Raw genomic sequence first — 72,089 nt, forward strand, 5'->3', positions numbered from 1 at the left:
AGAAGCCTGGCTGAGAGCAGCAAGTCCTCATGGAAGGAGGGAGGGGACCGCCCCGCTGTCCCTTCCTCTGAGCTCCGCAGCCCACTCACTGTCTGGGCCCTCTGCAGTCAGTAGCCTGGTGAAATGCGGTGTTTCTTTTTCCTTGGTCTGACCTCCCCACCTAGCCTGTGGGCTCCCCATGAGTTCCCCTCATTTCCTGGCAGCAGGGTACTGTGAGTCATGCACAGGCTCAGAGCCATGTGTCCAGGTCTGAATCAGGTCTGATTCTTCCACCCCACGGGCCCTGGCAGCTTACCCTCTCCATGCCTCGGCTTCCTCACCTGTCACTGAGGATGACAGTAGCAGTGGTATTATTACCACTAGGTTGTTATGGCAGAATTACATCCCCCCTCTCCTAATTTCTATATGGAATCCCTAACCCCCAGGACCTCAGAATGTAATTGTGTTTGGAGACTGGGTCTTTACAGAGGAGATTTTGTTACAATGACGTCATTAGGGTGGCCCTAATTCAATGTGACTGGTGTCCTTAGATGAGGAGATTAGGCCAGGTGGGGTGGCTCACACCTGTAATCCCAGGACTTTGGGATACTGAGGTGGGTGGATCACAAGATCAGGAGTTTGAGACTAGCCTGGCCAATATGGTGAAACACAGTCTCTACCAGAAATACAAAAATTAGCCACATGTGGTGGCACCCACCTGTAATCCCAGCTACTTGGGAGGCTGAGGCAGAAGAAACGCTTGAACCCAGGAAGCAGAGGTTACAATGAGCCGACATGAAGCCACTGCACTCCAGCCTGGGTGACAGAGGGAGACTCCATCACAAAAAAAAAAAAAAAAAGAAAAAAAGAAAAGAGATTAGGACAAAGATAAGACCTTGTGAAGACACAAGGGGAGGAAGACCATCTGCAAGCCAAAGAGAGGGGCCTCAGGAGATAACCAACCTACTGACGCCTTGATCTTAAACATCCAGCTTCCAGAACTATGAAAAAATAACTTTCTGTTTTTAAGCCACCAGTCTGTGACATTTGTTATGCAGCCCTAGCTGACTGATACAGTCATGGTGGGGATGAAATGACTTCTCATCTTGTAACCACCCAAGAGGTTCACTTTGCTGCCTAGAGAGAGCCAATTTATTAAGACAGGAGAATTGCCATACAGAAGGAGTAATTGACACAGAGCCAGGCAGACTAGAGTTTTATTATTATTCAAATTAGTGTCCCCAAGCATTAGGGGAACAAAGTTTTTAAGAATAACTTGGTGGGTGAGGGGAAGCCAGCGAGCTAGGAGTGCTGATTGGTCAGAGATGATATCATAGGGAGTCAAAGCTGTCTTCTAGTGCTGAGTCAGTTCCTGGGTGGTGGCCACAAGATCAGATGAATGAGTTTATTGATCTGTGTGGTGGCAGCTGATCCATCAAATGCAAGGTCTGCAAAATATCTCAAGCACTGATCTTAGGGGCAGTTTATGGAGGGTCAGAATCTTGTAGCCTCCAGCTGCATGACTCCTAAACCATAATTTCTAATCTTGTGGCTAATGTTAGTCCTACAAAGTCAGTCTAGTCCCCAGGCAAGAAGGAGGTCTGCTTTGGGAAACAGCTATTACTGTCTTTGTTTAAACTATAAAGAAAGTTTCTCCCAAAGTTAGTTCAACCTATGCCCAGGCATAAACAAGGACAGCTTGGAGGTCAGAAGCAAGGTGGAGTCAGTTAAGTTAGATCTCCTTCACTGTCTCAGTCATGATTTTGCAAAGGTGGTCTCAATCTGAAGCACAGAGCACAGTGCCTGGCACCTCCTGAGGCTCAGTAACTGTTAACCCTTCCATGGTGTGGTGCTTCAAGCACAGATGGAGCACTGGGCACGGTGGCTCACACCTGTAATCCCAGTACTTTGGGAGGCTGAGACAGAAGGATCGCTTCAGCCCATTCAAGATAAAGGACTTATGTTTGAACAAAGGCTTGTCTGCAAAAAAAAAAAAATTAATTAGCTGGGTGTGGTGACATGCACCTATAGTCCCAGCTACTTGGGAGGCTGAGGTGAAAGGATCCCTTGAACCCAGGAGGTGGAGGCTGTAGTGAGCTGTGATCATGTCACTGCAGTACTCCAGCCTGGGTGACCAAATCAGACTGTCTCGAATGAAAAAAAAGTGGGGGGAGCTGGGCTCGGTGGCTCACACCTGTAATCCCAGCACTTTGGGAGGCTGAGGTAGGTGAATCATCTAAGATCAGGAGTTTGAGACCAGCCTGGCCAACATAGCGAAATCCTGGCTCTACTAAAAATGCCAAAAAAGTAAAAATTAGCCAGATGTGGTGGCAGTTACCTATAGTCCCAGCTACTCAGGGGGCTGAGGCAGGAGAATCACTTGAACCCAGGAGGCAGAGGTTGTAGTGAGCCGAGATCACGTCACTGCACTCCAGCATGGGTGACAGAGTGACTGTCTCAAAAAGAAGACATGGAACATGGAGGCCAGAGACGTTTGTTCTCATCTTGGCTGCAGCTCTAACTCAGGCAGCTCACTTCCCTCATTTCCCTCCTCTGGGCTCTTCCCCAAACATGAAATGAGGGGATCAGAGTGAATGGCAGTGATTTTCCCACTTTTTGATGGCTAGTAACGATGAGAAACAACTGTTTACTTCCCAGTCCAGCGAACACATAGGTACCATGGAACGGAAACAGAACTGGCGCATACCAACACTCACCTCTACCATGTGCGATGCATGCTGGTGTTTTTCATTCTATTCTGTTTAGATGGTGACCTCTGAATTGATTTCATGATGACTAACCTAGTGGGTCACAACTGCAGTTTGAGGAGTATGGGGCAAGGCTCCTCAGGGGCACTAAGGAGCCCTACCCTGGGGAGGAGAGACCCCCATTGGTCAGGACTTCAGCTGTGCAACACCCACACTTCCCGTCTCAACCAGAACAGTCCTGCTGCTCTGTGCTTTATCCATTGGGCTTCCCCATAAGGTTCAGTTCGAAAAAGGGTGTTCCCTAGTTAGGACTCCACCTACCCCCCAGAAAAAAAAAACAGAGAAATATGAAAACCAATTGAACTGGGAGACCCTGGGTGATTATGAGCTCTGGTGTTCTGCAGTTCTGTGATTATATGAAGTTGAGCAAAATAATTGTTAAAGCAGAACAGAAATTTCTAGGAAAAGATGGAGTTGGAAGTATTTTACCTGAAGGTAACTTACTAATTTATTTCAAGGAAGTGTGTAATTATTATGCATTAAAGAAAATGATCACCTTTATCAATCGTCTTTTCTGTCCAAGATCTTTTCTTGATCAATCGTCTTTTCTGTCCAAGATCTTTTCTATTACCTAATGTAAAACCTTGTGAGGAAAGACATCGATACCCATTTCATAGATAAATAAACTGAGGCTCAGAGAAGCTCAGAACTTGTCCACAATCACATAGCTATGGGGAACATCTTGCTCTCCTGAGAGAAGCTAAGGGGAGAAAATCTTGAGCCAGGGAAAGCACCATGGCAGATCCCTAACGTAAAATGAAGAAACCTGACTGGGCACCTCTCAGGGCTACTATGAGGACTGATTGAGACAATGCAAGTGCCTGGCTCATAGTAGTTGCTCAATAAACAGTAGTTATTGTTATGGTTGTAATCTTTCCCTTTGGAAAGCTAAATTCAACCCACAGAACACCACCGCCACGCCCACAATGCACACACAAACAACCTCCATATGCTGATGCTAAAATCCTGCTCCATAGCGTTTATTGCCAGTTCAGTTTTTAGGAGAAAGGAGCACAGTAAATACGGTTTCTAATCAAACAAAACAACACATTACGAGGAAGGCGCATGAAGACACACTGCTCATATGGCCTTGAACACAAGTGCTGGAAGGACGGTGAGGCGCGGCGGCTCACGCCTGTAACCCCAGCACTTTGGGAGGCCAAGGTGGGTGGACCACATGAGGTCAGGTGTTCGAGACCAGCCTGGCCAACATGGTGAAACCCAGTGTCTACTAAAAATACAAAAATTAGCCAGGTATGATGGCAGGCACCTGCAATCCCAGGTACTCGGGAGGCTGAGGCAGAAGAATCACTTGAACACAGGAGGTGGAGTTTGCAGTGAGCCGAGATCGCACCATTGCACTCCAGCCTGGGCAACAGAGCGAAACTCTGTCTCAAAAAAAAAAAATGCTAAAAGGACATGTTCACTCCATACTCCTCCCCTCTTGCAGATAACAAGAGCAAAGAGAAAGAGAGGAATTTTCCTTCCATAGTAGGGATCCAGGGCTCAAGCGTCTCTGAAATTGAAGTTGCCATAGAGCTGACCCAATTGCATCCCCTAGCTGATTTTCCAGGCGAGGAGGGTCAAAAAAAGGCAAGGGGTAGACCCCAGGTTACACAGCATGCCTGCAGGAGCAGTGGCCCAGGACTGCAGAAACCCAGTTTTAAGCTTTTACAACTCGGAAGGCAGGAATTTCCCCAGCCTTCATGGGTTTCCTGGCATGTTGACCTTCATGCAGTTTGGTGCCAGATGGTAATCTCACTGTCCCCTGACTCCCTAACAGCCCTCAGCTCCAAAGGCTGTGCCTGGAGATAGGAGAGAGGCAGAGTTTCCTATCCAAACTGCCAGTCTGCCGTTTGCTGCCTTGCTGCAGAATCCATACTTGGACAATAAGCATCCTCAGTCCTGCCTCACAGACAGGCATGCACGACTGTCTGCCGCTAACATGTCCCTGTTTGCCGGACTGTGAGCTTCCTGAAGGCAGGGACTACATCTTTCCAGCCATATGATCTGGAGCAGGCCACTTACACTCTCAAAGCCTCAGTTTCCTCAGTTTATTTATAGAAATATTGGGGAGATGAAATGAGATCAACACGATGCCTGGAATCCAGTAAGTACTTAATCAAGCTTGGTTATGATTATTATTTTATTGATTTTTTTAACTTGTATCCCAAGCACCTGAGATATCATAGTGCCACGCAAAACAAAACCAATAGATGCTCTGCAAATTTGAATGCAATACACGCGCCAGGAGTGGTGCCATTTGTCAATCACCTACTATCTACAGAACTTCTACTACACACTTGTATCAGTCAGCTATTGCCATGATATGCTGTGTGACAAACCACCCCAAAACTCAGAGAATTAAACAGCCATCATTTACCCTCACTCCAGGGTCCGCAAGTCAACAGGGGCAAGACTCTGCCCACTATGTGTTCACTCTGGGGCCCAGTTTAAAGGGGCCACAGGGGAAATGGTTGCTACAGAGATGGCAGAAGTGCAAAGAACATTTATCCTTTTATAATGCTATACAGGCTGGGCATGGTGGCTCACACCTGTAATCCCAGCACCCTGGGAGGCCAAGACAGATGGATCACCTGAGGTCAGGAGTTCGAGACCAGCCTACCCAATATGGTGAAACTCTGTCTCTACTAAAACTACAAAAATTAGCCAGGCACAGTGGCACACACCTGTAAGCCCAGCTACTAAGGAGACTGAGGCAGGAGAATTGCTTGAACCCTGGAGGTGGAGGTTTCGGTGAGCTGAGATCGTACCACTGCACTCCAGACTGAATGATAGAGTGAGACTCCATCTCCAAACACACACACACACACACACACACACACACACACACACACGAACAAGTGGAAACACACAGTCTCTTAGGGCCCAGGCAGAGAACGAGTACACTGTTCCTCTGTCTTCTTGCCATTGGTCGAAGCAAGTGACATGGTCAACCTCAACATCAGTGGGCAGGGAAATCTACTCTGCCCCGTGAGGCTGTGGCAAGCATGTGGGTGCATAACACAAGCACAGGGGAGTGAAGGATTGCAACCAGTAATCCCGTATGTCCAGGCAAACCCATCAAGTTGATCACTATCTTGCACGTGACTGAGGGTGGGTCACTCCACCACTGTTTTCCTCCTATCTGTATCCCAGAATTACCAGAAGGATGCATCCCCACAGGGATCCTGGGGGCAGAAAAAACTCAGACACAAAATCAAATGCATTTTGGAGCATTTTGCAAGTATAAAGTGTAAAGCATAAATAGAGTAATTCCTCTCATTTTGCCCTCTGCTGTTAGGGATGTTCGTTCAAATCCTTCTTAACAGAATGTTTAATTTCAAGAAGCTGAAAAATCAAGCAGACGATGTGTTGTTTATGAGTAAGTCCAGGGTCTGGACGTAAGAAGAAAGCATAGTTCAAGACTTCAGATGATTATCATTAGCCTAAAGCCCCCTCTTTTCCTTCTCCAGGGCATCAGACCCAGTCTGATGGGAGTCGGGGGGAGTCAGGGGGCAGAGGTACTTGGGGACCCTAACTTCTGGGAGACAGAAGACTCTGGGGCTCCAGGTGCCATCCCCCACTGGGGGCAGCCTCCATCTTTGGAGTTTGGCCCTCTGTGACCTCCCTGGGGACATTGGAGAGGGCTGGAAGGAAGGCTGACGAAGCAGAGCTGCCGGGTGGGGGACGTGGAAGGAAGTCTATATTTGCTCCCTTGCAACAGCAAGGACTGTTTACCTCCAAGTCTGTGTTTTTCAAGGAAATGGAGGCCAGCAGAGGAAAAACGCCCTTGGGAAAACATTTCCATGAATTTATATTGTTCATCTGGAGAGGCACAGCCCCCGGCGAGGCCTCTAGGATTCGACATGGTCATGACGAGGCTGGCCTGCTGGATCCAGGACGGAAGAACACCAGCCAGGCCGGGAGGTGACAGGTGCCACCTTGGCTCAGCAGGACCAAGGAGAGATGAACACACACCCCCAGGGCCTCTCACTTGCATTCAGATCTGTCTCTCATCAGCCGAGAGCACAAGGGAATGCAGTGGGGTAGAATCAGACCACCTGGGTTTGAGGCCACAGGTCTGCTCATTGCAGGGAAATGTGACTCTGGACAAGTCACTAGGCTGCTCTGGGCCTCAAGGTCCTTTCCTTAAAGTGAGATTGAAATCTTATACCTCTCAGGGTCATTGTGGGGACCAAATGAGGAAGTGAGTGTGAAATGATGATTGCATCTCCTTTCTGAACAGGGCAGGGCCAGGGCTGGGGAGAGCTCTCCTTAGGCACAGCTCCCATGCTGGAATGGTTCTGTGGAATAAGTTCAAGGAAGCCATTTCACGCCTGTAATCCCAGCACTTTGGGAGGCTGAAGTGGGCGGATCACTTGAGGTCAGGAGTTCAAGACCAGCCTGGCCAACATGGTCTAGAGACCCTATCTCTACTAAAAATGCAAAAAATTAGCCAGGCGTGGTGGCAGGTGCCTGTGGTCTTAGCTACTCGGGAGGCTGAGGCAGGAGAATCGCTTGAACACAGGAGGCAGAGGTTGCAGTGAGCCCAGATCGCACCACTGCACTCCAGCCTGGGCAACAGAGCCAGACTCCGTCTCACACACAAAAGCATTCTAGGAAGCTGCTGAACTACATCAGGGGTGATAATCAGGATTCTTGTACCACCTGGCGTATTTTGTCCAGGCCAGGTGAAAAACTTGGGCAGCCAGGGCAATGCATGGGAGGAGATTTGCAAGGAAGTCTCGCTGGATGAGGGAGGAGGGCCTTGGAAGGTAAGCAGCTGCTTAGAGAAGTAGCATTTAGAGGTAAGGAAGTTGTATGTAGATAAGAGGGGCAGGCGCTCCGGGCAGGGAGAGTGCTGAGGGCAGCGGGCTGGCGGGTGGACTCCTGCCAAGTGCTTGGAAAAGGCGGCTGACTGGATCCGTGTGCTGAGTGAAGGAAGAGCACGGAGCAGCGGTGGGAGTGTGGGAAGAGGGAGAGGAAATGAACAGGAGAGGAAATGAACAGGAGAGGAAATGAACAGGAGAGGAAATGAACAAGGACCCTTGAACGCCAGGCCCGGGTTGTGTTTGTCCCAACTAGAATTTTTTTCAGGAGGAGATGATCATAAAAGCAACTCAAACTGGCTTCAGCACAAAAGGGAATGAATTAGTGAATATAAGTGGAGATTTTGGGTGTGGGGCTGGGTGGGATGAGCTGCCTTCTCCAGGGAGGTTTCCTCATTCAGGGGCTCAGGAGGACTGCCTTTGAAATCATGCTTCCAGGTTCCAGGCCAGAGGAAGACAAGCTTCTGTCTCGCAGAACTCCAGGCCAGCATCTACTTACAGGTCACTTGCTCCAACTGGGATTCTTACCTACCCTTTAACCAATCCCTGTGGCAAATCAAGCCTCTCTCCTGGAACCGGGGATGGGATTAAGTTCTATACAAACTTAATATTGTTCTGTGGTTGAGCACACAGGATGGTGGTTTCCTGTGAACATTCAGGAAACCATTCCCAGAAGAAGAGGACAGCAGGCAAACCCCGGGGCTCCTCCTGCCAGCAGTGGGGACCGCAGCAAGGGGCCCATTAGGGTGGCATCCCCATCCTCCTGCCTCAGCCTCCCAAAGAGCTGGAATTACAAGCCTGAGCCACCACACCCAGCTGGACCCTGCATATACTATATTATATTATTTTATATTATATAGACAGGATTTCACTCTGTCACCCAGGCTGGAGTGCAGTGGCGTGATCTTGGCTCACTGCAACATTTACCTCCCAGGCTCAAGCAATCCTCCCACCTCAGCCTCCTGAATAGCTGGGACTACAAGCGTGCACCACCACACCCAGCTAATTTTTGTATTTTTTGTAGCTGTGGGGTTTGCTATGCTGCTCAGGCTAGTCTCGAGCTCCTGGCCTCAAGCAATCTGTCCACCTTGGCCTCCCAGAGTGCTGAGATTACAGGCGTGAGCCACCGTACTTGGTACAGACCCAGCATTTAGGCAGTGACCCAAAGGCCTCCACCAAGAGTGAGTGAGCTCAGTCTCCGCTCACCCGCAGTAGCCCCACGCCACACTGAGGACATGCTCTCATCTCTCAGGCCCTGCAGACAGAGCATGCAACAGGCCAGGTGGGGCTGGAGTGAGGGCCGAGCCAAGAGCCGGGGTTTGGGCAGGACAGCGGCTCCCAGCTTTCCCTCCAGCAGCGGCCAGTTGGCTTCACCAGCTCTTCCTACCTTCATATCGTCTTTCCCTTTAATCCAGCAAAAAGCTTTTACCTTGTTTCATCTGCCGGGGAGCCTGAGGATTTAGATCTTTTGCATTTCAAATGTTTATTCATGTTTTAATTTAAATCCCTAAAACTAAATCTGGGCATTCCGTGAGCCACATGGCCCCCCAAGATCCTGAACCCCTTTCTCATTCTCCAGTATCTCATCAGACTAATGTGATACAGTGTGATTTGTATGTGTGTGTGTGTGTATGTGTGTGTGTGTGTTTTTAATACAGAAAAAAAAAAAACAGGAGGGTTTTGGAAATGTTAAACTGTTGTTTCAGTCTGTTAAATTTTGGATGGTTTCCATGGTAACTGGTAAGTTTGCTTCTTTGTTCTCTCCAGTTTTCTGGAGAGGCCGAGGCAGTTCCACAGCTTCTCAAGTAGGCTTGGATCAAAGTCCAGGCACGGGAAGGGGCAAGCTGCCGCCCCAGTTAATGAGCTGCCCCCGGAATTCACCACCGACTGGGGTGAAGCTGGAGTCTGAACAGGCCTCATGTAGACCTTACTCACCTTCCCATGTCTTCCTGAGGCTCAGGACGATTCTATCGAGCTCCAAAGAGTCCATGTGTCAGAGGCATTTGAACCAGAGCAACTCCATCTTGAGTAGGGGCTGGATAAAATGAAGCTGAGACCTACCGGGCTGCATTCCCAGGAGGTGAAAGCATTCTCAGTCACAGGATGAGACAGGAGGTCAGCACAAGACACAGGTCACAAAGACCTTGCTGATGAAACAGCTTGTGATAAAGAAGCCGGCCAAAACCCACCAGAGCCAAGATGACCAAAGTGACCTCTGGTCATCCTCACTGCTACACTCCCACCAGTGCCATGACAGTATACGAATGGCATGGCGACGTCAGGAAGTTACCCTATGTGGTCTAAAAAGAGGAGGCATGAATAATCCACCCCTTGTTTAGCATATAATAAAAAAAAAAATTAAAATCGGCAACCAGAAGCCCTCGGGGCTGCTCTGTCTATGGAGTAGCCATTTCATTCCTTTACTTGTTAATAAACTTGCTTTCACTTTGTACCATGGACCCGCCCTGAATTCTTTCTTACTCAAGACCCAAGAACCCTCTCTTCAGTCAGGACCCCTTTCCTGTAAGGCGTGTGCCTGCCAGAAGCCCAGGTCTCGGGCTGCAGGGTTCGGGGGCGGGGTGGGGGTGGGGTGGGAGCCGGGTGGGAGCGGGCAGCCTGCCCCAACCTTCCTGAGATGTCTCTCTGCCACCCAGACACCCTGATGCCTGGGCCTGTGGAGGGCACCCTCGGGCTCTCCCTCAGGCTGGGGTCCCCCTTGCTGTTTCCTGGGCTCAGCTGGCTGTGCAGCCTCACATCCAGGGCCCCAGCTGAATCTGGGAAACTGCTGTGCTCAGAAGAATTGCTTCCCAAAGGGGTTGAGCCTCCGTTTTGCCAGCTAGAGTCCCAGAGTCCCACTTACGATGCTTTCTGCTTTCGGCCTCTTCCCCTCATCCTCTAAAACGGTGTTTGTCAGCTCTTGTCCTGATGCTCCATGTTGTAAATACAATTTAGTGGGCGTGCCACCAAGCTGGCAGGACACTTGGCCAGTGTCCTGGCAGGCAGGCAACAGGGTCCATACTCAGAGAGGGGAATTGGGGCTACAGGGAATGGGTTACCAACACAGGATGTCAAAGCACCCCAGGGCTAGATGGGCACCAGACCCTAGCCTGAAGGATACAAAGGGTGGGGCTGAGCCAGAGTGGCAGGAAAGAGCTGTCGGCAGAGGCGGGGCCGTCACTGGGGACGCAGCCACTGCTCACGCACAGCCCAGCCGCCACTCGGCCATCAACACCTGTTCTCACTCTCTCCCTCCTCAGTCACCCATGGTGCCTCCCTTTGGCCAGCCCTATCTAGAAGCCAGCAGGCAGGGGTGTCCATGGATGCCATGGAGCCGGGCAGGGAAGGGCTGTGAGTAAGACTGGGTGGCAGAGAAGAACCAGCTCCACGAGGCCCAGGGCTCCCCAGTGCCCACTGGAGTAGCCGAGGTGCACTCCTCCACGCCCACGCCCTAGGCTCCTGGCGAGTCCCAGGCCCTCCCGAGACCGCCTATTCACAATCAGGACACTCCTTTGGGGGAGGGGGGCTGGGGCCTTGCTATATCCAACTTGCCTGCTTGGAGCCGGGGCCTGTGCGGGGCTTTGTGAGGATGGGTTGATGGGACCAGCCCTGGCCTGAGACACTCTCAGCCTAGTGAACTGGGCGGGCAAAGAGGACTGGAGACAAGAGGCTTGGGCCTTGAATATGTCTGGCTCCAGGCACGCATGCCCACCCGTCACCACACACTCCTGGGGCCAATGTTCTTGGACCAGGGCAGCAGGTGGAGTCATTTAGAAGCAAGCCAGAGAATTCAGGGAGGAACTGATGGGTGCTGTGCCTGGGAGTAAATGTGGGTTAAATGCAAATAACTTTTAAAAGACCTAAGCAGGCTGGGCGCAGTGGCTCACACCTGTAATCCCAGCATTTTGGGAGACCAAGGTGGCTGGATCACTTGAGGTCAGGAGTTCAAGACCAGCCTGGCCAACATGGTAAAACTCCGGTCTCTACTAAAAATACAAAAAATTAGCTGGGCATGGTGGCGCATGCCTGTAGTCCCAGCTACTCAGGAGGCTGAGGCAGGAGAATTGCCTGAACCCGGGAGGCAGAGGTTGCGGTGAGCCGAGGTCGCGCCATTGCACTCCAGCCTGGGTAACAAGAGCGAAACTCCGTCCCAAAGAAAAAAATAATAATAAATAAATAAATAAAATTAATACATAAAAAGGTCTAAGCAGCCATCCAGGTGTGGTGGCTCACGCCTGTAATCCCAGCATTTTGGGAGGCCTAGGTGGGTGGATCATGAGGTCAGGAGTTTACGCAGACTGACCAACGACATGGTGAAACCTCGTCTCTACTAAAAAATACAAAAATTAGCTGGGCATGGTGGCTCGTGCCTGTAATCCCAGCTACTTGGGAGGCTAAGGTAGGAGAATTGCTTGAACTGGGACCCGGGAGGTGGAGGTTGCAGTGGGCCGAGATCACATCACTGCACTCCAGCCTGGGCTATAGAGCAAGACTCCATCTCGGAATAAAAAAGAAAGAAAGAAAGAAAAGAAAGAAAGAAAGAGACACACACACCCTCGACCCTCCAGAGGCACGGGGAACAGGGCGCAAGGTGAGACAATGTGGCTGCTTTCTGAGCATAATCAGAGACCAAGGATGGGGAGAAGGAGCCATCTGGCCATCTGGAAGGAACAGTGTTCTAGACCGAGGGAACAGCAAGGGCAAAGGCCTCGAGGCAAGAGCACATTTGGTGAGTATGGGAAGCAACAAGGCAGAGTGCGTCACAGGTAGGAGGGTAAGAGAGAGGCCACAAAGAGTGATCCACCGCCTTGGCCTCCAAAGTGCTTGGATTACAGGTGTGAACCACCACGCCCAGCCAAGAGGACGTTTTTAAAGGCCAAGTCCCAGTGGCCAGGTGCAGTAGCCACAACTGTAATCCCAGCGCTTCAGGAAGGTAAGATGGGTGAATCACCTGTGGTCAGGAGTTCGAGACCAGCCTGGCCAACATGGTGAAATCCCATCTCTACTGAAAAAAAAAAATAACGAAAATTAGCCAGGAGTGGTAGCATGTGCTTATAATTCTAGCTACTCAGAAGGCTGAAGCACAAGAATCAATTGAACCCAGGAGGTGGAAGTTGCAGTGAGCCGAGATTGCGCAAGCCTGGGTGAGAGTGAGATTCTGTCTCAATAAATAAATAAACGAATACAGGCCAAGTCCCAGGGAGACAGAAAGGCAGGTGCAGGGGTAGAGGCCAGAAGGGAGGCCTGAGATACTTGACCTTGGCCCAGGACTCAGGGCTGAGTGCCACAGGGCTCAGCACACCTCCTGGCAGCCCAGCGACAAAGGCTTGGTCCATCTGTCCACATGTGCACTCCTCCCTCCACTCCCAGGAATTTTGTCCCCACCACTGTGACAACACTGACCTTCGAAAATGATCACTGTCAACTGAGCAATATCCCCTCCATGCTGTAGGTTCCTGGGGCACTCTCTGCTAAATGAAAGTGGTTGTCATGGATCCATCAGCCCGAGGGTCAGGGGCTATCAGGCATTCAGCCCAGAGGCCCCTCTGTTTCACGCAGGCCTGGTGTGCTCAAGGCCAGGCCCCATGCTAGGACACAGCAGCTGGGAGACAAGAGGCTGATGCCACGAATCCACAGAGCAGGTGCTGAACGACGCTTGACTAGATGGGATGACCTCTGAGGATTTTTCACCCCTCAGTAGGTTGCAGTCCCCAGCTGTGGTGGGGGAGGAGACACATTCCTCCCCAGCTGTCAGCAGTCCGACTGAGACAGTGTCTGTAACCCATGCCTTTTCAGGGAGAGGGAGCCAGTCGCAGTGTTTGAAGAGGGAGATTGCCTCCTTGGAGGACATGACAGAACCTGGGCCTGGAAGCAGGGTGTTATCTGTAAAACCTGGACTTACCAAGTGGGAATCTCTGGGGCAGGGGCTGAAATCCTGTGTCTGTAACAGCAAGTTGGCTGATTCTGAAGGGAGGCACCCCAGGCCAAAGGTGCAGCTGGAGCAGAGGCCCAGCAGGGGTCTGGCAGAGTGTGTCTGGGGGACAATGTGTGGAGCTGTGCAGCGTACAGGGAGAAAAGCACAGGGAAATGGCCCTGGGAAGGAGGGTACATGGGGTTGAATAACAGAACCAAGGAACTAACACACAATGCGGCATGCCCACGTGCACACAGCTGCAGCCCGTGTGGGCGTCAAAGATCACACAGGCCCCTACCTATCAGAACCACTTCTTGGGAAGTATCACGAGCCTATGGATTTTAACTGGGTGAAGGCCTCCCGAATACCCAGGAGAAGAAATTAGTTAAAATGCATCAGGCTGGGTGTGGTGGCTCACGCCTGTAATCTCAACACTTTGGGAGGCTAAGGTGGGCAGATCACTCAAGGTCAGGAGTTTGAGACCAGGCTGGCCAACATAGTGAAACCCCATCTCTACTAAAAGTACAAAAGTTAGCCGGGTGTGGTGGTGGGCACCTGTAATCCCAGCTAGTTGGGAGGGTGAGGCAAGAGAATCACTTGAACCTGGGAGGCGGAGGCTGCAGTGAGCTGAGATTGCGCCACTGAACTCCAGCCTGGGCCAACAGAGTAAGACTCTGTCTTAAAAAAAATAAATAAATAAAGGCCGGGCATGGTGGCTCATGCCTGTAATCCCAGCACTTTGGGAGGTTGAGGCAGGCGTATCACGAGGTCAGGAGATCAAGACCATCCTGGCCAACATGGTGAAACCCCATCTCTACTAAAAATACAAAAATTAGCTGGGTGTGGTGGCATGTGCCTGTAATCTCAGTACTTGGGAGGCTGAGGCAGGAGAACCGCTTGAACTAGGGAGTCAGAGGTTGCAGTGAGCCGAGAACACGCCACAGCACTCCAGCCTGGGCAACAGGGTGAGACTCCATCTCAAATAAATAAATAAATAAAATAAAGTGCATCAGAATGTTCATCAGCTGGCCAAGCAGGTGGACCTATTTGACACTGGCATCTGGGAGACTGGACCATGTGGCAGGTAAGTTCTGGTGGGAGCTGAGAAAGACAGGCCTCCAGAGTGGCATAGGACAGAACTGGAAGAGAAAACCTGGCCAATCAGGCCATTGTGTCCATGGGGGACTGCCCAGGAGGCAACCAGAACACCGAGTGGGGGAATCCAGTTGTTTGTGGCTTGCTGGGTGAGAGGTGCTGGCTGGGGCACTGGGAGGCCTGGGTTCGGTCCTGGGCTTACCACCCTCTCCATGTGGGATTTTGGTTGGTTCTCTGTCACTATTTGAGACCACATTCTTCACCTACTAAGTGGAAGCCTAAGGCTGGGTGCGGTGGCTCATGCCTGTTATCCCAGAACTTCAAGAGGCCGAGGTGGGAGGATCACCTGAGGCCAGGAGTTCAAGACCAGCCCTGGCAACATAGCTGGATCCTATCTCTACAAAAAACAAAAAAAAGTGGGATCCTAGACCAATTATCTCAGCATAACTTTCTAGCTTTAAACATTAAGAAAACCAGCCTCATTCTACCTCTTCCTTGGGAGGACTCTGGAGAAACCTGGGTGTGGCAGGGTTTTCTCCCTGCCAATCTGCTTGGCATTCAGAGAGAGCAGGGTGTCACTAAGGCTGCCTGCCACCGATGCCTGAGCCAGGAGGCCTGCAGGCCCGCCTGGAGCAGGTGAGGGTTCAGGATGTGAGTGGGTTTTTCCCTGAAGCTTCTCAGGCCAGAGCCGAGGGAAATATCAGCATCCTGGCAGTTTGCCACCTGAGTCAGCCCAGCTTTGGCTCATTCGAGGAAAACGAACTGCAGGAAGCCAGGAAGTCTGGTGTGTGGCAGGGTGTGTGTGTGTGTGTGAAGGTGCCTGTCCTTATATGGGCCTATCCATGGAGAAGGGTTCACAGGGGTGCAATACTGGCATTAGTCCGATACATATCATCGTGACCACAAACAGCCTCAAAATGTTCTAAAACTTCCTTACCTGCTGGTAAAAGTCACTGGCCCCTTGGCCAGGCGTGGTGGCTCATGCCTATAATCCCAGCACTTTGGGAGGCTGAGGCAGGCAGATCACCTGAGGTCAGGGGCTCGCGACCAGCCTGGCTAACATGGCAAAACTCCGTTTCTACTAAAAATACAAAAAATTAGCCAGGCATGGTGGTGCACACCTGTAATCCCAGCTACTTGAGCAGCTGAGGCAGGAGGATTGCTTGAACCCGGGAGGAGGTGGTTGCAGTGAGCTGAGATCGCACCATTGCACTCCAGCCTGGGCAACAAGAGCAAAACTCCATCTCAAAAAAAAAAAAAGCCACTGGCCCCAACATCCCCTGAGTGCCCCTTGCTGCCCCAGCTCCCTCCCTGGACCCCTGAGACCTCCCCCAGGAGCCTCCAATTGAAGGGTTAACTCTCAGCCCTGCACCAGCAAAAGCAAGAGAGTGTTCTGGTTGGTGGAAAGAACAAGGGACCCTCCCTGTTGTTACATAACTTGACAATTGCCCTGTGAGTATGTACATGCGTGTACATCCGTGTGAAGGTTTGAATCTTTGAGCTCCTACAGGCCAGCTTCACTAGAGAGCCTGTCACTCATCTTTCCATGGCAGTTTAATAAAAGGTGTCCTCTTCCATTATTTCAGAGAAAGGAATCTAAAGTTTGCAGGCAGGAGAAAGGGGTTCCCTGCCCAGCTGTGCTCAGGGGCCCAGGTCAGGAAAATAGCTCAGAGAAGCTGACACCTGCCGAAATCACTCAGCCAGAAAAAAGAGAAGCTGAGGTTTGAACCCAAACAGCCTGGATTGCACTAGGCATGGGGTTTTGTGCTCTGAATTGGCCTCGGGACAAACAGCAGTAGCTGTCAGTTCAGCTTCTCAGCTTGCAAAAGTTTCTTACATCTATGGAGCCTCCCAACTCATTCATTCGGTAGGGGAGCTCCCACGAGCCTAAGTGGCAGAGCCAGGACTCAAACCCAGGTATCAGTGACTAAGTGACTGGGTTCTTAGCATTGTACCCACAGGCAGCAAAATGGGCACAGGGATTGTGGGGCATAAGCTATCTTCTCACTTGTAATATGCAGCATCACACACACTGGGCCAACAGTTTCTCAGCTCACCAAAAACCTGCTAAGATACATGTATCACTGACCAAAAGAAGGTTGACCAAAAGATAGGAGCAACCCAAACGTCCATCAACTGATGAATGGGTAAACAAATGTGGTATGTCCACAATGATGCATGGGTAAACAAAATGTGGTATGTCCACACAATGGAATATTATTCAGCCATAAAGAGGAACAAAATACTGATACATGCTAGACTGTGGATAAACCTTGGAAACACCATGTTAAGTGAAAAAAGTCAGACAAAAACCACATATGGTATAATTCCATTTATATGAAATTTTCAGAGTAGGTAATTCCATAGAGACAGAACACAAATTGGTGGTTGCCAGGGGCTGGGAAGAAGCAGGAATGGGGAGTGAGCGCTAATGGGCACGGGGTTTTCTTTTGCGTGATGCAAATGTTTTGGAACTAGATAGAGGTGGTGGTTGCACAACACTGTGAATGTTCTAAATGCCCCTGAATTGTACACTTTAAAATAGCTGATTTTATCTTATATGAATTTCATCACATTTAAAAAAAAAAAAAACAAGGGAGAGGCTGGGCACAGTGGATGCTTACCTTATTTATTTTTAGCCTTTCTTCTTTTCCATTATAAGCATTTTAAGGCTATAAAAATTTTTTTTTTTTTTTTTTTTTTTTGAGCTGGAGTCCTGCTCTGTCACCCAGGCTGGAGTGCTGTGGCATGATTTCGGCTCACTACAACCTCCACCACCCAGGGTTCAAGCAATTCTTGTGCCTTACCCTCCCTAGTAGCTGGGACTACAGGTGCCTGCCACCACACCCAGCTAATTTTTGTATTTTTAGTAGAAACAGTGTTTTACCATGTTGGCCAGGCTGGTCTTGAACTCCTGATCTCAGGTGATCCACCCACCTTGGCTTCCCAAAGTGCTGAGATTACAGGCATGTGCCGCTGTGCCCAGCCAAGGCTTTACATTTCTAACTACTCCTTAAGTTGGATCTCATTTGGAAATGTAGAATTTTTTTTCATTCAATCCTAAATATTTTCTAGATTTTTATAATGATTTATTCTTAAACCCACGTGTTATTAGAAGTGGATTTTAATTTTCTAAACAAATAGTTATTTTTAAAGTTGTATTTTTGGCATTATTTTCTATCCATTGCCTTGTTGTCAGATAACATGGTCAATATGACAGGATTTTTAAAGTAATTGTTGAGATTTACCCTATGATCTAACATGTAGTCAATCCTAATTATCCATTTAATTAATATCTTAATTGATATTTGTTAGTAATTTTATTATGCTAATATCATTAATTTGTTTATATAATTATATATCTGTACTTACAATTATATATTATAGTCACATCATTATATTGTTTATTAATTTGTGATTAATAATAATGCTGATTAATATTTCTAATGTGCATTCTCTACTTGCTGGGCCTAATGTTCTACATATATATGAGATCAAACTTGTTAATTCTGTGGTTCAAATCTTCTATTGTCTGCTTGACTTCTCAATTACCAGAAGTATACTAAAATCTCTTTAATAATGGATTTTTTATTTTTATTTTTATTTTTTTTTTTAGAGGTGGGGTTTCACCACATTGGTCAGGTTGGTCTTGAACTCCTGACCTAGTGATCTGCCCACCTTGGCCTCCCAAGTGCTGGGATTACAGGCATGAGCCACTGCGCACAGTCAATAATGGATTTCTTATTCTTAACATTTTTATGCTATGTCTACATCTGTTCTTACATATTTAAGTTGGTATATGTTGTAGGTCAGGCGTGGTGGCTCATACCTGTAATCCCAACACTTTGGAAGGCTGAGGCAGGCAGATCACTTGAGGTCAGGAGTTCGAGACTAGCCTGGCCAACATGGTGAAACCTCATCGCAACTAAAAATATAAAACTAAAAATATAATTTTTATATTTTTTTATAAAAAATATAAAAATTAGCCGGGTATGGTGGCACATGCCTGTAATCCCAGGTACTCGGATGGCTGTATGAGAATCACTTGAACCCTGGAGGCAGAGGTCATAGTGAGCCGAGATCACGCCACTGCACTCCAGCCCAAGCAATAGAGTGAGACTTTGTCTTTAAATAAACAAATAAATAAAGTTGGCATACATTGTTCATTGGCATGTGGCTTGGCAGTTGTATTTAATAACGTTGTTTCTACCAAAAGCTTGTAAAACCTCCTCAAAAGGTAGAGGTTGTGTTTCCTATTATTTTGAAATCCTCTAATTCAGGGCTGTGAACATTGTAGACACCAAACCTGAGAACAAATAATCAGAATACAACTCTCACTCTCTTTCCTTCAATCAGCTGACTTTCCCAGTAGGAAACAGCAAAAGAAGTACGTTCTTAATTCTTTTTGGGTTACAGGTGACAGCCTGAATGGGAAGGCCAGGCAGTTAATTGCAAGGATGAGTTAAAGGATTTGCCCTGTTTGAACAGCTGCATCCAGACCCTGAGTTCCCTTCCAGAATGCTTCAAAGAGAAAGAGCTCATTAAGATTTAGGCAATCACTGGGTCATCAACCAGTTCTGGGGTTTTGGGAAGTGTCTTTCACCTTAAGTTGGAGTTAGGTCTTAGGAGTTGAGGGACGTTGCATCACAACTTCCTCTTGAAGATCAAGACTTTGGTAGAGGCCAGGTTCAGTGGCTCACACCTGTAATCCAGCACTATGGGAGGCCAAGGCAGGAGGATCATTTGAGCCCAGGAGCTGAAGACTAGCCTGGACAACAAAGCAAGATCCCATCTCTACAGAAAATAAAATAATTACCCAGGCAAGGTGGTGTGCACCTGCAGTCACAGTTTCTCAGGAGGCTGAGATAGGAAGATCACTTAAGCCCAGGAGTTTGAGGTTGCAGTGAGCTGATTGTGCCACTGCACTCCAGCCTGGCTGATAGAGTGACAGAGTGAGACCCCATCTAGAGAAAAAATAAAAATAAAAATAAAAAAATAAAGTTACTTTCAGATCACTCCATTGGTTACGGGGGAGAACAAGTGAGAATTCTGATAGAACCATAGGGTTCTAGCAGAGGAGTAGAAAGAGGCAGGTCTCCACCCAGGTATCGACAGTAGAGGGATATTAACAGAGGATAAAGAGAGGGCCTACCCCCTGATCTCTCCCAAGTCTGGTCAAGTGCCTCTATTAAGAGACTGACCTTTAACAAGAACAAGGCCTCCGTTATTCTCCAGAGATGACCAAGCCTGCAAGTTTCCAAACAAGCTGCAGATGCTCCCACATGGACATACCAAGGAAGAGCACCAGAAGCTCTCAAGCCTGGCTTGGTTGGGGGCCTGGCAGCCCCATCCACAAGCTCTGGGGAACAGGCACCAGAAGGCTAGATACTGGCAGTTGTCATTATAATTTCCAAAGGGATTAGGAGTGATGCTTACACAGAAGGTTGTGTGCTTTTAACAAAGAAAATGGGCAGCAGTTCCAAGAACCAACATGAGTTGGGTCGAACCAACCAAAGTAATGGAAAACTGGCCTCATTTTCTTCTGTGGTGATAGAATTCGCATTGTGTGGAATGAAAAGTGCCTTCCACGTGCTAGCCACTACGTAGAGAGTTCCCTGTCATTTCTTCCTACAACCACCTTGTGAGGAAGGGGTTTCCCCTATCTCTCAAATGAAGACAGTGAGGCACAGAGTTGTTACTTGCCAAAAGTCATAGCACTTGGAATGGCAGAATTTGAACACAGATATTTGAATACACAGCCTGGGTAAATTTCACTACATCTCATTGATTCCTCTCAAAGTGAGATTTTAAAAAAGAAGGGGCAAGGGCCGGGTGCGGTGGCTCAAGCCTGTAATCCCAGCACTTTGGGAGGCCGAGGCAGGTGGATCACGAGGTCAAGAGATCGAGACCATCCTGGTCAACATGGTGAAACCCCGTCTCTACTAAAAATACAAAACATTAGCTGGGCATGGTGGCACGTGCCTGTAATCCCAGCTACTCAGGAGGTTGAGGCAGGAGAATTGCCTGAACCCAGGAGGCAGAGGTTGTGGTGAGCCGAGATCGCGCCATTGCACTCCAGCCTGGGTAACAAGAGTGAAACTCCAACTCAAAAAAAATAAATAAATAAATTTAAAAAATAAATAAATAAAAAAGAAGGGGCAAAATGTTAAGCCTGACAAAGAAGTCGGGAGGGGTCCATGACAGTGAGAAAGACCAAAGTCTGCCTTGTGGAAACAAGATCAGATGTCCAGTGTTAGTTCCACCAAGCTGCAGTAGCACCAAAGGGTGGGGTTAAAAGGAAGCAGATTCCAGCCTAGTAAGAATGTGCTCACAAAGTGGCTTAAAATGGAATGTTTCGGCCGAGCGCACTGGCTCACACCTATAATCCCAGCACTTCAGGAGGCCAAGGCAGGCAGATCATGAGGTCAGGAGATGGAGACTATCCTGGCCATGGTAAAACACTGTCTCTACTAAAATATGAAAAATTAGCCAGGCGTGGTGGCGAGTACCTGTAGTTCCAGCTACCTGGGAGGCTCAGGCAGGGAAATCGCTTGAATCCGGGAGGCAGAAGTTGCAGTGAGCTGAGATCCCACCACTGCACTCGAGCCTGGCGACAAAGCAAGACTCCATCTCAAAAAAAAAAAAAAAAAAAAGTAATGTTCTTGGAGAAATAAGAAAAGAAAAATGAGAATGTGTCAAATGGGCTTTATTAGGGTATTGGTTACTAAATTATGCTGTATTAATACAGCCAGATTTAAAAATTATATTCAAGAATGTAAAGTGATGGAGAAATGTTCAGTAGAAAAAGCAAAAAAGAGGCTGGGTGCAGTGGCTCATTCCTGTAATCCCAGCACTTTGGGAGACTGAAGCAGGTGGATCACCTGAGGTAAGAGTTGGAGACCAGCCTGACCAACATGGCAAAACCCCGTCTTTACTAAAAATACAAAAATTAGTTGGTGTGGTGGTGTGCACCTGTAATCCCAGCTACTTGGGAGGCTGAGGCAGGAGAATCACTTGAACTTGGGAGGGCGAGGTTGCAGTGAGCCGAGATCCGGCCACTGCACTCCAGCCTGGGTAACAGAGTGAGACTGTTTCAGGAAAAAAAAAAAAAAAAAAAAAAAAGTGAAAAAGAGAGGATTTAAAAAGTATGAATACATGATTTCACTTATATATGTCTAGAATAGGCATATCCATGGAGACAGAAAATATAGTAGTAGTTGCCAGGGGATTAGGGGGTGGGGGGAAGGAGGCAGAAAGGAAGATGGGAATCACTGCCAATGGGTACAGAGTTTCAAAGGTGATGAAAACGTTCTAAAATTATATAGTGGTGATGGTTGTACAACCCTGTGAATGTACTAAAACCGACCAATTTGTGTGTTTTTAAAAGGTGAATTTTATGGTACATAGTTTATATCGTGAGAAAAAAAGAATACAAGGAGTAAGAAGATTGTGGGCCGGGCACGGTGGCTCATGCCCATCATCCCAGCACTTTGGGAGGCCGAGGTGGGTGGATCACAAAGTCAGGAGATCGAGACCATCCTGGCTAACATGGTGAAACTCCATCTCTAATAGAAATACAAAAAATTATCTGGGCGTGGTGGCGTGAGCCTGTAGACCCAGCTACTCTGGAGGCAGAAGCAGGAGAATCGCTTGAACACGGGAGGTGGAGGTTGCAGTGAGCCGAGATCGTGCCACTGCATTCCAGCCTGGGTGACAGAGACTATGTCTCAAAAAAAAAAGAAGACTGTAACGTACAGTATTTGTATATACACAACATGTAATTGTACATATACTAAAGAATATTATGCTTGCTGGGCGTGGTGGCTAACATCTGTAATCCTAGCACTTTGGGAAGCTGAGGCAGACGGATCACCTGAGGTCGGTAGTTCAAGACCAGCCTGACCAACATGGAGAAACCCCGTCTCTACTAAATATACAAAATTAGCCAAGCATAGTGGTGCACATCTGTAATCCTAGCAACTCGGGGGGCTGAGGCAGGAGAATCGCTTAAACCCGGGAGGTGGAGGTTGCGGTGAGCTGGGAGATCATGCCATTGCACTCCAGCCTGGGCAACAAGAGCGGAACTCCATCGCAAAAACAAACAAAAAGATTATTATGCTTAATTAAACAAAAAAAAACTTAACACATACAGTGGGTGCCCATGTTGTAAACTCTCTCTTCATCCATGTGGTGAGAAAAAATTCCAAAAGGAAATACGAAGTCTCAACTATAGTTTACAGGGTAGTGGGTCATTTGCTATCACAAATTGTAATCAACAGCATTTCTGTTAACATCAGAAAAATGCTTTTGTAAAAATGGGAATGGGCTGTTAAATTAACTTCTTGTCATTGAAAGCGAGAAACACCAAGATCTGCCTTGTGGAAACAGGATTAGATGTCCAGTGTTAGAAGTATTCCAAGTTTGAGAATCACCAGATGTGGATACTTGCACTCAGAGAGAGTTTTATCTAGAATATATGACCTGTTCCTTTTAACTAAGATATTATTTTATAATCACTTTTACTTGCTTTCCATTTTTAAAACAATCTACCTCAAATCTTGATTCTGATATGTCTATGTGGGAAAAAAAAAATCTACCTTTTGCTAAAAAATGCAGTAACTTAAAAAAAAACACAACTTGAAGGGTATATAGAGACTCAAAATGAAATATTACTTTAAAAGCAAACATGCTTTCATACAGCCAAGATCAAAAGATTATGTTGTAACAAAATGTTCAAATAATTGTTACCAGAGGAAGCTCTGGATTTTCCTTTTAGTCTTTGTAAAAGTGAAAATAAAACTTTTTTAAAAATTTCTTTTTATTTTTTGTTCTTCTTCCGTATATCCTCTGAAATGAAAATAAAACTTTAAGATACCACATTTAAAAGACTATCTGGGGCCAGGCATGGTGGCTCACGCCTGTAATCCCAAGGTGGGTGGATCACCTGAGGTTAGGAGTTCAAGACCAGTCTGGCCAACTTGGTGAGACCTCATCTCTACTAAAAATACAAAAATTAGCCAGACGTGGTGGTGCGCACCTATAGTCCCAGCTACTCGGGAGGCTGAGGCAGGAGAATCACTTGAACCCAGGAGGCGGAGGTTGCAGTGAGCCAAGATCGCACCACTGCACTCCAGCCTGGGTGACAGAGTGAGACTCCGTCTCAAAAAAGAAAGATTATCTGAGCCAGGCATGGTGGCTTACACCTGTAATCCCAACACGTTGGGAGGCCAAGGTGGGAGGATTCGTTGAGCCCAGGTCTGAGACCAACCTGGGCAACACAGTAAGACTGCATCTGCATAAAAATTTTTAAAAATTAGCTGAGCACAGTAACACATGCCTGTAGTCCCAGCTATTGGGGAGGCTAGGGTGGGAGGATTGCTTGAGCCTGGGAGGTTGAGGCTGCAGTGAACTGTGATTGTGCCACTGCACTCCAGCCTGAGTGAGAATGAGATCCCATCTCAAAAAAAAAAAAACAAAAAAAACACCCCACAATCTGCGTCAAAACACACTCATTCCTAAGGTTGCTGACACAAAGAACATAATTCTCATAAGGAAAGCTGCCACTTGCTTTAACCAGGGTTCAGAGGCTTTAATGGGAGTTCTGGTCCATGAGCTAACTCCTCCCACTCCTTGGCAGAGAGTTGAGGGCAGTGGGAGAGAAGCACCAAGCTATAAAAAGCTTTATGTTTTATTTCCTTCTAAGGCATCCTGAGTCATTGGGTGCTCCAGCCCCAAAGTGCCCGGGAAAGTTCAGCTCGAATCGGAAACGTGTGTTTTTCTGAACCGGAGCTGCTGAAACACCAGATGATGTCACTTGGACTGAATCCCTTACAGGCCAAGTGGTAGCTTCCTATTTCCCTCCTGGGAGAATGGAAGTCACTTACCGATCAGTTTCTCTGACCCAGGTTCCAGTATTACACCACAGTCTTAATAGCAAGCTTAACCTCCCCTCCACCCCCAACATGAAGCTGCTGAGGAATTTCAAAATCCCATTGTCATCTCAAAGAACACAGCCCTCCTACACAACTTTGCCTCCCATCCTTTAGGCTGCAATTTCATCCATCTAAACACCAAGCGATGCCAAACCAGGTCGGTCATAATCCTTAGAAAGCCACAGGCAGAAGGTACCCAGGCTGGTACTACCTTACCAAGGAGGAAACCACGGCCTGGAGAAGGTAAGGAACCTGCCTAAGGCTGGAGGGACAGAACCAAAGCTAGAAGCCGGGTCTAAAGCTCAGAGCAGAGGGCTGTCTCCACGGTTAGGTCCACGTCCTTGTAGTCCCAGCTCCCATGTGCAGGAGGGGCTGTTTAAATGTTTCCTGGAGAGGTGTCTCGAGCCTTGTGTCCAAAGCAGAAGCTTACCCTTCCTCCCTTTTCAGCCCTCTCACTCCTGGGCAGAGTTGGAAAGGAAACACACGAGGCAGCCTGGAAAAGACCCTTCTGGAAGCAAAGCGGGCAGAAGCAGGTGACCCCTCCTGCTATAGAGGGTCTGAGCCGGTGCTAACTAGGGGAAGGCTTCAATGAGGTCATAAATTGGAGCTGCATCGCACCCCACTTTCCTCAGCTGTCCTGCTCTTGACATGAACCAAGTACGTGCTTGTCATCTAAAATTCCCATCTTACTGAAAAAAATAGATATTGCTTTACGCAAGTCCTCAAGAGACTTGGAGTTAAATGGAAACATCTTTATAGTGTAAATTTTCTGCATGAAAACGAAGCATGGACAAATAGGCTGAGAATAGGTTAAAATGTCAGCTAACAACCTACTTAAAACTCGAGTAAGGCTGTTGTGGAACGTGTCTATATTTCTGGCCCCTCACTCTCACAGTACGAGAGCCCAAGTGAAATCACATCTGAGGCAGGTCCATCTTGAGAGCAAAAGGAATTGAAAGCTATACAAGCTAAGAACCTACACAGTTCGCAGTTAGAGATGAAAGGCTGCAGAAATGTTTATTGAATACAGTGCCAGGTTTATAAATAAAACTTATTTACAATTTCCATAGAGTTGGTCCCCCATCAGAGAGGTGGTTAAATCTCCAAACAGTTTATCTCAAGATTTACAGAAACGTTCAAGTACATCTCCTTTTCAAATCGCCATGGTGAAGGGCAACTTCAGTAACAAAAGAACTACCACCATCTTTGCTACAGAAGTGTTTAATAAACATCATAATAGATTTGGAGAAAGAACACACACTCCACCCATGCCACTACCTTCTTACTCCAAGGGATACAGACAGCAAAGAATTTCTGTCTCCTACAGGACAACTTCAAGGGATAAAAAAACAGTAACTGCCAGCTGGAGGGATAGATTAAGACACATTAGTGGAAATCTAGTCACTGCCAGAGGATAAATATATTTAGGATATACAATAAATAATTCAAATGTTTAAAATAATTGAATGAACGGAAGAGTAGACTTGACCAAATTTACATTCTTTGTTCAGGAAGAGGTTCCCAGTATGCTGAGGGGTTCATAGTAAGCTTTTCCTCTGATGAGACACAGCAGCGCTAGGCCTACTGCACAGCCGTTCATTACAATATTGTTACAAGTACAATCAGACATGCATTTATAAAGAGAATATAAAAATATGTACAATAGCTCATTTTCAATGTGTGTAAGTTGCCGAAAGACACCAATGAAAGTGTGCAAAAATTCATTTGTCAAAAAATCAGAAAAAGCCTTCCTTGGCAACAGTGCATCAAAAGCCCATCTGAAAGATCGAGATCCATTTGCCTGGCTCAACACCCACCCCAAACAGATGGAGAACAAAACTATGAAAGGGTTTGCCAAGTACTCAGCAGTTTCTTATGGCAAGTCTCAGGCTAAAGCGGGATGCCAGTTCAACTAATCACTTTATACATAAATATATGTATATATTTATAGAGGAGTTAGAAGTAGGGGCAAGAGTTTACAGGAAGGCGCTAACCAACTTCAAGGGCACCGCCACGACACCCAGCTATCTCCTCTTGCAAACTCATGCAGACTAACATCCAACGTCTGGGTTGGTCATCCCCCCCAAATGCCAGGGGGGAAGGCTACAGTGGATTCTGCCTCATTTCTGCTCAAAACTGGAACTCAGCATGCCCTGGAGGGGGCTGGGGTAGGGTTTCTGCTTCCCAGACAGGATCCTGGCCATACAAGAATCCTGTTTCAAAGGTAGTCTTTTAGGATAGGCTACAGGACCGCTAAGAGAGTCCACCCAGTTTCTAAAAAGACTTGAGGGTTAGGCTACCTCTCAAAAAAACAAGTCAGATCACCCCCTCCAGCACCCTTTAAAAATACCAAGAGGTCACTGACCACAGGCCTGAAACTGGGTCAGCAATCAGGCTCTTTGACCACCCCCCGCCACAAGAAATATCCAGGACATTAACTTACTCAAACCAGGAACCCTATCTCACCAGAATAGAAACCCCAAGGTACGCTTGGGCATTCCTTTCAGATTCAGGGAATTATAAAAGCCAACCCTTAGCTCATAGTGTCAACCACTCTTCTACCAACCACCCAGCCCAAGGACCAGCAGCAGAAGCACGTGGGCGATGTCTCCTCTCCACTGCTCTGACCTACCCCTCTGGCAGAAAATCTAACAAGCTACAAAATGCCAGAAAGACAGGGAGTAGGAGAAGGAGAAGCCAAGGGTCTCTATAAATCAGCCCTGAATGCACCCATTTGGCTGCCAAGAGCTTCTTACTGTCTTGCTAGCAGCCTGCCACTGTTCCCTGGCAAATTGAAAACACCCACACAAACACTCAAAACCCCAATCTCTTTGCTAATGAGATACAACCAGTTAACATCATGAAAAATGCACATCTCCAGCCTTCATTTCAAAAAAGAGCTCTGTACTAAATGCAATATGCTTTTAAGAGGGCTTTTTACAGGGACCAATCTCAACGCAAAGACCAGTACCAGATGTCTGAGTTTTGGTTACAGGTTTATAGTTAGACACAAAATTCACTCCAGACTGGAGTTTTACTTTCAAGCTGGAAGTTAGCATTAGTTCTACTTGTAGGGAGAGAAAGTAAAGTCAACTTGGGGGGGGGGGGGGGGAAAAAGAAGGCAAAGGTTAAGTTTAATCATAAATTAAAAGTCATGAATCAAAGGTGACTGGTAGTGTCTTTTAGGCATGAAGAGACTGGCTTAGAAAAGTGACTACTGCTTCTACCACACACAGCGAGGATTGAATTACAGACACACTAAATCATGTCTCTTGCACAGATGGTCTCAAGTAGTTACATAAGACAGGTAATCAGCAGCACAATTGAGAACAACCCCTAAATACATGCTTGAGAGAAAGTGGGTTTGTTTTTTCCTTAAGAGCTCTACTGCCTGAATAGATCATTAAAAGTTACCATAATTCACACCTTCCCCCCTCCCCCCCAGTGAAAATGCAAATAGACCTACATGTCCATAAATAGGATGAAGCAATTGGTATCCGCTTTTTTTTAGGCAAGGTCTTGGGCTCAGAGGTTGGTGCTGGGACCTTGGGAGGGAAACCCAATGCTGAGCTGTGGGCATTTAAACGTACACTGGCCTCCCCTCCACCTGCCTTGTCCCCATTTAGATCTCAGCTTTACAAAGCATTTAACACCACTTTAAGTTAATGGTCTTTTTATTGGGGAAAAAAAAAAAAAAAAAAAAAAGACCAGCATTTACAACTTGGAATGGACGTAAATTGTAATTACTTTGAACAACGATGTTGATGGTTGTGCTGAAGTCTACAGCCACAGCCTACTCTGCCGGCTCCAAGTCACGGTTCAGGAGGTTTTAAAAATAGAGAGTCCAAAGATGCTCCCTTGGTAAGTTCCTTATTAAAAATTTGGGTGAACAGTGACAGCCTGATACCTGTTTCACTCTGGAACAATGCAGCCAACACTAAACCAACATACACGGGTGTGGTACCAGGGTGTGTCACCATCACCATGGGTCGGAGCACACGCAGTACAAGAGGACCATCCTACCAGTGGGGCCATGTCTGAACGGTTTATCCTTCACCCATTTTTCTGCGCGTCATCCTGAGGTAAACCAATTTTAAATGTGTTTGTTTTCAGTAAACCAGCTATGACAATTTATACTAAACAAATTGAATTAGAACCCATTTGAATAGGTTTTGGATTTGTTTTTTCATTTTTCGTTTTTAATACAAATGCCTGACTGTGCTCAATCGTCAAGCTGCATGCATGAAAAACTGGCCAGCCCAAACAGTGTATTAATCATTAGCAAATGGAGCTTTAAGGAGTCCTTATCATTAAGGTAGTACAAGTATTTATATTGTAAAACTGATGTGTAGCTTGATCTTTAGGGGACAGGACCACCAACCAATACATGCAGATTTTGTGTGTGTGGACAGAAGGTACTTTTGACATTCGGTTTTGCTATATAGAAACAGAATGAATAATGAACTTTTTTCTTTTTTCTTTTTTTTGCAAGAGGTAAGTAAAAGATTCAATTTGATTCTTCTAGAGGGGGGAAAAAGGAGTTGAAAGTAGGTCTTCATTTTGCAGTCATCATCTGTACGAATTCTGAAAAGACAAATATAATGGTAACTTGTGGTTATCTTTGAAAGCGGCCTTAATGAACACAACATCTCTACTGCGCATAAAATAAGGTTGAAGACTGTCTAGTGAAGCAGTTAGCTTGTTTACAGATCCTAAAGGTAAAACCATGAAAAACTGAGCTCAAAGAACTTAGTTTTACCTTCATAGTTGACTTGTCCATCTCCATCAATATCTGCTTCTCTGATCATTTCATCTACTTCTTCATCTGTTAGCTTTTCTCCTAAGTTTGTCATGACGTGACGTAGTTCTGCTGCACTGATGTACCCATTGCCATCCTGTGAACATTCGACAATTGTTACTGCTAATGATGTGGTGTGGGCAAGCAGGTCTTTGACTTAGTTATGCGCTCTCACGTTACTGCTAACTCTGCTCCCACCAACAATTCTCTGCTCCCTAGTTCCCACCTCTAACCTACAAAATACATGCAAACAGTTAATACAAAAACAGGATTTTCAAAAGCCCACAACAATTCAAAGTAACAGTCAGGAAACGTGGTCCAAAATTCCTATTATGCCTACCCTCACTTGATACGGTTACCATAAAAAGGATTTTTGAAAGTGAGATCAGACGCTCAGGCAGTAGACTAAGTCTTCCGTGTCTAACATTGTCATAGCTTTTACAAGCGACAGCAGAAAAAGCCATACGTAAGTACCATCTGCTATGTAGAAGCTGGATTACCTTGTCAAAGACTCGGAATGCCTCACGGATTTCTTCTTCACTATCCGTATCTTTCATTTTTCTAGCCATCATAGTCAAAAATTCGGGGAAGTCAATGGTGCCATTACCTCAAATTAAAAAACAAAAAGCTCATGTAAAGTAAGCACTCCATTCATGCTGCCCTGCAGTCATCACTTCAGAACCACCATAGAGAATGATAAACATGTGCTGGGATGAAGTGGCAAACTCTCTTACTAGGTTCAGTCATTTGCAGGTCTAAAATGTTCAAATACTTCACAGGGCAATTTCACATAATTTCAAACTCATCATCAGTACCCAGGATAGCATCTAATTATACAAAGGCAAATGCACATCCGGATTCAAGCCCACGGAAGGGTCATGAAGGGCGGTACGTTGAAGAGAAAAGCAGCACACAACACCGGAGCCTGAACCTTTCTACTCCCAAGGGAAGGAAGTACCCCCGCCTGCCATCCTTGACTTAGGAAAATCGCGCAGGTCTAACTCTGCCTTGGTTAGTGACAGTAGTAATGGAAAGAAGGCCTAGAACTGAGCTGCAGGTTAAGAGTATAAAATGTTTTAGGGGAGAAAAGATTATGAGGGAGGAATATTGATTTTGTTATGCCATGGGGCATATCTTCTCCAGGATCATTTCTTGGCCACACTATGATGGTTAAGTCGCCTAACTTGTTTTCTTTCAACTCAGTATCTTTATTTCCCATTAAGGGAAAAGCTCAGAAGCCTTCTCACAGCTCAGAGCAGTAACACTTAGAGAACTGTCAGAAGAATCTGTTCTATGGCCAGTACTCCAAACAACTCCTCTTTAAAACTAAGAGATAAATACCCCTAAAAACAAGCACTCCAGGCTAACAGTGTAACTTGAACTCAATGGAAATAAGACTAGGAAGAAAAACCCTACGTTAAGTTACTAATTGTCACCTGTGCCTTTAAAAGAAAATAACTCAGGGATCCCTTTAAGACTTTTTGGTCTCAAAAATTTTAAGATATTGTTTGTATTCATTGAAGACAAAAGAAATTATCTAAAGCTATCTCACAGCCATGCAGAGGTCAGGTACCATCCTATTTTCTCAGTGCAAACACAGGATTCTGTAGCCTGGCACAACTTCTTCTTCCACACAATCCAAGAGCCTAATAAGCTTCTCCCCTCCCCAAGCACAGACTCCCAGGGGTCCTGCAAAAGAAGAAGAAGCTACTTCATGTTCCCGGATAGCTGATCATCTTAGCAGTCAAACTACACAGAACTATGGACAATCTTTTCTTTCTAGAACACTATTAGTGAAAACCACTCTAATGGGCTGAAACCTTTGTCAAAGAACTTAAAAGCCCTTCATCCAAATGTCTGTGACCAGACAAGCATTACTCTACTCTACCACCTTCAAGTCAATCATCTAGAAAGTAAAATCTAGATCCAAATTGTTTATTCTTAACTCATCTTTTTTTCTTTTTCCCTTCTCTCTCCCCAACTCATCTTTTAAAAAGCATGTTCTATAATGTTACATAGTATATTTGTATTTGTGTGTGTGTGTGTGTGTGTCTGTGTATGTGTGTATTTATATATATGGTACAAAAATATTTTTTTTTTAGGGCAGGGAAAGTGTGCTTCAAAGACTGCTTACTGATGGTAAATCAGCAATAAAAGGCCTGTTGTCCACTGCTGTAGAGTCAAGAGGAATGGACAGGGTTAATGCTGGTGCCATCTGCCCCTGCACCTTACAGCTTCCCCTTCTGTTAGGTTCTGCAGACCTACCCCCCCGTCACCACACGCCCCACCTCCGAACCTCACATGGTCCTCTGCAGCAAACACATCTACAGCTCACACTGTACTCACTTTTTTTTTTTTTTGAGACGGAGTTTCACTCATGTTACCCAGGCTGGAGTGCAATGGCGCGATCTCGGCTCACCGCAACCTCCGCCTCCTGGGTTCAGGCAATTCTCCTGCCTCAGCCTCCTGAGTAGTTGGGATTACAGGCACGCACCACCATGCCCAGCTAATTTTTTGTATTTTTAGTAGAGACGGGGTTTCACCATGTTGACCAGGATGGTCTCGATCTCTTGACCTCGTGATCCACCCGCCTCTGCCTCCCAAAGTGCTGGGATTACAGGCTTGAGCCACCGCGCCCGGCACACTGTACTCACTTCTATGGTAACTTCTAAGAGTGCTCGTCACCCACTTCATCCAGCTGTTCCTCCTCCTCCTCTTTTAGACACAGTAAGCTTGTTAAAAAGCACGTTTGATGGCTCTTTAATTTTACCTCCCTCTCAAGACTCAGTGCAGACTCATAGGCCAGTTGATAAAAGATGCGAGCTCAGCCTGGAGCAGTGGCTCATGTCTGTAATCCCAGCACTTTGGGAGGGCAAGGCGGGCAGATCATGAGTCAAGAGTTCGAGACCAGCCTGGGCAACATGGTGAAAACCCCGTCTCTACTAAAGACACAAAAAATTAGCCAGGCGTGGTGGCGTGAGCCTGTAGTCCCAGCTACTTGGAAGGCTAAGGCAGGAGAATCACTTGAACCCGGGAGGCAGAGGTTGCAGTGAGCTGAGATCGTGCTATTGCACTTCAGCCTGGGTGACAGAGTAAGACTCCCTCTCCAAAAAAAAAAAAAAAAAAAAAAAAAAAAGATTTGAGCTCTAGGTCACATCACAAAAAAACAACACAGTGATCCCATGCAGGAAACGTTCTAGACAGTAAGCAGGGCGGCCGCAAGGCCCATAATCTTCTATTTTAATTGTCAATGGCCCTAAGGCAACCACAGAAAGGATCTTTGCACCTTTGCTTTGCGCTGGGGACTCGAACCAGACAATCCTCTGACATGCCTGAACTTGAATTACACAACAATGGCCCTTATTCATGATTCTAAAGCCCTTACCATCAGCATCCACTTCGTTGATCATATCCTGCAACTCAGCTTCCGTTGGGTTCTGACCCAGTGACCTCATGACAGTTCCAAGTTCCTTTGTTGTGATGGTGCCATCGCCATCTTTATCAAATAGGGAGAAAGCTTCTTTGAATTCTGAAAAACAAAAGTTGACCCTTTAAAATGAATGTCTTTATCCAACCCAGTCACAATACACACTTGCTGGGAGCTTGCCAAAGCAAGCCATTCAAGTTGTGCAAGGTATCAGAAGCTGTCTGGTTTTTATCTACTGAAATAAAGACCACAACAGTCCTGTTGGACTAGCCTTCATACAGCAGCCTACAAAGCAAACACTGCTCCCAGTAAACCACAATATTCCCATATTTAAAGGCAGCTAAGCTGGAACATGCTTAAATTGGTCCTAAATCCATTTTTTTTTTTTTTTTTTTTGGCAAGGGAATCTCGCTCTGTCCCCCAGGCTGGAGGGCAGGGTGCAATCTTGAATCACTGCAACCCCCTGCCTCCTGGGTTCAAGCAATGAAATCCAATCTGATAAGACTGGTCCATGTGCCTCCTTCAAGTCCCTTCCTGTTACATTTCTAAAGCCATAAAAATCCCTTGTTTCATAGCAACATGAAATGCTTACTAGAAATGGACATTCCCAGGTAACCAGTCTGTTTCTCTCTACATGACTTTTAGGATATTTCAGAGGCATTTCTGGTTTCCTAAAGAGACACAGTCTCAAAACAAGCCCTCCAGGGAATAAAAAGCTAAAAGCTACCAGACGTAGAGGCACATGCCTATGGTCCCAGCTACTTGGGAGGCTAAGGCAGGACTGCTTGAGCCCAGGAGTTCGGGTCCAGCTTGGGCAAGAGTTTAACTAATATAACTTTCTTCCCAATTATTACAGTGGTCCTAACACTCATTGTCACCCATTTTCATTTATTTTAGGACAGCAAGCACAAGCTTTCATGGCAGATTACTGAAAGACCCATGGCATAAGAATTGTAAACTCAACTGTTGAGTAGCAGGCTCAGTACAATTCAATCATATGCAAACTTTGCACATTGTGGAACATGGTCAAATTCTCCAGGGTTTAACAAGTGGGCATCCTTAGTTTTACTTCCTTTCACCTCATCTATAAAGTACTGGCAGGAATAACACCTGACCTAAATGTTTCTTCTTACTGTTCTTCTTTAAATAAATTCCTAGAAAACTGCCCAGACTGTAAGGGGGAGGAACAGAGGAGTCACCAAAACTGAGTCAGTGCCTAGTTCTGGCCTTCTGGGGACTCCCTGGAGTTGTTAACTTACCAGCAATCTGTTCTTCGGTCAGCTGATCAGCCTACATGAAGAAAGAAAAGGTTATCTTTCAGTCCACAATAGTTTAGAGATCAACATAGGTTTTCCAGTTACATTTTTAATATTGTGATCTTTCAAAAATCACTCTTAAAAAATATTTTGAAACCTGTAGCACTGTCACTTAACCAAAGTAATTAGAATAAAGGAAACTCTCTATGCTATTTTAACAAAGGATTACAAGGAAGCGACAACATCTGCTCACTTCTAAATTTTCTTTTCTGGGCCCATGGCTTAGTTTGCTCCGCGATCTAACTAGGCTAAGTTCACAATGTGAAAAATGGCACCTCTAGTGGCAGAAGGCCCCACGGCACCAGCTGCAGTGGCAGCAGACTCTAAGACAGAAGAGCGCCACCTACTGCATCATGGACACCACAGTCCCCCCCTTCCACGACCAAGGGACCCAGCCCACTGCCACTGCCACCACAGCCAGGATCAGGATCTCATCCAGGGGCGGGCTTTTAGCACACCTTGCACACTGCTCCAGGCCCTCAAAATCTCCAAACTAGCATTACATAATGGCATTGGGTTGGATTAACAGGCTTTTATATCCATTTTATGAGAAATAATAATTAAGTAGAAAAAATATACAGCAACCAGGTACCCCACCAACTTCATTTCCATGTAACAAATGCTTTCCAATCCTTTAAATTAGGCAGTTATTTGCTAAAAGCCTACCATTACAACTGATAATGCCCTAGGTCAAATTATCCTGATTCAGAAGCCAGGAAAAACTCGTACCATCTTATACAGTGTTACAAAACTGCAAAAATTAAGTACACAGAAAACTATACAACAATTATCAGACTATAAACATACTTCTCTCTTTTCTGGCAGAGTATCCATTCAATTTGCTGGAGAGTATTAACCCTACCTACCTTAAGAATGACGTAAGAACTGCTCTTAATAAACACACTTCATTTGAGTAATGGCCACGAAGGAATTTCTCACTTGTATTATTTGGTCTCTACCACACTGAACCTGTGCTTCCAGTCGAGGGAATTCGAGACTTCAAGGGCAGCTAATATGTATTTCCATTTTAATGAACTATACCTAAGAAGCCAGTTACAAAATAAGTCCTAATAGAAAGCTGATGAAGTTTATTCTCTTAAGTGAAAACTTTAATAACAGTAGGAATGGCGTTCCAATACATCGATTCTGAGCAAAAACTTTTTTTTTTTTACAAATTACAAATGGGTCTTCCTTTCTACCCCACTCACTAAAAATTGGCTTTCTTTAAAGGAGGGAGACACGATGATTTATGTAACATCAGGGCAACATCTGTCTTGCACAACAGCAAGTGCTGCCACACCTCGCAAGAGAAACTGTCACCTTAAGGGGAAAACAGCCCCACCTCGCAACAAAACTCTCTTGTTAGAGGGGTTACCAGGAGCGTCAAGTTTCTAGACAACGAAATCCTCCTCCCCCAAATGGCACTAGCCCTGTGGGCAAAGGCGTTACAGAACCCTGCGGGGAACCATCTCCCCACCCGCCAAACCAGAAATGCAGTCGGTGATGTCAGCCCTGTCAGCCGAGGGAGGAAGGGGCTGTGGAAAACACCCAGCGAGGCGCACAGTCGCATCTGGCAATCTAGATGCTGCAGAGAAAGCGGAAATGTGGAGGGCATCTCTCTGCGTCCTGGAAGTGGCGCGGGGCAGGAGGAACGAGCAACCAGAGGGCAGGGCGCGTGCCCGAAGGCAGGAGAGGTGCAAGGCGGCCCCAGGAGTGCGTCGGGACGCCGCCGCTCCTCGGCCCGAAGGGTCCCCATCCCCGGCCCCCGCGCTCCAGGGCCGCGGCCAAGGCCGACCCGCACCTCCCACCCGCTTTTGCTCCCCCAGGCGGCGAGGCCGCCGCGCCACCGCCTCCTCCCGGGGCAGAAACTTTGCGTCTCTAATGGAAACCGAGCCGCGCGCCAGCTCCCTCCTCCCCCGCCCCCCCGCCCCAATTAGCATGAGCCGGGCGCCTCCCGCGGGAAGGGCCTCCTGGTGCACCGAGGTTCACGCCCGCCTGCACTGCCGCACCGGGTGGGGGGCCGCAGGGGTGCAAAAGCGGCAGGCACGAGCCGCGGCCACACCGCAGGGCCCCGCCCAGGCGAAGGGCGGCCCGGCAGCCGCTTCCGCCCTCTCCGCCCCCAACCCCTCGCCTTCCTGCCCCCCAACTCCACCCTTCCCGGCTCCTTCCTTCCCAGCCCACGCCCGCGCCGCGCCCCCCGGGAGGAAGGAGGGAAGAGCGCCCGGCAGGGCCGGCCAAGGAGGTGAGGTGGCGGACGTTGACTGTGCCCCCAACACTCGGCTGGAGCAATGTGCGCCACCGGCCCGCTCTAGCCCATTCATTCTCCGCTGCCCGCCCGATCTGCCACCTTCGCGCCGGGGGAGAAGCGGGATGGGGAGGGGCGAGGGGGAAGTCTAGTGCCCGGCCCCGCCCGGCTCCCGGGCCGAAACGCTTCGCTGCAGGCAGCCCGGGTGCGGCGCTGCTGGATGCAGTGGGTGCGGGGCCGGGAGGAGGGTAGGGGTGGGGGTGGGGGTGGGTGGATGCGGAAAGCCCCGCTGCAGTTGTGGCTGGAGCCCCTGCCGGTGGACGGCCCACGGCCAAGTCCAGCTCCAAGGAGAACCAATAAATGAAGCTCCCTGGCAGAGATCGCCGAGATGCAAATCCAAAATGCATCCTCCTTTAAACGCAGCGGCTGCGTAACATTCAGAAAAGAGAAACCTCCCCCAAACCAAAAACCAAAAACAAAACAGAGATCTGAAAAGAAATCTTGGGCAGCTGCTACAACGGCATTTGCCACTCCCGACCTACCATGGTGCGAGCGAAGGGAGCAAGAGCAGAGGGAGCGAGGGTGGCTGCACCAGCGCGGGGGCTGTGACGGCCGGGGTGCCTCCGATGCTGCCGCTGCCGCTGCTAAGGCGCGCTGTGCTCTGTGCCGCCGCCGCCGCCGCCTGCGCCGCCGCCTGACTGCGAGTAATGGCACCGCGTCCACGAGACTCGCAACAGCACTGCCGGAGCGCGAGCCTGCTCCCCGATATATATACGGCGCCTCGTATCCCTCCGCCGCGGCGGAGCCGTTTCGCGCAGAGTGGAGATGCGGCAGCCGGGCCTTGCCCGCCCGGCCCCGCCCCCCGGTCCGCCCGGCCTTCCACCGCCCCCTGTGCGCCAGTCGCGGCGGCCCTGCGCGGGGTCGGCCACGGGGAGCGTTTTAGGCTGGGCGCGCGGTCTCGGGGCAGGTGTGGCGGGGAGTTCTCAGGAGATGCCCATCCCGAGCCGGGGCGAAGACCGGGCGCCTGCCTAGTCCAACTTTCGGGCGACCCAGAGCTTTGGAACCGTTCGCCCCCCTACCCACCCCAGCCTCATCCCACCTGGGTGACTCTCACAACTCAACGTTTCCAACCGTTCCACTGGGGTTGCCGGCTCCCGCGTGCCCCTCGTCCTTGAGTCTGCAGCAGCCACTTTCAGTTTGCGGTGCTGCGGGAGGTCCTGGGACTAGGGTGTCCGCGGTGAGGTTGAGGCAGAGGAATCGGCCGCACTCCTTCAGCGGCAGAGAAGGGAGTCTGCAGAGGACGAGGTAGTTGTCCTCCTGGACGAAATTGGTCCCGTGTTCTTCTGATTTTGGAGCAATATCCGAGCCAAATGTCCAATTGCTAAATCTGTGTCATGCTGCTATGCTAAATCAGTCTTTAATGTTTTACGTTTCCACTGAATATTTTTTAGGATGCCTGACTACTTCTCTCCTACTATTTTGTTCTCTTTTTCCTGTGAAGAATACTATTCATCCTGGCGCCCGTCTTACTAAAATTAGTGTACCTGTGCAGTTTCTACAGACCTTAAAACTCGGGCTTTAAATTTGTGGTAATTTTTCTGATCCTGAGAGGGGTCAGAGTCTTTATTCATAAATCCACAGAAACAAAGGGAAAAAATAGATGTTTCAAATCCCCTACATTACAAGTGGAATACACAGCCAATTGCCTCTGTTATGGAGCTAGATTGTATTTTAAACTACAATCTTGATTATATTCATTTTTAAAGAATGTTTAAATGTACTAGTGTTTTCCATTTTTTAACATATTTCTTTTAAAAGAATATTTAAATCTTTAAGTTTACTAGTGGTTTCAATTTTTCTGGAAGGTAGAAAAAGAACAATTTCAGCCAGTAATGTGAAGCCCAGGACTTGTAAAAATCTTGACAAAATGCTGCAGTTTCTTTTCTTGCCAAGGCAGAACACAGAATTTGATCTTTTGTTTACAGGGCCCAGGCAACAGTTGGAGGTTATCATTTGCTTACTCTTTTACAGAATATGACATAGTGTGTGATTAACATGATCTGCTAGAAAGGGCTTTGCTTGGTTCTGTTTTGTTTCTGGTTTCGACAAAATCTACAGGAAGATGTTTTAAAAGAAGGGGAAATACAGGCACATTGCAAATCCCACAGGACTTCTTGACTCAGAAAAGACATCAGCATCTGTGGAGCTGTTCCTACTGATGTTCCTTCTGGAATCCTGCAGAGTGAACCTGCTGTTTAGTTTAGAGAGAGGCTGCAGCAGCAAGCCAGGGGATGGTGCTGCCTTCCCTCTGCAGGTTAGAAAGATGCTATTCACCTCACAAACCTAATCCCAATCCCTGCAAAAAAAATAATAATATTCTTGGGCTCACAGGGGAAAACCTGCGTAGGAATAAAGCATACGTATTAATGGGAGAGTTGGAAATAAGGAAATAGAAGGAAAGGGACTAATACAAAGTAATTTTAAAGAATACTCAATAATCCAGTCAGTTACAAGCCTAAATGGCCAAACTCATTAAAACTGATTCTTTCCCAAGGGTATTGATATTCTTTCTGTGGGGCTTTTCGTATGGTAGGTAGTGAAATACATTTTTTTTTTTTTCTTGAGACAGAGCCTCACTCTGTTGCCCAGGCTGGAGTGCAATTGCCTGATCTTGGCTCACGGCAACCCTCGCCTCGTGGGTTCAAGCAGTTCTCCTGCCTCAGCCTCCTGAGTAGCTGGGATTACAGTTACAGGCACCTGCCACCATGCCCCGCTAATTTTTGTATTTTTAGTTGAGACGGGGTTTTGCCATGTTGGCCAGGCTGGTCTTGAACTCCTGACTTCAAGTGATCCACCTGCTGCAGCCTCCCAAAGTGCTGGGATTACAGGTGTGAGCCGCTGCGCCCAGCCGGGGAAATACTTTTAAAACATGGTATGCATTGTGTAAGTAGGGGAAAATAATGGCCCAGAAATGAAATGTGTTTAATTATTAAGGATCTACTTGTTTCTGATAGTCTTCCAATCCTTGTAATTATTTTGGTTAAGTTGCTACAATCTATGGTTTTGAAAGCCAAGCATTCTGTAGAATAATGTTTTGCCTCTGTCATTAACCTTATTTCACCCAAATATAACATGTTGAAACTTTTTTATGACTTTACTTGCTAAAAACTGTACATTTCAGAATCCTTTTACTTACTATAATAAAATTCATTTTTCTGATTCTTCATTTTTTTACAAATTAGAGTTCTCTTTTGGTAATTCTTTAATGTATCAAAGCCCATCTTGGTTTTCAAGTCCATCGGGTTTATAATGAGGTCATGCTTGCACAGTTTTATGGACATGCTTTTCACAGTTTGATACTCTGACATATAAGAAGGTCAAGTGACTTGCCCAAGATCTTACTGTGAGTCAGGGATGGGACATAAACTAGAGCTTGAGCCCTTGCTCAGGGGTTCTCATATTAAATAATATATTTGTGATGTCGATATCTGAACATTTTAAAGGTCCAGTGTTAAGAGTTTGTGTGTTTCATAAAGCAGATTCTTCTGACTGCCTACTTAGAAGTCACTGGGTTTTCGGCAGCAAATAGACTGCTTTAAGTAAATGCGCTTCCTAATTTATGAAGAGATCAGCAATCAGGAAAAGAAGCCACATTATTGTGATATCATAATTTACTGAGAACCAAAAACCTATGGAACATTTCATATTTAAAGGAAATTGTTCTATAGGAAGTTATTTAAATAAGATAAAAGTAAACGGAAGAAAAGTAAAAATGCTGCAGCCTCAAGCCAGGAATCTCATTAAGTATCATTTCTGTCACTCACCAGATCACACCAACCCTCTGAATCTGACAGAAAGGACACAGATGTAACAAGAATTTTTGTACTGGTCTAGAAATTCATTCTAGCTGTGAAACCCTGTGTCTGAGGTTATATGATTATATACATATATAACCTGTGTCATATGTATATACACACATATACATATATTAAATGTGGAGAAATGGAAATAGTTTTAAAATAACAATTACTCAGCATTGACTATGGCCAGGCCCTGTGCTGAATGTATTATTTCATCTTCCTACCCATCCTGTGAGACAGGTATCATTATTATTCTTACGAAGGAACTGAGGCACAGAACAATTCAGTGCCTTGCCTAATTTAAGTGGAACCCAAAAATCTAGCTGAGAGCCCAAGCACTTAAGCATGACACTATAACTGTCTCCTGCAGTTTAATATAATTTTTTTTTTTTTTTTTTTTGAGATGGAGTCTTGCTCTGTCGCCAGGCTGGAGTGCAGTGGCACAATCTCGGCTCACTGCAACCTCCACCTCTTGGGCTCAAGTGATTCTTCCGCCTCAGCCTCCCAAGTAGCTGGGACCACAGGCACTTGCCACCACATCCGGCTAATTTTTGTATTTTTAGTAGAGACAGGGTTTCACCATGTTGGCCAGGATGGTCTCAATCTCTTGACCTTGTGATCTGCCCACCTCTGCCTCCCAAAGTGTTGGGATTACAGGCGTGAGCCATGGCGCCCAGCCAATAGTATTTATTTTTAATTTAATTTGGAGTAGGAGGCAGAAGCAGCAAAGATTAAGATGAAAATTTGGTTTATAAAGGTACTTCTTACCCAAGGATTTAAAATTAAAATAAGACCATAGAATGTAGTAATGACTCTTTCTCCTACATAAGGAATATGGAGTGTTTGGGAAAGAAAACCTAAAGCAAAACATTTACTTTGTGACATTTTCTAGCTGGAGGACAATTCTCACTTTGCCTCTAAAGTCTAGAGAGGTCAAGAGCCTTGCTCACTGTCAGACATCTTATTGTGTGTGTGAGGGAGGTGGAGACAGATATGGTTGGTTGGTTGGTTTTTTGGTTGGTTGGTTGGTTGGTTTGATAGTAAATAATACGTCTTCACCATCCTCAACCCCCTCCTTTCTCCACCCAGTGGTCCAATAGTACTTAGATGAATATCCACCGTTCAGGATTCTCCACTAATCATCTCCAACTGCCAGAACAGATTCTTGCTGTTTGTGTGTGCATTTACATTTCATTAAATTCTATATAGGATTATTATAAAAAGCCTTATTATCCCTATCAATAAATAAAATACCCCATTATTTTTCCATTTAAAATTTTGTGATTATCTTTTTTGTTATAATATTTATGAATGACTCATATAGGTAATGAGCAGAGGGAACGTTCCTACATTTAAATTTGAAAATATGTTACTATCAGAACATAATAAGCAAGTGTCAGGCCATAACAACTTACCATGAGAAAAACATTATCCATTTTAGCATATAGGGTATCTGTTTAGTGAGTGTCCCATGATTTTAAATGACTGATGGCCAGACTAACTGTCCCATTGTGCGTTCCAGCCTGTGATGGTCACCAGTACACTCAGTTAGTGGTCTGAAGAGCAATATTTCCAAACAGCACCATTCACCAGCTTTGAGTGCCTCATTCTTGTTTTTTTTTTAAAAAAAAAAAACACTTTCCTTTGTATAGTAGAAAATACATCTTATCCTCCATTCACGGGGCTTGTGCTTGTTTTGCTAGTAGCTGTGGTGATTGATTTGCCTTCCTCTATTCCCTTTCTGGTCAGGCCACCCTCTTGACCAAGGTCATGAATATGCAACACAGAAAGTGCGGGCAGGGCTAGAGAATGAGAACAGGGCAAAGTAACTGGGCATTCCATATCCAGAGTATTCCAGTAAGAAACTAAAAAAAATAAAAACAAAAATAACTGGCCATTAATGAGACTGGACCCATGAATTGAGCCTCAGCTTTGTGCTTTAACCAACTGAGCCCTACTAAAAATACAAAAAATTAGCTGGGCATGGTGGCGTGTGCCTGTAATCCCAGCTACTCAGGAGGCTGAGGCAGGAGAATTGCCTGAACCCAGGAGGCGGAGGTTGTGGTAAGCCGAGATCGCGCCATTGCACTCCAGCCTGGGTAACAAGAGCAAAACTCTGTCTCAAAAAAAATAAATAAATAATAAATAAAAAACCAACTGAGCCCTTAAGTCAAAGGCAGTCAACGGTTACACAGACTTAGGGACAAGTACTGTGTGTGAATTCAGGTAGTAAAATGCCCAGTGGGCATAGTTTTGTGCTTTAGTTGTTTATACTAACTTCAAGCTGGGTTTTTTTCTCTTTTTGTTTTCTGAGACAGGATCTCGCTCTGTCCCCTAGGGTGAAGTACAATAGCATGATCATAGCTTACCGTAACCTCGAACTCCTGGGCTCAAATGATTCTCTTGCCTTGGACTCCCAAAGTGCTGGGATTACAGGCATGAGCCACCATGCCCGGCCTGGAAATTCTTTTCTTAATTTTATTATAATTATTATTAGAGATGGGGCCTCACTATGTTGCCCAGGCTGGTTTCTAACACCCGGGCTCAAGCAATCCACCCACCTCGGCATCCCAAAGTGCTAGGATTGCAGGCGTGAGCCACTGTGTCCAGCCAGGCCGGGAAATTCTTAAACTACCATTTTCATTAATCTGAAAGCAAGGGCAATAGTAACTTTAATTAGCATCCAAATGATAACCAGCAATTTCTTATTTCAACATATGTGCTAGAGTGCAGGCCAAGCTATAGAACAGTTCTAAGAGTTTTCCACACAACAATAGATGTTTTAGCAGCTTACAAATGATTTAACAACTATTCAGTTGAGGGATGTGTGGCCACAGTGATAAGCTGAAATGGCAGGTTTTGGGGTGGCTCAGTTTGCCTGTAGAGCAGAGCCAGTGATTGGCACAAATGGGTACTTTCACTGACATCTTGATACACAGAAAACCAGCCCATAATGATAAATCAGGTAAATTGATGCTGATTGTGGGTTATATCAAAGAATTGGCCCCACCATTCCAACAGAGTTGAGATCTAGTTTGGCAACTGTGTGGTTTGGTTTTCAATCAATAAATAGCCTCTGTCCTGCCTTCTAGAGTTGTGCTGCTCAATCCAGTAGTCACTAATCACATGTTGCTATTTAAATCAAACTTAATTAAAATTTAAAATTGAGTTCCACCATCTTAATAGCCACATTTCAAGTGCTCAGTAGGCCCATATAGCTGGTGGTCACCATACTGGTCAGTGTACAACATTTCCATCATTGCATTAAGTTCTATCAGATAGCTCCATTCTAGAGATTTTAAAAAAGGAAACATCTGTGTTTGCCTCGATCAGGAATGTTGAGGATCCCAAAATTTCTAATAGCACATCCATGATCTTTGTTTATCCCAATGAGCTTGTCCCCTTCTGATCCATCCAACACGCAGCTGCCAGCAGTTTCATCACATCACTCCCTTGCTCAAAAACCCTGTGGCTCCCAATGCCTTTGAACAGTTTGCCAATCTACTTTTTCAGCATTACCATCCTTTGTTATTCTACACATTCTTTGCTTCAGACAAATCAGTCTAGTCTCTGTCCCCTGAATATACATTGTCCCCTCTCAACCCACTGCCTTTTCCATGCCATTCCCAGTGTCCAAATGCCTATCCATATCCACACCACCTATCTAAATCCTACGGGTCCTTCATGCCCAGTTTAAATGCAACATGTTTCAAACTTTCCTGATTATCACAACTCCAAATGAACTTCCTCTCTGCTGAATTCCTACCCCTCTTGTCCTTTTCTACCTGATATTATCATTTCATCAATCTAACATCAACCAGATAGTAGTAGAAGCCAAGATATACTTTTTGAACTCAGCATAGTATTTGACTCATTAAACACCAGTCGATTATTTAACTGATTAGTGTTGAGCTCGATTCACTCTGGGGACTGAAGAGGATATTAAAAGTGAATTTCTCAAAATACAAAAGAAAAAGAAAATCCTCTGCTTTAATTGTGAACTACCACCTGAAATCAGTTTTCCTTGATTTGGTAGCAGGCCACACCTCCTCAGGAACATCCTGAACCATCCCTGCTTTGATCCCAACCTGTATCCTTCTACAGTCACGAGCAAACATATACTCTGGCTGACCCATCCTTTGACAATTTTCTTCATGCTTTCACATAACTGGATCCATCCTTTGCTTCTTATAATGGAGAAAATATGGTCAAAGGGAAATTGTCTTTGAACAGAAAAACCACCTCCATCTAAATCTATTGAAGATGCTTATTGAGTTGTATTCATTCTAACTAGAGGTTCTGAGTCATTGGCTAATAAACCAACTCCAGGCATCACAACAAGATAATTGAATCATTTGACCATTGAAAAGATGTATCTTCAGGAGTGTTTTCAAGTTGTACAACTGAATACCAGTGTGTTCTTCCTTCTCATTCTCATAAACCAAAAGGTTAGACAGAAATTTTGTCTTACTTCAGTGAAAGGTTACTCAAGGTTTTGCTGTTTTCACAAAGCAAATATCTTTTTCCGAAGAAGAGGACAATATTACTGCATCTCATTTGCTAGGTTAAATGGCTGCTTCGCTGGCCGCTTAGCCACATAAACTCAGGTATCTCATCTGTAACATTAGTGTAATAAACCCTAGGGAAATATACGACGTGGTTACTTATAATACTTAAAATGTCAGTGTGCTAAATGGCAAGGGCTGGGTCAGAAATTTATTTAGAACCCAGGTCAGGAGATCTGAGTTGGTCTGTGGAAGGGTTCAGCAGTGGGAAGATCCAACTCGGTCACCCATTATCCGGCGGCACCCCCAACAGGTTGGTGCCTAGAGCACTGAGCCCTCAGCCACCTCACCCTCCACCAGTCCTATGGAATGCCGCTGAGTCATCACTGTCTTCCAGACAGCCCAAGAGATTTGTGACCCACAGAACTGATTTACAGTTTCATGTTTCACTGCTCTAGCTCTTCCCTGCCTCACGAAGGTTCACAGTTGCACCTGTTTCCCACAAAGTTTGAAACTTAGGAAATGACCTTAAAACTGAATGCAAAACATATGAGCCATATTTTAAATGGTCTGCTGACGGAGATTCTACTAGAGGCATTTCTGATTTTCAAATCCTAAAGAAGGGGAGAGAACTGAGAAAAGCTATTCTGTGCTTTTTACCTGTAGGAACTTTATTTTTATTTTTTAATTTTTTATACAGATTCAGTTGAGACCTGTGGGAACCTTTGCATTGGGGAATACTTTGTGGTTTGAGCACACCTTTCAAACTGTTTTGTATGTTGATACCATAGGCTCCCACCGAGCCATTCTGACTTTCGAAACTTGTTTTCCCTATGAATATTTGCTAGGGGGTTAGGGTGCTTCTGAAGAAGACATGGAACAAGTTTTTCTTTCTGTGAAAGAGCACTATGCTCTAAACAAGTCTAATCACACAGTTTTAACCACTTGAAGAAATCAAAATTTTAGAAACCAGCCTAAAAGTCACATAATGAGAAATAAAGATATAAACATTATTCTTCTGCTATGCAGAACAAAGAGTTTATTATAAATGTTCTTCATTAAAAAAAAAAAAACCCTTAGCAAACTAGGGCTAGAAAGGATTGATTTTTTTTACAGATTGAAAGGGTACAAGTGAATTTTTGTTACATGGATCTATTGCATGGTGGTGGAGTCTGGGCTTTTAGTGTGACTGTCACCTGCACAGTGTACATTGTACCCAATAGGTAATTTCTCATCCCTCACTTCTCTCCCACTTTTTGGAGTCTCCAATGTCTATTGCTCCACTCTGTATGTCCACGAAACATGATTATTTTTATTAGCACTTTGCAACGCCCTAAAAATACTTCAGAACTTTATGAAATAATTAGAATTGTGTAGCCACATTCCTTTTTACGCATCACTCATCTAAAAAAATAAGCTTCTCTGAGCTCTTCTGGGAATAAGAAAGGGAAATGCTATTAGCCTGAAGAACACAGAAGAAATTATGATAAAGTTTCACAAGGAAAAAGTGTCAGCAATTTAAATGAAGGTCAAAGATTTAAGGCAAGCGGTATAGATAAGGCTTTGCACAGAGAACAATTCAGAATAGCCAATCCCTAAATGGATAACAAAGTCCAAAGCAAAGTCTCCTCAAGATTTTCCACAGTCACTAAGAGGCCCCATGAATGATAACATTCCTCTACTCCCCTTATTACGATTGTCCTTTGATTAAAATGTTTTCAAAGGTCAAAGGAAAAAACAGTCTAAAAGCCTACTCTTTCCCTAACTAGTCACTTCTTGGGACTTAGTTTTCTTATCTGTAAAATGCAAAAGTTAGACCAGATGGACTTTCTCTGGTTCTCCCAGATTTAGAATTTCATGATTCTAAATATTCTTGCTTGTGAATTTTGTGAGGAATTTATGTGGAATTCCCTAGTAACCAAGAGACTCTTAGAGATGTGGATGTATATACATCTGAGGTCACAGTGGACTTATCTCAAGAGTTACATCTTTTTAGAAATGCTAAAAATTGGCCTGGTGTGGCAGCTCATGCCTATAATCACAGCACTTTAAGACGCCAAGACAGGTGGATTGCTTGAGGCCAGGAGTTCGAGACCAGCCTGACCAACCCCATCTCTACAAAAATTAGCCAGGTGTGGTGGCAGATGCCAGTAGTCTTAGCTACTCTGGAGGTTGAGGCACAAGAATGATTTGAACCTAGGAGGCGGAGATTGCAGTGAGCCAAGATCACACCACTACACTCCAGCCTGGGTGACAGAATGAAACTGTCTCAAAAAAAAAATGTTAAAAATCATTATAGAATTCTGACTTTGTCAAATGGTACTCATACAAAATACTTAGAACAGGCTAGACCATGCCTACTCAAATTGACTGATTGATCATGACATTTATTCCCCAAAATTGCTCCCCCTCACCAAAAAAAAAAAAAGGAAAAACAGAAAAAATCCAAGGCCAGGTAGAAGACATCATCTCTTTACAAAGACCAGAAAAGCAACAAGAGACCAGGAAAGTGAGCAATTGTTTGAGTGAGTCAGATAGGTTTTTAAAAAATCATTTTCTTCTAAATCTTTGTATTTAGAAGAGAGAATGTAATAGAATACATACAAAGGAAAGCTTGCAGATAAGCCCTGGTATTTAAGATCATTATGTTCCATAATGATATTTCCTTAATTAAAAAATAAAAAATAGAGACAACTAAAGGAAAAAAATTGTGTTGAAAAAAGAAACTGAATCTTCTACACTGTAGATACTCCATAAATATTAATTTTTTTTTGACACAGGGTCTCACTCTGTCACCCGGGCTGCAGTGCAGTAGCCTGATCATAACTCACTGCAGCCTCAAACTCCTGGGCTAATGTGATCCTCCCACCTTAGGCTCCCAATTAGCTGGAACCACAGGTGTGCATGCATCACCATATCCAGCTAATTTTCGTTATTTTTTGTAGAGATAGGGTCTCCCTATGTTGCCTGGGCTGGTCTCAAACTCCTGGGCTCAAGTGATTTGCCCACCTCAGCCTCCCAAAGTGCTGGGATTACTGGTGTAAGCCACTGCATCCAGGCTTTCATTGATTTTCTTGGAACTCAAATACCCTTTCAAATCCAGATTCTTCTACCATTGTCCTAATCATTGTTCATTCATTCCTTCAGTAAACCTTTAAATGTAAAGGAAATTTACTAGGCACAGACAATATAATGATGAATTAAATAGGCCTTGTCCTTAAGGAGTTCACAATTCAGTGAGCTCATTTGCTGACCACTACAAAGCAACAGTTTTACATGTACTAGGATTTAAGTACTAAGCCCTAAGAAATATTTTGTGGCACACCGATTCACATTTAGATAAATGTGGTTCAGGCTTCCTGGTAAGCCTAACTTCCTTGTAAAACTGGGACCTTTCCTCTGGAAGTGTTGGAAATATTGGGAAGACTGAATATAAAAATAAACATACAAGCAACTTGTATAATGTAAAGCATTATACACAGAAACAGATAAGCCGAAGTATAATGACATAATGACGCTATGGTCCAATTTCTCCACAGAGGAATCAAATACTAGAGCTGGAAGGGAATCTGGAAATTCTCTAATCCAGTCCTCAAATTCGACATACTAGAAAACTGAGGTCCCAAGAACACGAGAAAGGGACTTACCCAAGAGTTCTCAATTTGTTATTGGCACAATCAGAGCTCTTTTTTTTCACATCAGGATCTGGCTTGCTACAAAAGAAGTCACAGTACATATTTCCTATACCATATAAATTGCAAAAGAAACATGACGTATTGTTTTTGGTGCAGGTATTTTTACAGTGAAATGCTCATTTGGAAGTTCCAAGATATTTGCTCACTTGGCAAACATCTTTGGGGATGACTACGAACCGCCTACAGAAAGAAAACCACAGCTTTTCTCCTTTTTGAAGAAGACTTTGAGTAAAAGTTTAAGAAGCAATAAACAGCAACTGACAAGTATAGCCTTAGATCAAAGAACCTTCACTCGAGTACAGCGCAGACACCACTACTGGTTGTAAAGCCTCAGGAAAAACCATTAGTAACACAATCTTAGAAACAGAATGTGAATACAGCTCAATCACAAAAATCAGACATCCAAGCCACCTTGTGCCAAAGTCACAGATAGACGTTCGGAGGTTACACGACATGGCAGTTTTAAGAAATCCACAGGGTTTAATTTTCTTAGTTTCTTGGAGCAGTGGTAATAACGAAGTAATGTTTCTTCTCTACTTTTTCTGTAGGTCACTGATTGAAAATTCTGCTCGGAGAAAACGATTCCCTTCGTTCCCAGATCTGCCTTCCAGTTCCCCCAAATGTTTGAGCCATTTGAGCTTCAGCTCTAGAAGATGCGGTGTTACTGTGGTAGAGAAGCACAGGCTTGCCAACCACCAGCCTGGGTAGATTCCATTCTGTGCTATGCTACTAAATTGCTATGTGACGTTAGGCGTGTCAATCGACTTCTCGGGTGTCAGATTTTTCACTGCACTCTGGGGTGAGAGGTACCTTCTGGCACAACGCAGACCATGGCAGGAGATGTGGCCCATGGGAGAGGTTACCTCCCCGGACCTTCGCCTCTACTTGGCAGGGCCTTCCCCACAGAAGCAATAAGGGGCTTTCCGAGGGGGAAGAAGCCAGGAGCTTCCTCTCTGTCTAGCCAGCCAGCTAGGGCCAAGCAGCGGCTCTCAGGCCTCTGCCAGTTCATCTACCCGGATCCCGGGCGCTGCGGGCTCTCAGGCGGGCTCTTGGCCGCGTTTACTCCGCAGCCCATGCAACTCGGACGCAGCTGAAAACCAGAGCCCAGCGGGCCCCTCCCGCCGCAGGAGACAAGGAAACCGCAGGAAGGAAATGGAAGCCGGCCCTTGTAGAAACAAAAGTACCCACGAGGGTGCTTCGCGGGTGGCCGGGCCCTGCGCTCCAAAACAGGAAGGGTCGGTTCGGTGGCAGTTCGAGTGCGGGTTTCGAGCTCAGGGGCATTTATCTCGTTTCTGCCGCGCCAACTGTTTTCACAAAACCCGCAGGACTAACGGCAAAGAACAAGGGGGCAGGCGAGTCTAGTTCAGGTCGCCCCATGGAGGGCCACGGGCCGCAGCACGGGAATTTGGTATTATCTTTCAGTCAAGTTTCTGTCTCGGGGTAACCACCGCCCGTCAAGGGGAGAGGAAGAGCAAGCGCAACGCCCAAGCCTTTGGAGCGCCCGCGGGCGGCGCGCGGCACGGGCGAGGGCACTATATCTCCCAGCGGAGGAGCACACGGCAGTGTCGTCACAGACGCACTAAAACGCGCTCTGTAGCCGGTTGCTTAGCTGGCGCTGCTGAGGCTTCTTTCCTCGTTCAGTTTGACGAGGACACTGATAGGCCGGCGCGACCCTGCAGTGGCTGGCCGGAAGGAGCCGCGCCGCCTGATTGGCCGCGCTGCACCTGCAATGCGTCAAGCCGCGGCGGGCGTGGAGGGTTCCGCGTGAATGATCGTGGCCGGCGGGGGCAGCCCGCGGCCTTCGGGGGGAGCGGCTCTGCCTATGGCGGCCATCTTTACTAGTGGCAGCGCGGACGGCCCCGGACGCAAGGGGTCTTCGCGGCGCTCTTTGGCCAGTAGAAAAAGGCTCTGCGACAGTTTTGTTTGGGGCTTCCTTTTCCTCTGCGGCGGGTCGTTTCGTTTTTCCCAGGTCCTAGAGATGTGGTGGGAGTAGAAAGCGAGGCCGCGGGGCTCGGGGCAGAGCTTAGGGTCTGCGGAGGGGGTTTAGCTACCGTTTTAATAAAACCGCTTGGTTTGCGTTCTGTGGGCTCGCGCAGGGGGGTGCGATTTGATTCCATTTCTCCCAGCAGAAATGAGATTTGCTGCCTGGGCATCTTGCTTGAGCCGGAGAGCCGTTCTGGAAAACTCTCCCCAATACGTCATGTTCTTGCTCACGCTGTGCGCGGTCCCGCCGGCCCGGAATGCGTTTTTGTTTTTGAGAGCTGTAAATCAAACAGCCGCGCTGGAAACTATTTCTCAGCTCCAGAGGCGGTCGCCTGCAGGGGTAAAACTCAGCTTGCCTGACAGACGTGCCACGAGACGTTTGCTGAAAATTATTTTCATCATATCGACTAACTTGCCTTTTTAAGGCAAATGTTGTGTTTGTGTGTGCTTCCGGTTTTTATTCGTCGCTGATGTCCACCCCCGCAAAAAAAGCGGAGGGAGGGGGAGGAAAGGGAAAAAAAAATCCACTTTTACTGTATCAAAAGTGGTCGTTGTTTAGGACTCGCTCTCCCGTCAGTGGAGGTGGGTGAAAAATTAAAGACGTGTTCCCTGGATGAGTTGGAGATCGGAGAAATAAAGGTCGTGGTTGTCTCAGTTTAGCGGGTGGAGATATCTTTTGTTGGTTTATTTGAACTGCGGAGGTGCAAATTTGGTGGATTGTGGATATCCAAAGGTGAATTCTGGAGCTGCCTGGGTGTGGGTGTTGCCATGGTGACAGGAAGAGGTAGCTGGTGAATTGCAGGGCCAATAAACCTGTCAGGGCCAGGCCCCTTCAGTGTATGGAGCATTAGTATTACATTAGTGTCACTACTGTGGTTTAGCTATCCTGGCTTTCACCACTTCATCCCTGGCCAAGATTCCTGGATTGATCAATGCAGGCACACACAGGCATGTTGATTTCTGTATTGACTAATATAGGCATACTCATTACCGTGTGTAGATTTTCTGATTAGATGCTGCATCTGGCAGCATATTTTTGTACCATTTGCCATACATTTTGATTTGTAAATTATTGCTGTTCTTGCTTAATCTTACTGGTTTGGGACATTTATTTATTGGCTTTTATGCTTTGCCTCTTAGGTCAGTCAGCACCTTACCTTAGGGTGCCTTGTGCTTAAAACTGACACTTCATATTGTTGCTTATCAGTATAATGTCAGAGCACTGAGTTCATGGACGTGGCAATAGAAAGAAACTTGCGGTTTTGCATAATCTCCCTGTAGCGACAGCCACTCTTGTCCCTGTAGAGCACACAGTGTCTCAGTGTTCTTTGACAGCTGCAGTGCTAGGAGCCGGCCAGTTTGCTTGCTGGGCGAGGTAAAGTACTAAATCTTCCAGAGCTTCGGTTTCTGTGATATGAAGAGAATCAAATCTACCTCACTGAGTTGCTGTGAGGATTGCATGATGTGTGGATGTGCCAGAACTATGTAAATTGTGGAACTGTTGACATAATGATATGCAGTTACTAATGCATTTGTTGAGTCTGACCTTATGAGAAGAAGATTTTCCTTCAGGATTTTCCATCTCATGGGAAGAACAGATGGACAAACTCATATCTAAAAGAAACCTTAAATAGCATAGTTTTGTAATGTAGATAGTATTATTATAGCCTTATTAGCATACAGTGCCAGATTTGAGGGGCTCTTAGGATGATGAGCTCATCATAGTGTGTCTTGGATTTTCCTGGTTTTAGCATTGAATATGTCCTGGAAAACACTTCTGTCCCAGTCAAAACAGGACAGTTGGTCACCCTTGGACTCTTTTTTTTTTTTTTTTTGAGACAGTCTTCTAGTCTTCCAGCTCCATCTCCCAGGTTGGAATGCAATGGCATGACCTTATCTCACTGCAACCTCCACCTCCTGGGTTCAAGTGATTCTCCTGCCTCAGCCTCCCAAGTAGCTGGGATTACAGGCACCCGCCACCAAGCCCAGTGAATTTGTTGTTGTTGTTGTTGTTGTTGTATTTTTAGTAGAGACAGTGTTTTGCTGTGTTGGCCAGCCTGGTCTTGAACTCCTGACCTCAAGTGATCCAGCCGCCTCGGTCTCCCAAAGAGCTGGGATTGCAGGCATGAGCCACTGGGCCCAGCCACCCCTGGACTCTTCAGTGCCAAGAGATGGGAGGAAGAACAGAAGGGGAAATGCAGATTCCTACTATATAAAGATGATTCAGATTCCCTGCAGCTGAAGGCAACTGGGCATAAGAAATTGGATGTCCTCTTATGAAATAAGGGTGAGCCGACACCTCAAACTCAACACATCCAAAGTCAAACTGAGAACTTTTTCCATTTTTACTGCTCTTCCTTCCCTCAGTTCCCACACGTTGTTAGGTTTTGTTTTTGATTTTAATGTTTTAAAAATATCCTATTTCATTGTACTTTTTGTCTCCGGTAAACACATTACCAGACTTTTAGGCCCTTAGAGTACAGAAATTCTTTCTTATGCCATGGATCCCTTTGCCAGTCTGATGAAATCTGGTGCTGTTGTGTGTTGTTTATATTTGTAATTGAAGGCATGCTGCATTTAACTTAGAGATAGGTAATGAAAATAAAGATGTTCTATTTTTGTGTCCACGTTCATGGACCCCCTAAATTCTCTCCATAGACTCCAGGCTGAGAACCCCTGCTTCCTCTCCATTGCCCCATTGAAGTTCTCTTTCCACTCTATCCGCTTTTACATCTTTCCTCTTTACATTCTCACTACCACCACTGTAGTTCAAGATACTGTTACTGTTGTCTTAACTATTGCAAAAGTCTCTATTTATTAGTCTTTGCCTTAGTCCATTCCTGATGCTGTAACAAAATACTACAGACTGGGTAATTTATAAACAACAGAAATTTATTTCTCACAGTTCTGGAGGCTGGGAAGTTTAAGATCAAGGCACTGGCATATTTGTCGCCTGGTGAGGGCTTGGTCCCTGCTTCCAAGATGGCACCTTCCTGCAGCGTCCACATGTGGCAGAAGGCAGACGGGTGAAAGGGACTAAATGCTGTGTCCTCACACAGGTGAAGAGGTGAAAAGGCCAAGCAGCTCTCTGATGCCTCTCTTATGGGGCGTTAGTCCCACTCATCAGGGTGGAGCCTCTATGACTTAATCATTCCCCAAAAGCCCTGGCTCCTAATACCGTCACCTTGGGGTTTAAGTTCTAATGTATTCATTTTGGAGGGACACACACATGCAAATTGCAGTGGTCTCATTCCTAGTTCCATTGTATGCCCAGCTGATGGAGTAATTTTTCTAAAATACACATCTGACTATGTCATTTCCTAGCTCAAAAGCCTCAGTAGCTTCTCATGGCCTCAAAATTGAGTCTAAATGCGTATAGAAATTCCTTCAGAGCCCTCCATAGTTACCTTTTCAGTCCTAATAACGTGTCACCCAAATTTTAGCCATACAAGTTGTTCTTCAGTTGTTGTGCTTTTCCCTCACCACGTTTATTCATGTTGCTCCCTTGGCCTAGATTCCTGATTTCCATCATTTCTGCCAAACACAGTTATAATATCCTTAAAGGCTTACTTCAAATGTGAAGGCAACTGAAATAAACTCTTCCTTCACTGGGCTCCCTCAGCACTTAATTTCACTGTCTTCTGTTACCACATTCTGCTTTATGCGTATTTGCACCACTTGTGAGTGTAACTCTGGGCCATGAGTATGTAAAATATAACAAAGGTGAACCTTGTTTTTTTAAAGGACTTTTATTTTAGGTTGGGAGATAATGCGAACCTAAGTAACACTTTTTCAACATAGGAGAAAATGACAAGTATTTCAAGAGTCCAGAGAGAGAGTTTGCTCTGCTAGAGGGATCAGAGAAAGCCTTGTGGGGGAAGGTGGCATATTCAGCATTCCACATGGATGTACATAGGGGAGGCATTCCACACACAGGGAACGTCAGGAACAAAGGCAAAGAGGAGGCCAGGGCAGGTGTGTTGGGGAATGGGAAGAAGCTTAGTCTGTTATTAAGGAGCATCCTGAAAGACCAAGCTGGTATCAGGTTTGTTAAGGCCAAATAGGGATTGACTACATATTCCAGGCAAGAAGATAAGACTATCCTGTATGCATGGAATCCATTGAAGAGTTTTGGAAAGAAACTGACAAAAATCAAAGGTGATTTAAGAATACCAAATGTGTTAGCAAGCAATGAGTTGAAAAAGGAAAAAACAAAAAAGAGTACCAAATATGGCCAGGTGCTGCAGCTCACACCTGTCTGTAATCCTAACACTTTGGGAGGTGGAGGTGGTTGGATTGCTTGAGCCCAGGGGTTCAAGACCAGCCTTGGCAACATGGCAAAACCCCTCCTTTACAAAAAAAAGGAAAAAACAAAAATTAGCCAAGTGTGGTGGCGCACGCCTGTGGTCCCAGCTACACAGGAGGCTAAGGCAAGAGGATCACTTGAGCCAGGGAGGTCGAGGCTGCAGCGAGCTCAAGTGTTAGCAGAGTGCAAGGTGAATTTTTTCAATGTTCTTCTTTTTTTCTTTGAGACAGAGTCTCACTCTGTCACCCAGGCTGGAGTGCAGTGGTGCAGTCTCAGCTCACTGCAGCCTCTGGCTCCCAGGTTCAAATGATTCTTGTGCCTCAGCCTTCCCAGTAGCTGGGATTGCAGGTATGCACCACCACACCCAGCTAATTTTTTGTGTTTTTAGTAGAGTTGAGATTTCCCCATGTTGGCCATGCTGGTCTTGAACTACTGGCCTCAAGTTGATCCACCTGCCCTGGCCTCCCAAAGTGCTAGTATTACAGGCATGAGCCACCACGCCCAGCCACAAGGTGAATTTTACTGAAAGGACTGTAGATAGGGAGACTAATGAAAGCAATAGTAAGAATAATAGGCTGGGTGTGGTGGCCCACGCTTGTAATCCCAGCACTTTGGGGAGGCCAAGGCGGTTGGATCACGAGGTCAGGAGATGGAGACCATCCTGGCCAACATGGTGAAACCCTGTCTCTACTAAAAATACAAAAAGTAGCCGGGCATGGTGGCAGACACCTGTAGTCCCTGCTACTGAGGAGGCTGCAGCAGGAGAATCGCTTGAACCTGGGAGGTGGAGGTTGTAGTGACCAAGATCATGCCATTGTACTCTAGCCTGGTGATAGAGCAAGACTGTCTCAAAAAAAAAATAAATATTTATTGAGCACTTACAGTATGCCATACAACATTTTTACTTGCAGTATCTTGTTTATTGCTCAGAAAAACCTTGTTGTTTACTCCTTGTCACAAATAAGGAAAGTTAGACTTACAAAGGATAAGTAACTTGTCCAGATTCACCCAGAGCTGGAAGTTGAACCTGTTTTATGGTTTGTAGTAGTCAGCCCCTAAGTTAATTATGATCTGAAAGTGGTCGCAGTGGGTTTAGGGAAGGAGAAGACAAGAAATGATACCTTTTATAAGTGACAGTATTTTTGTTTTGCTTGTTTAGAGACAGGTTCTGACTGTCACACAGGCTGGAGTACAGTGGCATGATCATAGCTACTGCAGCCACAGACTCCTGGGCTCAAGCAGTCCTTCCACCTTAGCCTCCTGAGTAGCTAGGCATTAGCCACTGTGCCTGGCTAATTATTTTAATTTTAATTTTTTTGTTGTTTTAAATATGGGGTTTCACCATGTTGGTCAGGCTGATCTTGAACTCCCGACCTCAGGTGATCCGCCCGCCTTGGCCTCCAAAGTGCTTGGCCTATTTTTAATTTTTTTGTAGAGACAGTGTCTCAGTATGTTTCCCGGGTTGATCTGGAACTCTTGGGCTCAAGCAGACCTCCAGCCTCAGCCACCCAAAGTGCTGGGATTTCAGGCATGAGCCACTGTACCTGGCAGTATTTTTGTACTCTGTATTTGAAGTGAAGAATGAAAAAGCAGCATATATCACCATAGTTGGACTAAATTCCTGGGCTGCTTCCCCCCAATAATGGCCTAATGATGTGTACTAATTACTTTTCTATAGTAAAGAAATAAGATACCAGTAAACAAAATATGTTGCTACAGATATGCCTCACTTTAAGAAAACTCATAATAGTGAAATGGGGAAAGGGTTCAGATACCAGTTGGATTTTGCCTTCTGCTGGAACTTCTCAGAAACCTCACAGAAGGAAGTGGCAGCAGCACTGGCTTGGAGGCGTACTTCTATGCTTTCAAATATTCCCCACTGTGGACATTTTCCAACTATAAACTGGAATTTTTCAAGGCATTTGCCTCTGGGTGAAAGACCTTTCTTGGGTTAGTACCTGTTTAAAAATCTGTAATGGGGCCAGGCACGGGATGGCTCATGCCTGTAATCCCGGCACTTTGGGAGGCCAAGGTGGACAGATCATCTGAGGTATCTGAGGTCAGGAGTTCAGAACCAGCCTGGCCAACATGGTGAAACCCTGTCTCTACTAAAAATACAAAAAGTAGCTGGGTGTGATGGCATGTGCCTGTAGTCCCAGCTACTCGAGAGGCTGGGGCAGGAGGATTGCTTGAACCCAGGAGGTGGAGGTTGCAGTGAGCCAAGATTGCCCCAGTGCACTCCAGCCTAGGGTACAGAGTGAGACTCCGTCACCAAAAATAAAATAAAAACAAAAGTCTGTAATGGTTTCAGGGCACCAGAGGAGTGATTTTCTTATTCTCTGGTCAAGTCAGCAAACTGCCCCCCACCCACACACACACACAAGTAGCATAAGGAGGCAGAGCCAGGGAGTGTGCCCTTCAGAAACTACTGGATTGCTTCGTATTTCCCTAGTGCTCTCTTCCCAATAGCTGAAGACTGTAAAACAAGGAGCAGCGAAGGGCAGGTTTCATTTATTCTAATACCTTCTATTCCAGTGCTTTCTACCCTCATACTTCCCGTCTTTTCCTATTGTAGATGGTACGGTTAAACCCTGTATATGTCAAAAACTCCTTCAAACCTAGGCTCTTCACTCAGAGGCTATCACCTTTAGAAATTATAGTATATATTTCATAATACATTGACTGCTTTTTTTCCCTTTGCTAATATTCTTATACTACTTTGTATGTCTTATTCTAATTAGATCATACATTCCTAAAAAGCAGAAATTAACAAAGTCCTCCTACCACCTGCACCATCATCCTGCATGTAATAGTCGCTCCATATTGATTTGTCATTATTCTCTTCTTTTCTGTGATTTAGCTTTCATACTCAACATATATCTCTGGTGACAGCATTTAAAAAGTTTAATGATACTCTAGATGAAAGTTATTTACTCAGATTTTATTTAATAATGTTTATTGAATTCATGTGCCAGGTTTCTTAGAATATGAGTGCTGATTATTTTTTGGGGGGTCATAGTTCTTAGGAAGTTTTTGGATCAATAACACCTTTGAGAATCTAATGAAAGTCATAGGAACCTTCTCCCAGAAAAACACACATACATTAATGTATGATCATGCATCACCTAACAGTGGAGATATGTTCTGAGAAATGCATCATTAGGCAATTACGTCGTTGTGTGAACATCATACAGTATGTTTACATAAACCTAGATGGTGTAGACTATTACACCCCTAGGCCATATTGAATGACCTATTGCTTCTAGACCACAAATCTGCACAGTATGGTACTGTACTGAATAGATAATTGCAACACAATGGTAGGCATCTGCAATGTTTGTTTATTATCTTGAAAAAATATTTGCCTCAGAATAGTGATTGCATGAGTTATTTTTAGAACCATTTACCAGTGGGTTTTTTTGTATTCTTTCCTTTGTGCTACTGTTTCTAATTGACATCAGCTTTGCGAAATTTTATTTTATTTATTTATTTTTAAGAGACAGGGTCTCGCTATGTTGCCCAGGCTGGAGTGCAGTGGCTATTCACAGGTGCGATCCCACTACTGATCAGCACGGGAGTTTTGACCTGCTCCATTTCTGACCTGGGCTGGTTCACCCATCCTTAGGCAACCTGGTGGTCCCCCGCTCCTGGGAGGTCACCATATTGATGCCAAACTTAGGGCAGACACCTGATCGGCATAGTGCACTACAGCCCAGAACTCCTGGGCTCAAGCAATCCGCCCGCCACAGCCTCCTGAGTAGCTGGGACTACAGGCGTGCACCACCGTACCCGGCAGTATTTGCTAAATTTTATTACAGAAAGGGCCAGGCATGGTGGCTCACATCTGTAATCCTAGAACTTTGGGATGCCAAGGCAGGCGGATCACTTGAGGTCAGGAGTTTGAGACCAGCCTGGCCAACATGGTGAAACCCCATCTCTACTAAAAATACAAAAATTAGCCAGGCGTGGTGGCTCATGCCTATAGTCCCAGCTACTCAGGAGTCAGAGACAGGAGAATCGCTTGAACCTGGGAGGTGGAGATTGCGGGGAACCAAGATCATGCCACTGCACTGCAGCCTGGGCAGCAGAGACTCTGTCTCACACACACACAAAAAGACTGATGAAGCCAGCCATGATGGTTCACACCTATAATTCCAACACTCTAGGAGGTTGAGATGGGCAGATCACTTAAGCTCAGGAGTTTTGAAAACAGCCTGGGCAACATGGTGAAACCTCATCTTTGCTAAAAATACAAAAAAATTAACGGGGCATGGTGGTGGGCGCCTGTGGTCTCAGCTACTTGGAAGGCTGAGGTGGGATGATCACTTGAGCCTGGGAGGTGGAGGTTGTAGTGAGCCAAGATAACCTCAGGACACTCCAGCCTGGAGACAGAGCCTGACCCCATCTCAAAAAAAAAAAAAAAAAAAAAAAAAAAAAGAAAGGGAAAAAGACTGATGAAGAGTAAGCCCTGTCATCTGGAACCTGAGGTTATATACATGAGATCAATGAATTTGTGTAAAGTGTATATGTTAAAGGGTGCAGAGAGGAAACAAGAGCTGTCATTTGAGAATTTATTATGCATGTGAATAATTTAACAGTGGGATGACTGTACACTGAACAATGTTTACAAAGGTCCACAACTCGTTGACTGTGCCTGGAAATTGTTGCAATTTTTATTATTCCAGTAAGACAAGGTATTGAGAATCCCACAAAGGACGAGATGTCAAGTGACTTTTAGGAATCTAGTATGACAGATTTCTTTCTTGCTGGATGAAGTCTTTTTTGTTTGTTTGTTTTTGAGACTCTTTTTTGAGACAGAATCTCACTCTTATCCAGGCTGGAGTGTGGTAGCACAATCTCAGCTTACTGCAACCTCCGCTTCCTGGGTTCAAGTGATTCTCCTGCCTAAGCCTCCCGAGTAGCTGGAGCTACAGGTGTGTGCCACCACACTGGGCTAATTTTTTTTTATTTTTAGTATATTCAGGGTTTTGCCATGTTAGCCAGGCTGGTCTTGAACTCCTGACCTCAAGTGATCTGCCTGCCTCAGCCTCCCAAAGTGCTGGGGCTACAGATGTGACCCACCATGTCCTGGCCTGGATGAAGTCCATTTTCGAAGGTAAAATGATCTGATTACAGCGTGAAGAATCTCTCTTCTACCAATAAAAAATATCTATAGGCAGTGCAGACATCATCAGTATCATCAGTGAGTGTTATTGTGGTTCTTGCATGTGCAAGGCACGCTGTGGAGGTAAAACACATCCCTGCCCTTTAAGTTCTCAGACTAGACTGTAACCAGGATAAAGCCAGAGACCATGTTTTGGTTTATGCAAGTTTTCATTACATATTATTTGCTTGTATTCTCAATACTTAACAACTATGTCTGGCATATACTAGTTGCTAAATAAATATATGTTGAACAACTTGAATCAATTAAAGTAGCCAGAGAAGGAAAAAAAACAGGTAAATGAAAGAATAAAAATGCCTATTTTGTAATGTTGCTTGTATTTTATGTATGCACGTATATATTTATTTATTTATTCTGAGACCCAGTCTCACTCTGTTGCCCAGGCTGGGGTGCAGTGGCACAACCTTGGCTCACTGCAACCTCCAGCCTCCTGGGTTCAAGTGATTCTCATGCCTCAGCCACCCAAGAAGCTGGGATTACAGGTGTGTGCCACCATACCTGGCTAATTTTTGTATTTTTAGTAGGGACAGGGTTTCTCCATGTTGACCAGGCTGGATGAATTTATATTTTTAAGAAATGGGGGCCGAGCTTGGTGGCTCATGCCTGTAATCCCAGCACTTTGGGAGTCCCAGGCTGGTGGATTACCTGAGTTCAGGAGTTCAAGAGTAGCCTGACCAACATGGTGAAACCCCATCTCTTCTAAAAATACAAAAATTAGCGGGGCTTGGTGGCCCACGCCTGTAATCCTAGCTACTTAGGAGGCTGAGGCAGGAGAATTGCTTGAACCTGGGAGACGAAGGTTGCAGTGAGCCAAGATTGTGCCACTGCACTCCAGCCTGGGCAACAAGAGCAAAAAACTGTGTCTCAAAAAAAAAAAAAAAAAGGAAAGAAAGAAAGAAATGATGTTTATTTTGTCACTAAGGCTAGAGTGCAATGGTGCAATTAATGCAGCTTTTTTTTTTTTAACTTCTGCAATTATTAGTTTACTGTAATAGTATCATCCAGGACTCAGATGTTCAGTATTCCTCCTGAAATTACATAAACAAATGTAATTGGGAAGAATCCAAGTCAAAATTATATAACAAAACAGCACTTCATCACAAAAGCATGGAAAATAATCTAGAGTCCTCATGTAAAGATGAGAACATACTTTTGTATTAGTCCTTCAAGGACAGACTTTCAAAATGTTTTATTCTAATGATCTCATGCTCTGAGTAGATTGGTTACTCTTCACTTTGTAAATATAAGGGGCTGTGTGAGATTTGTTACCTTCTGATCAAGAGTTTGGAGTTTCAGATATGGATGAAAACCATCTCAGTTTAATTTTACTTATCCCTATTGTGATATGCAGGGTGTATACACATAAGCTTTTTTGTCAGCTAACTATAGGAAAAGGGAAACACTGGGCCAGTTGTGGTAGCTCACGCCTGTAATCCCAGCACTTTGGGACGCTGAGGTGGGTGGATCACCTGAGGTCAGGAGTTCGAGACCAGCCTGACCAACATGTTGAAACCCCCATCTCTACTAAAAATACAAAAATTACCTGGGTGTGGTGGTGGAAACCTATAATCCCAGCTACTCGGGAGGCTGAGGCAGGAGAATCACTTGAATCTGGGTGGCAGAGGTTGCAGTGAGCCGAGATCACACCATTGCACTCCAGCCTGGTAGATAGAGTGAGACTCTGTCTCAAAAAAAGAAAAAGAAAAAAGAGTATTTTAACTTGGAGATGTGTAAGTCAGAAACAAGTATTTACAGAAGGAAAAACTAATTTTTAAAGAAGTTGACGTGGTGAGCAATTGAAAAATAGATTTTTTAAATAGCCATATGGAAGATCATTTACCATTTGAAAATTATCATGAAAAAATATTAAGCAATGTCACTTTTATGTGCTAAATCCTGGGAGCAACAGATAATTTACTTATGCACACACGTAAGGTATATACCAGAATTTATTTTCTAGTGTCTTGTTTTATCCTTCCATTTGTTGGTATAACATGACGTTTTACTTTTTTGGTATGGTTTGGAATGGGGATCTCACTATGTGACATGGTTTGGCTATGTCCCCACCCAAATCTCATCTTGAATTGTAGTTCCCATAACCACATGTGGTGGAAGGGACCCAGCAGGAGATAATTTAATCACAGGGGCAGTTACCCTGACGCTGTTCTTGTGGTGGTGAATTCTCACGAGGTCCGATGGTTTTGTAAGGGGCTTTTCTCTCTTTCACCCAGCACTTCTCCATGCTGCCACCGTGTCAAGAGCGATGTGTTTGCTTCCCCTTCCATCATGGTTGTAAGTTTCCTGAGCCCTCCCCAGCCATGCTGAACTCTGAGTCAATTGAACCTGTTTCCTTTATAAATTACCCATTCTCAGATATGTCTTTATTAGTAGTGTGTGAATAGACTAATACACTGTGTTATTCAGGTTGGTCAAACTCCAGGACTCAAGTGATCCAAGTAGCTGGGATTACAGGTGTGCACCATGGCACTTAATGTAAAAGTATTTTTGAAATTTCATTTTGTTTTTTGCAATTTGCTTTAAATTGCTTTTTTATTCAACATACATAATTTCTCTTTCATAGTCTAAAACTGTCTTTAATCATTTTGGTTATGTTTTTACATAGATTCTGAGTGAAAGTCTCGCTGTGGGTTGTCTGTAAAGAGTTTTTAAGTTATAACACTGACTGTAGGTAAAGATTTACTAAACAAGAACATAAAAGAAAAACAAAGACATATTATAGTTATATATAAATTTTTAAAACCCCAAGAAATAAGCTACAGAGTGACATTATAACAATATTTGGGGCCGGGCGTGGTGGCTCAAGCCTGTAATCCCAGCACTTTGGGAGGCCGAGGCGGGTGGATCACGAGGTCAAGAGATCGAGACCATCCTGGTCAACATGGTGAAACCCCGTCTCTACTAAAAATACAAAAAATTAGCTGGGCATGGTGGTGCGTGCCTGTAATCCCAGCTACTCAGGAGGCTGAGGCAGGAGAATTGCCTGAACCCAGGAGGCGGAGGTTGCGGTGAGCCGAGATCGCGCCATTGCACTCCAGCCTGGGTAACAAGAGCGAGACTCCGTCTCAAAAAAAAAAACAAAACAATATTTACCTTATCAAATAAGAATTTTTAAACCAGTGTTCACCAGATGGATCCTTTCATACAAGATACAGTATAGTATATCTTGTCTATTTTCTTAAACTCGTAAATTACAAAGAAATATGTTATAAAGAAATCAGCTTCCTTTCAACTGTAATTTTGCCCTCATTAATCTTTCCACATCTGATTTTTATTGCAGTTCTGTTCACAGCCAGCAAACAGGTTGTCTTTAAGATTTTTTCTTTTAATTTTTTATTTTGACATAATTTCAGTCTTACATAAAATTTGCAAGAATAGTACAGAGAATTCCCGTGTATTTTTCACCCATATATCCCAGATTTTAACATTTACCACACTAGTGTCTAGGCTTGCACTCTGTCTGTCTCTCTCCCCCCCGCCCCTTTCCTCTCTGTCTCTCTCTCTCTCTCTCTCTCTCTCTCTCTCTCTCTCTCTCGACACAGACATGATGTTCCTTTGTCCCTAAATATTTCAGTGTGTAATTCCAGAAACAAGGTAATTATTTTACATAGCCATAGTACAATTATCAAAATCAGGAAATGGATACAACACCGTTGCTTGATATTGCCTATTTTGTAGTGGTCGCTTGAATTTTGCCAGTTGTCAATAATGGCAATAACACCCTTGATAGCAAAATGAAATCCCGGATCAAGTATTACATTCAGACCTCCTTTCTCCAGTCTCATTTAAGCTGAAATTATTTCCCAGTCTTTCTTTGTTTTTCATGACATTAACTAATTTACTGATTTCTACCCAATCAGTATACCAAGAATTTTTAAGAAGGTGAGTATATTCCTAGAAACTGAATTAAATCACTGTCAAAATGCACAGGAAAATGTTTAGGTGCTTATTATCTTAGGTTGCATTCATTTAAAAAACCATGCCCAAGGAAATGCGAGAGCAAAGGGTAAGCAAAAAACAATTTAGAATTCTAATTTTTTCCCTCATTCTAACCCAATCCAAACTCTTTTTTATAGAGGAGAAATTAGAGCAAGACACATTAGATGATTGATGAAAAATCCCCCAGTTCTCCTCCTTCTTGGATCTCTGTACATTTCTCTGTAGCATAATGCTTACTAAAAGTAGTACATTGGTTTATTTTTATTAATTCCATCTACTATGTTTGGTTTGTCCATAGGAATTCTGCCCAGCAGTGGCCTCTGTTACATATTTATCATATATAATACTTGGTGAATATTTTAATGTTTATAACGTAACGCTTGTCATATAGAAGTTAAATGTGTCTTGTAATTCCAGCACTTTGGGAGGCCAAGGGGGGCAGATCACGAGGTCAAGAGACCAAGACCATCCTGGCCAACATGGTGCCACCCTGTCTCTACTAAAAATACAAAAATTAGCTGGGCATGGTGGCATGCGCCTGTAGTCCCAGCTACTTGGGAGGCTGAGGCAGAAGAATTGATTTAACCTGGGAGGCGAAGGTTGCAGTGAGCTGAGATTGCGCCACTGCACTCTAGCCTGGCACCTGGTGACAGAGCAAGACTCTCTCTCAAAAAAAAAAAAAAAACAAAAAAACAAAGAAGTTAAATGTGTCTTAGGACTATCTACATAGTATTTGGATAGCAGTGTGTCAGTTTTTCCAGGACACAGGTTTAAGGTGAGCTTATTTTATACATCATGGAAGACAAGGTGTGCTCCAGGTTATGTACTGAAGGAGGGAGCCTCTTAATGAGGAACTGCCCTAAGCTTTCCGCCACAGTGTCCCTGACAGCACAGCGGACTGAAGAGCTGTGCTGCTGAAGGCCTGCTCAGTGGCCTGATGTAGCCTACACAAAGCTACATGTTTCTTTGAGCCTTTATGCCTTTCATGTTTGACATTCATATACATTTTATGTTTCTTCTAATTGAAAAGATGTTCCCTCACCAAAATCATCAAAGGAGATAGTACTTATTTATCTGTGACTTCAAGTACCACATGCATCACCACACCCGTTTGAGATGTACACAACTAGTTTATGAAGAGAGTTGCGGAATTCCATGCTTCCACGCAGAGTCCAGATAGGATGAGTAGTGACTCATGAGTGACTCTTTGACAAAGAAAAAGCAATCTGTGGGAAACTGCAAGGATAAGGCTCAAGAGCAGAGCAGTCGTTTGGACTTTGATGCCACCATGAGGAGTTGAAGAAATATAGGGAACAATAGGATGGATACAGATTGGGAGGAAGGAGACCAGGATCCTGGTCCCCTCTCTGCCACTCGCCTTGTCATGTGATCTTGGGCAAAGCTCTGGTATCTGCACTCTGGTTTCTTTACATGGAAGTAGGCAGGACTAAAGTAGAAGATCTTAAATTTCTCCTGGCAATAATATTGTGTGATTCAATATGAATTAATAGCATGCATTAACCTGGTATTAGTTGCTGTGTTTTTTAATTTACAAATTGAATTTGATAGATGCCCCTAAGACTGTTACTAGCCACATACTGCTGATAATAGGAAGTATTTTTTTCAAAGCAATGAGTATATTTATACTTTTAATTACCTACTGTGAAATCTAGGCCTGCCATCTTATGGATCCTGAATGGTACTACCAGACAGGGTGCTATGTCTAATATTGTCAGGAAATAATTTTGACACAAATTAAGAGAATACCTGCTTATGTACACGTAGCTTATATCCATAGGAGTTTATACAGTATTTTGAAATTTTTTTCTTTGATAATTCTTCAAATCTGTAGGAAAAAAAAGTAAATCTAAGAACTTCCCCACCCCCAATTTTAATTGTTTACTGATTCCAATAATTACTTGCTAGGCAACGTTTCATTTTCTAAATGACTGGCTGCAGGTAGGTCTTTTGCTGTTGAAATGTTTGGAACAAGAGACTTGTTCTTCGAGGTAATTATGTGCAAGTGCTGGCATGCGTATTTTATGAAAGCTGTGATCAGCTACTCATCCACGATCGTGAAACAGTCTTCCTTTTTTCTTTTTACATAGCTGAAAAAAGATGAGAATAGATGGTTTTCTGTTGTAGCTAGGGTGAGCGTTTATGGAATTCATTTCTTCCACCCCCTGCTGATGCACTTAGTATTTGTCTTCTGTCACGTAGAGGATCCAAAACACAGAACTTTTGTTCACAGTGAGCACGGGTAGAATTAGATAGTGAAAACAGTTTTCAACTCTTTCAGAGCTGTAACTTTAAAAATATTATATATAAATAGGCTGGGCATGATGGCTCACACCTGTAATCCCAGTACTTTGGGAGGCCGAGGTGGGAGGATTGCTTGAGCCCAGGAGCTTTGAGGCCAGGCTGGGCAACACGGTGAGACCCTGTCTCTACAAAGGTGAAAAATTAGCCAGGGATGGTGGCATGTGCCTGTACTCCCAGCTACTCACAAGGCTGAGGTGGGAGGATTGCTTGAGCCTGGGAGGTCGAGGCTGCAGTGAGCCACGATTGCCTTACTGCACTCCAGCCTGAGTGACAGAGTGAGACCCCATCTCAAAAAAAAAAAGTAAATAATAGGCAAGGAAAAGGGATATTGATTCTCAAATAAATTACAGAATTTGTCTCTAATTAAACTTTGGTTTGGTGCAAGTCCAAATAGAACTTTTTTTGCTTCCTTCCCACTAATACAATTTGAGACCCTGAAATACTCAAAGGGTTGCTTTTGATGGGCGCCCTGAGATTTTATCTGGGGCAAAAATGGTAATTCTTCTGTTTAAGGTTGCTGATTTCGTGAAGCTTTTTAAACTGCATTTTATTTCCCACTGGTTTTCAATTTACCTTCAGTACACTTCAGTATTTGTGGAAGTCCTAATCCTTTTTGAGTGGAAATGTAACTATAGTGTAGTAGAAGGCAATAGTTGGTCTTGGCTGACAGTGCAAGCTCCTGCCATAACTAATTTTCATTGATATGGATTCCTACAACTGAATGAAACATAGGCAGCCCATATCAATCAGAGAGAACTACCGTGGAGTTCTACCCAAACCATTTTAGCTTCTCTGGGCTCTTTTTTTTTTTTTTTTTTTTTTTTTTTTTTGCTGAATAGAGACATTGGCTGAGATTATCTCCTTCCTACTGCCTCCCAGAAAGTTAATGCCAGGAGATCCAAGACACATCTCATGATTTAATGATCAGATCCCCTTTCTTTAGAATTTCCTCTTGAGCTGACCTAGTCTTATTATTGACTTTTGGGAGTGCCTAGGACTACAGGCTCATGCCACCATGCCTGGCTAATTTTTAAATTTTTTATAGAGATGGGGCCTCACTATGCTGCCAGGCTGGTCTCAAACTCCTGGGCTCAAGCAGTCCTCCCACCTCAGTTTCCCAATGTGCTGGGATTACAGGCATGAGCCACCATGCCTGGCCTATTTTTCTGTATAAACTGATTATATATTTAAGATTTTTATAAATATTTTAAAAGTTTTAAACTGCTGGTCAAAGTTAAAAAGTATTCTTTTGTGGGCTGACTCTTGATAGTTTATTTAAAACATATTTGTGAAAGTTTTTGGTGTCTACTTCCAGTTGCTGAAATAATGTTTCAGAATTTCTAAACCATGTACATTTGCTTTTCTTTTTTCCCTCACTTTGTCATGTAGCAGTGTTTAATAATCCATAGGCTATAGACCTCTGCAGGACTCTCTGGAATCTTAGCCACATTGAATTGCCTTACAGCAGTGAAGTCATTTCTGTTGCTAATTATATGTCAGTGCCCCCTTGGGGAATGCATTTATTCCTAAAATACACTGTAATAAAATTAAATGACTATACCAATTGCCAACAATATATTTTATAGAAATGAAATTTGGTTCACAAAAATAAATCACTATGGGAAAGATACCTCACAAATAGTGTTTTGTGAGGCTCTAAGTTTCATATAAAAAAGATAAGGTTTAAAATAATTCTGAAACATAGGGCCGGGTGTAGTGGCTCACACCTATAATCCCAGCACTTTGGGAGGCCAGGGCGGGCAGATCACTGGAGGTCAGGAGTTCCAGACCAGCCTGGCCAACATGGCAAAACCCCGTCTCTACTAAAAATACAAAAATTAGCCAGGCATGGTGGCAGGTGCCTGTAATCCCAGCTATGCAGGAGAATTGCTTGAACCCGGGAGGTGGAGACTGCAGTGAACTGAGATTGCGCCATTACACTCAGACCAGGGTGAGAAAGTAAGACTCCAGTCTAAAAAAAATAAATCTGAAACCGGGCTTCAGTGAAGGACTGCAAATTTGTAATTTACATGTCAAAACATAAATGTATAGCTGTCCATTTAATCTCAAAGTTTAGTTTACTTTCTCTCCTGCCACAGGAATGTTCCGGGTCATAAATCTAGAAATAAAATCATTGCCATTTTTTTGCTTTTTACTTAACTATGCAATTAAAATACTTTTCTTTAGGCAATTACTTTGGTAGAACAAGGTACCAGTGTAAATTTAAATTGAGCCAGTTGGCTATATAGGACCTTGTATAATAAGATGTATTTTAGAAGTTTGTTAAGCAGAATTGCTTAATAATGGAATAAGGGAATAAGCTGGCTAGAAAAGAAGCAAACTAGATCCTTCTTCCTTTTTATTATTTTTTTTTGCCCCATTTCATCTTGCGTAGATCCTATTTCTGTGAACACTCAGCATAAATTGAGGAACGCTCTTGGTATTCCATAGAATTTTTGATTATTAATAAAAAATAATCCAGATGTACTTAGAGATCCCTTCTAAGAATCTAAATTTTAGTAAAATTCAAATAATCTTTTATGCAGTTAACCTTAACAATTTTAGAGGGTATGAATGGCAGGCATTTATAGGGTATCCGGTCATCGTTAATGGAAATATATCCTGAGTTGGGGCTGTGCAGAAAAATATTTTCCCACCTTGGTGCCATAAAGGCATCCTGATAGGAGACAGAGAGAAAAAAATCAAACACCTGTAGCTTAATAAAAGCAATTACCCATTTCGAGTTTCTTTTCTTTTTGTACAATCTTCAACATTAAAAAAAAATTTTTTTTTTGAGTCAGGGTCTTACCTGGGTTACTTGGGCTGGAGGGCAGTGGCACAATCATGGCTCACTGTAGCCTTGACCTCCTGGGGCTCAGGTGATCCCTCCACCTCCGCCTCTGGAGGAGCTGGGATCACAGACACACGCCATAATGCCCAGTTAATTTTCATGTTTTTTTGTAGAGACAGCATTTCACCATGTTGCCCAGGCTGGTCTCAAACTCCTGGGCTCAAGCTGTCCTTCCGCCTCTGCCTCCCAAAGTGCTGGGATTATAGGCATGAGCCACTATGCCTGGACAGGAAGTCCTTTTTATTTCTATTTATTTATTTATTTTTGACATGGAGTTTTGCTCTTGTTGTCCAGGGGCTGAATGGCAATGATGCCGTCTCAGCTCACGCAACGTCCACCTCCCGAGTTCAAGCAATTCTTCTCCTCAGCCTCCCTAGTAGCTGGGATTACAGGCATGCACCACCATGCCCGGCTAATTTTGTATTTTTAGTAGAAACAGGATTTCTCCATGTTGGTCAGGTTGGTCTCAAACTCCTGACCTCAGGGTGATCCACCAGGCTTGGCCCCCCAGAGTGCTGGGATTACAGGTGTGAGCCACTGCGCCCAGCCCAGGAAGTCCTTTTTAATAGGATGTAAGGTTCATTTCTTTTATTGGGTTCTAGAGTTTGATCTCCCCCAAAAGATGACTATTCTTCGATAACTAGCTATGTTTGGTGGCAATACCTTGTAGGATCTGGAGGTTGGTTGATGGAGAAGATTATTCCATTTTAATTACAGCAGAAGAGCCTTGTGATGATGCTCAAGGGCATGATTCTTCCTTTTGGGTGGATACCAGCTGCACATCTTCCACCACCCCTTAGCATGCATTTGGTTGAAGGAGGAAGTGGCTTCTTGGCTGCCCAGTGCCTGTCCAGTGTCCATGCGGCACTGCACTAGAATTCCCTGCAAAGGGGTCTCGTTGACCAGGGTGAACTGTGGTTAATTTCTGACTGACAGTAAGCTGACCCTTAGCAAAACTATAACATAAGAAAGGGTGTTTTTGACACCATTCACCATGGTCTTTACTCTTCCCCCTCCATGGTCATCAAGCCACAGCTTCCACCTTCAGATGTTCAGGGCATTTATTTATTTATTTATTATTTTTATTATTATTGAGATTGAGTTTCACTCTTGTTGCCCAGGCTGGAGTGTGGTTGCATGATCTCGGCTCACTGAACCTCTGCCTCTCGGGTTCAAGCAACTCTCCTGCCTCAGCCTCCCAAGTAGCTGGGATTACAGGCACCCTCCACCACACCCAGCTAATTTTTTGTATTTTTAGTAGAGATGGGGTTTCTCCATGTTGGTCAGTCTGGTCTCGAACTCCTGACTTCAGGTGATTCACCTGCCTCAGTCTCCTAGAGTCTGGGATTACAGGGGTGAGCCTCCATGCCTGGCCCAGGGTATTGATTTAGTATGCTCCACAGCATAACCTCTCTGCAAGCTTTCTTTCTGGAAAGGAAGTGTTATTAATATGCAAATGCAAATTTAGTTTAATGTCTTACCTCTCTCAGGAGTATGTGTATTTCAAATTTTTCTGGTTATGGAATGATAGAATCATCCGGCAGCAAATATATTCTAGGGCCCTTCTAGAAATTATATCAGGTGAAACTCTCTTTTATCCTGCCTTCATTTAAGGTCTTTGCCTCCAGTCTCATCTCCAAAATGCCTTCTCCTACTACTTTCTCACATTCATTTATTCAGCACCTATTTATGGAGCTCCAATATGTGCCATGCACTAGGCTAGGCACAGGAATGCCAAGATGAGCTAAAGAAAGGCACAGCTCCTGCTGTTGGTACTCTCATGAGAAATTCTGGTATTAGTCAAATAATTATATAAAGCAATGTCAAGTCATAACTGTGATAAATGTTATGAAGGAGAAACAGAATGCTGTGTGTGTCTAACCACCTGGACCCTGACAGAGGGTCTAGGACACATTCCCTGAGAAAGTTTGAGCAGAGTTAAGGAGACAAAGGAGGTGGGAAATAAATTTGCAAGGAGAGGATTTGTAAATGATGGTGATGGCAGTGTTTTCCTCAAGTTGCACTGCTTCTCTGCTTCCCTCCACCTCCTGTGTGCTTCTGCCCTCAACAGAGTCAGCATCTGAGAAGCAGGATCACTTGAATGCTCTCCTTGCTGCACTTGACAGGTAGGGGATCAGTGTGCCCACTGTCTTTCCCTCCTGGCTTGCCAGTGTGACAAAGCAGAGTAGGCTTCCAGTGTGTTAGACGGGAGATCCCCACTCCCACTGCCTCAAATGGGCCTTAGAACTAGGCTGATGCTGCAGGCTGGGACAGGGGCTCCTTACTTCCCTATTTGTTAAGAGTGTAAGCTGGCAGCTGCTATGAATATAGGAGAATCCAAAGGTCAAATCTTTAGTAAGTCAGTTCTGGTAATTGCTGTAGACTTAGCGTTCATGTCCCCTCAAAAGTCACGTGTTGAAATCCTAACCCCCAATGTGATGGTATTAGGAGGTGCGACCTTGGACAGGAATTAGGTCATGATGGCATTAGAGACCATGAAGGGTCCTTCACCCCTTCTACTATGTAAGGACACAGCCAGAAGACAGCTGTCTATGAACCAGGAAACAAGCCCTCACTAGACACAGAACATGCTGACACTTTGATCTTGGACTTCTCGGCCTCCAGAACTGTGGGAAATGAACTTCAGTTGTTTGTAAGCTACCAAGTCTATGGTATTGTGTTACAACAGCCCAAACAGATGAAGACTAATCTGATTAGTAAATCATGAGACCTGCCAAAGTGGCAAAATTGTTGATCATTCCCACTTAAAAAACAACAACAACAACAAAAAAAACCTTTGTAATTTTCAATCGATTCAAGGCATACCTCTTCTTCTTCTTTTTTTTTTTTAAGATAGGGTCTTGTTCTCTCCCCAAGGCTCGAGTGCAGTGATGCGATCATGGCTCACTGCAGTCTCGACCTCTTGGGCTTAAGGATCCTCCTGCTTCCCAGCACCCCAGTAGCTGGAACCACAGGTGCGCACCCCCACACCTGGGTAATTTATTGTTTGTTTTTTGTAGAGATGAGGTCTCACTAGGTTGCCCAGGCTGCTCTTCTATTTTTTCTTCTGAGGCAGTGGGAAGAAAGTTCTATGATTATTTCATGCATGGCATAGTCCAGGT

The 72,089-nt window shown here is 44.9% G+C and overlaps 1 protein-coding gene and 1 long non-coding RNA gene across 2 annotated transcripts; both read right to left on the reverse strand.

The window, feature by feature from the left end:
- Positions 1-25,515: 25,515 nt before the first annotated feature.
- Positions 25,516-37,112, reverse strand: CALM1 (calmodulin 1). Its single transcript, XM_032287655.1, has 6 exons — positions 36,846-37,112; positions 34,002-34,032; positions 32,701-32,844; positions 29,816-29,922; positions 29,277-29,412; positions 25,516-29,101 (listed from the first exon to the last, which is right to left on the reverse strand). The coding sequence occupies exons 1-6, from the start codon at positions 36,846-36,848 to the stop codon at positions 29,073-29,075; spliced, it is 450 nt and encodes a 149-aa protein (XP_032143546.1). The 5' UTR covers positions 36,849-37,112; the 3' UTR covers positions 25,516-29,072.
- Positions 30,353-32,258, reverse strand: LOC116557892. Its single transcript, XR_004271745.1, has 2 exons — positions 31,961-32,258; positions 30,353-31,656 (listed from the first exon to the last, which is right to left on the reverse strand). It is a non-coding gene; the product is annotated as an uncharacterized LOC116557892 (long non-coding RNA).
- Positions 37,113-72,089: the final 34,977 nt, after the last annotated feature.

The sequence above is a fragment of the Sapajus apella genome, unplaced genomic scaffold (genome assembly GCF_009761245.1).
Source record: "Sapajus apella isolate SASKATOON/1434 unplaced genomic scaffold, GSC_monkey_1.0 scaffold20, whole genome shotgun sequence".
Taxonomy (NCBI): domain Eukaryota; kingdom Metazoa; phylum Chordata; class Mammalia; order Primates; family Cebidae; genus Sapajus; species Sapajus apella.

Coding starts and splice junctions, on each gene's coding strand:
- CALM1 (XM_032287655.1), bottom strand. Junction 29,923..32,700: donor CAACGAAGTGGATGCTGATG/GTAAGGGCTTTA, acceptor TTTTAATTTGAG/GTAATGGCACCATTGACTTC. Junction 29,413..29,815: donor CATTCCGAGTCTTTGACAAG/GTAATCCAGCTT, acceptor GAATGTTCACAG/GATGGCAATGGGTACATCAG.